Source organism: Esox lucius, chromosome 6 (assembly GCF_011004845.1).
Source record: "Esox lucius isolate fEsoLuc1 chromosome 6, fEsoLuc1.pri, whole genome shotgun sequence".
Taxonomy (NCBI): Eukaryota; Metazoa; Chordata; class Actinopteri; order Esociformes; family Esocidae; genus Esox; species Esox lucius.
This window is the reverse complement of record NC_047574.1, coordinates 27516739-27588827: the sequence shown is the minus strand read 5'-3', so window position 1 is coordinate 27588827 and position 72089 is coordinate 27516739. Positions and strand designations below refer to the sequence as shown.

General features: G+C 40.6%; 1 protein-coding gene and 1 long non-coding RNA gene across 4 annotated transcripts; one reads left to right on the top strand and one right to left on the bottom strand.

Annotated features, from left to right (window-relative positions):
- Positions 1–16372: 16372 nt before the first annotated feature.
- On the bottom strand, positions 16373–32223 carry LOC105025936. Its single transcript, XR_829166.2, has 3 exons — positions 32189–32223; positions 31123–31235; positions 16373–16568 (listed from the first exon to the last, which is right to left on the bottom strand). It is a non-coding gene; the product is annotated as an uncharacterized LOC105025936 (long non-coding RNA).
- Positions 32224–35136: 2913 nt separating this feature from the next.
- Positions 35137–70110, top strand: LOC105025937 (heparan sulfate glucosamine 3-O-sulfotransferase 1). 3 transcript variants are annotated; one of them, XM_010897009.4, is made up of 2 exons: positions 35137–35448; positions 68615–70110. In XM_010897009.4, exon 2 carries the CDS (start codon positions 68820–68822, stop codon positions 69723–69725), a length of 906 nt encoding a protein of 301 aa, XP_010895311.1. In that variant the 5' UTR covers positions 35137–35448; positions 68615–68819; the 3' UTR covers positions 69726–70110. The 3 variants fall into 3 exon arrangements, with proteins under 3 accessions (XP_010895311.1, XP_019902610.1, XP_010895312.1); XM_020047051.2 differs by lacking the exon at positions 35137–35448 and adding an exon at positions 57939–60885; XM_010897010.4 differs by lacking the exon at positions 35137–35448 and adding an exon at positions 63017–63856.
- Positions 70111–72089: the final 1979 nt, after the last annotated feature.

Sequence of the window (72089 nt, the reverse complement as noted above, 5' to 3'; positions counted from 1 at the left end):
CTTGGTTTCAGTGCCTCAGAGTTAAAACATTTTAATCAGGATTTTTTCCCTATTACTTACACAACATTTCAAGAGTTTTTTGGGGGGGGAAACTACATTAATAACACAACACAGAAAACATTATAATTGCATAAGTGTTCATCCCCCTAATATAAATCCTACATTAGCGCAGGTGAAGGTGAATCACCTTCATAAGAGTTAATTGGCCTTCATCTGTGTTAAATTGTACTCATACACATGAATCTGCCAGTATCTTTAGGTTTCCTCTGTTGGGTAGTGAATTGCAAAGCAAATACTAAACCATGAACACCAAGGAGCTTTCAAAAGAACTAAGGAACAAAGTTGTGAAAAGACCGATGAGGGAATGGGTATAATACAATGAATATCCCTTGGAGCACAGTCAAAATGATCATTAAGAAGAGGAAGGTGTGTGGCACTCAGAAGACGCTTCCTAGATCCATCCCTCCAAACCGGATTACTGAGCTGGAGAATGACCTGAAAAACTGCCCAGAGACCAATGGTATATTTGAAATAAGATATAGCCTTTCGACTGGTCGAAGTGTACATGGGACGACAATATCCCAAACGCTCCATGAAACTAGGCAAAAATATGCTTCGCATTCGGAAAACACAAAACTTTTTTGCCACTTGGACACAGAATTGAAAGGAGGATTCAATGTGTGCTTTCATGAGTAATGGCTTCCTTCTTGCTATCCTAGCATAAAGGCCAGATTTGTGGGGGATTTTGGATATTGTAGTCTAGAGCATAATTTTCCCTTGATTTATGGCAGACCTGTTTGGAGAAGCACCTTCAAAGAAATGCATAAGCTACTGGAAGCTCCTCTACAAAACAGATAGCCTCTCACCATGGCAGTTTCACACAGAGAAACTACAAAAACATTGTTCAAAGCTTAATGAATGTGGAGATCTGCAATGAATACCAATGATGAGAGTGGGCATTCATTTTGTGATTTCACTTCATTTACCTGTCACCTCTCTGTGAATCCAGCCTACATAGTTATATGAAAATGGGAATCTCTCACTTTCAGAAAGACACGGGTCCATCTCCCCGACCCTTTCCTACAATGGCTCCCAAAATGGTAATGAGGAATCAAAAACACAACCAAAATCCTCTTGGTGTGTCTTTCTCTGTATGTGCAAGAGACTGTTACCAGACAGAGACTTGATTTCAGCAACAGGTGATAGAATAACTAGATAGCCATTTAAAACAAATGTAGTTCGTTTAGTTATACAGTAAAATAACAGAAACACCTAAAAATATATTAATATCAAGGACCTGGTAAAGAGTAAAGCCACCTTTTTCATTCAGAACAGCTCCAATCTTTTTGCTGTCATACAAGCCCTGAAATGTGTGTAGTGGGTTATTACACCATTCTTTAAAAGCCACCAGTTTTTTGAGGGAGGAAGGAGGTGGAAATCTACTTTGCCTTGACTCCAGAACTTCCCATAAAGGGTCAATGATTGAAATCAGATGATTTGGGAGGCCATAGAAGGAGTTTATTGTCATGCCGGTTTTAAACCACTCTTGAATTAGTTCAGAAGAGTTTATAACCATCCGGGAATATTGGAAAACCATGAGGGAACACCTATCTTTGGACCTAATGACTCCCATGTGAAGGCTTCCCACATCATTACGGATCCCCAACTGTGTTTTACAGTTGGCAACAGACATTGTGCCACGAAGGCATCCTTTAGCTTTCTAAAGGATGCTAAACCTGTCCTGATGTTGCAAATTGGGTGAATGATGACTCATAATACTGTATTAATTCAGGTTTTGTTCTCCTTACACCAAGTTATAAATTGTTATGCATTAGCCTTGTATGTACGTGTATTCCGAATTGCAGCCAGGCCATAAATTCCAGCTTTGTGAAATTTATGACATACAGAATATGTTGAGATTGAGTCACAGAGGTTCTTATTCAATTCTCTGGTAATTTTATGTGGCCTTCAATCCCTGTTATTCAGCTTCAACATGTAACCACTGTTCCTCTTCTGCGATTACATTTGTACATTTTTTGACATATGCTATCTTTTGAAACTGTTCCCATTGACACATACATTTTTTTTAAATTGTTTTTGTGAAGGATAAACCAGTAAGGATAAAGTGACTATTTGGCTTCTTTGGAGCTCTGTTATTTGCCTAAAACTCAAATATCACGTAGTTAATTGTCAAACCTCTTTTATGGCTGACAGATATGCATTGCGAATTGGCAACCAACATATTGTGACCACTTAAGAATTTGTTTGTGGTTGTGATTTACTTACTTCTGAATAACGATCCTTTTCCGTGTGGTTTTTCCTTATTTTTATCCATCCCCTACATATCCAATGTAATGAGGTGGAGAACAAAATGACAAAACACAGTTTCGCCAAACAAAAACATTTAGGGGTTTAACAAATACAACTGGCACACAGTCCTGAGTATCAGCTTCTAAGCAGCATCACCTTCACTTTCGGAAAAACCAAACAGTACAGTCAGCACCTCTAGACTCTCCACTCCTCACTTGTCTGGGAGTCCCTTTTGTACTTGCCCTGACAAACCCTGACAGTCTTCAGATGTGGCTCATCAGGGCTGTTTGACTTGGGCTGCTTTCAGCACCTGGGTAAAGAACAAAACTACTGGAATGATATGCTCTGGACAGATGAATCAAAGGTGAAGATGTTTGGTTACGATGTCAGGTGCCATATTTGGTGAAAAATAAACATTGCCTTAGAACAGAAGAACCCTATCCCAATCATAAAGCATGGAGGAGGTGGCATTATGGTTTGGGTCTGCTTTGCAACTTGGATCATTGATTCAACCATGAATTCCATAATGTACCTGAGAATTCTCAAGGAGAATGTCAGGCCATCTGTCAAAAAGATGATTACTGCCCTGTAGCACTGACCTCCATCATCATGAAGTGCTTTGAGCGGCTAGTCAGAACTCACATCTACTCCACACTTCCTGACACCTTGGACCCCTTTCAATTTGCATACCGCCCCAATAGTTCTACAGACGATGCAATCGTCCTTTGACAACAAATACCTCCCATCTGGAAAAAGGCAACACGTACATAAGGATGCTGTTCGCAGACTACAGCTCTGCATTCAACACCATTGTGCCCGCTTAGCTCAATCCTAAACTCAGGACCCTGGGACTTAACTCCTCCCTTTGCAATTGGACCCTGGACTTCCTGACGGGCAGGCCCCAGGTGGTGAGAATGGGCAACCTCACCTCATCTACACAAACCCTGAGCACCGGAGCCCCACAGGGCCCCCATACACATCGATGGAGCTGAAGTAGAGAGTCTCCAAATTCAAGTTCCTCAGTGTGTTTATCAAAGATGACCTCACTTGGTCCAGGCAAGTGAATTCGGCAGTGAAAACTGCCAAAAAAGGACTTTACTCCCTGAGGAGACACAAGAAGTTTGGCATGTCTCAAAAAACTCTCAACAACTTCTACAGGTGCACCACTTGAAAGCATCCTCTCAGGCTGCATTACTGCTTTGTACGGCAACTGTTCCGCTGCAGACTGCAAGTCACTCCAGAGGGTGGTCTGTCGATCATGTCATCGGCTGCCATCTCCCCACCATGCATGGCATCTACAATACATAATGCCAGAGCATGGAACATCATCAAAGACCACAGCCACCCAGACTATGGTCTGTTCACACTGCTGTGGTCTGGTAGACACTACCGGAGCATTGGGGCATGCACCCTCCAGACTCACAAATGTTTTCCCCTCAGGCCATAAACCAACAACCAACAACATTGATTCATGATCATACTGTTCACACATGAACATTCCGGATGCTCTGATGTCTTTTCAGGTACTTTCAATGTACACTAGAAAATTCCCTCTCGTGCGCCATTCGCAAGTATATTACACTCATATGCAGTGATGCCAACAGGGGACAGCAACCGTGAACCATTGGTTTGGCTGAAATATAATTATTAATTAGTCAGTCAATGTTAGTATTCAGAACTATCGAGAAAGTTAAACAATAAACAGAAGAATTGCATTGATGAAAGGATTCATATTTTTTCTCTTTGTGTTTTTTTATACAGCATTATGATTAGTACTTTTTCTGTGAAAATGGTTTGCTCTACCAACAGCCAATCAATTATTCCTTAACACCTACAGCAAATCAGTGTGAGACCCTAACACCAACAATCAACCAGAGTGATACCCTTACACCAGCGCCAACACAAATTTGTTAAAGCTGCACTAGGTAAGGTTTCTTCAATAAAACCAGAGTTCAGCGCTTTTTTTTCCACATTGGTGCGGAACAGCTTTCTGACTGACCTACTGCAGCTTAAAAACAGCCAGCCCCCAATTGAAAGTGTTGAGATTCAAACCTGGGTCACCCACATGAAATGCTGTGTCGTTAACCACTACACCACAGAGCTGTACATTTGCTGGATGTCAGTATAGCCTCTTGTCTCTATCCTGAACAAATCCTCTTTTGCCATTGGCCGTTTTAATAGTTAATTGGCCATTCGTGAATGACATTGATACAGTTAAACTGATTAATGTTTCTTAATGATTAATGTTTCTTACTGATTAATGTTAAGTTTACCTCCCCCACAAATAGCAGCTATGTGTTTTGTTTGCCACTGGCCGTTTTAACAGCGTATTGGCCAATAATACCAGTTATCTACTAACTTACTGGAATAGTCATAAGAATTGAGCAATTGCTAGCGATTCTGCCAAAGTTAATTCATTTCATGGCATAAGAACACATTTCAGCAGTCACTATTGAGGATTGTGTTAAACTGACTAACGTTTCTTATTAAGTTTATCTCCACCACAAATAGCGTCTATCAATCAATCAAATGTATTTATAAAGCCCTTTTTACAACAGCAGTTGTCACAAAGTGCTTTACAGAGACACCCGGCCTTAAACCCCAAGGAGCAAACAACAGTAGTGTTGAATTTCAGTGGCTAGGAAAAACTCCCTAAGAAGATCGAATTTAGGAAGAAACCTAGAGAGGACCCAGGCTCAAAGGGGTGACCAGTCCTATTCTGGCTGTGCCGGGTGAGATATTAAGAGTCCAATTTGAATAATAAATACATTTCTCTGGGCTAAATCCAGAGTCTATTTGATTTTAGACTAGGTCAGAAGTATGACCAGGTGGACAAGGACAGGGACAGCAACGTGCCCCCCAAACCAGGTAATCCGCAGGTGTGGACCAGGACCTCATCTCCTCCTAAAATATAAAACTGGAGGAGACTGAAAAAAAGTTAGTAGTGCATTCCTCATATCCCCCAGCACAATAATATAGCAGCGTAACACCTTGGAACTGAGACGGGGGGGTCCGGTGACACTGTGGCTCTACCCGGGGGAGGTGAACTGTATTGCTTTTGCCACTGGCCGTTTTAACAGCTTATTAGCGAGTAATAGGCTTACTAGTATCGACTAACTTCCTAGGAATAATCATAAGAATTGAACAATTGCTAGCGAGACTGAAGATGAACAATTCCATGACAGAAACAGTCGCAATATAACCGTATACAGTTTCAGCAAGCGAAGTTTCACAAAGCGTACTTCGCTTCGCCTACGAGGAGATACAAACACGGGACCTATAGTTCACAAGTCTGCTTCTCTAACCACTATGCTATTTAACAAGGGGTAGTCACACAGTCATTCAGTCAGTCAGTCAGTCACTGTAAGAGACATTCGCTCTTCTTAGCCGGCTCCGCTTACGCATCCCACAGATGCTCAATTGGATAGAAATCTGGTCAACACCATGAACTCATTGTTGTGTTCCTCAAACCATTCCTGAACCATTTTTGCTTTGTGGCAGGGCGCATTATCCTGCTGAAAGAGGCCAATGCCAGCAGGGGATACTGTTGCCATGAAAGGGTGCACATGGTCTGCAACAATGCTTAGGTAGGTGGTATGTGTCAAAGTAACATCCACATCAATGGCAGGACCCAAGGTTTCCTAGCAACATGGCCCAAAGCATCACACTGCCCATGCTGGCTTGCCTCCTTCCTGGTGCCATGTGCTGTCCAGAGAAACGACGCACACAAATCCAGCCATCCACATGATGTAAAAGGAAACGTGATTCATCAGACCAGGCCACCTTCTTCCATTGCTCCGTGGTCCAGTTCTGATGCTCACATGCCCAGTGTAGGTGCTTTCGGTAGTGGACAGGGGTCAGCATGGGCACCCTGACTGGTCCGTGGCTACGCTGCCCCATATGCAACAAACTGCAATGCACATGTGTTCTGACACCTTTCTATGAGTAACAGCATTAACTTTTTCAGCAATTTGAGCTACCGTACTGTCGTCTGTTGGATCGGACCACACAGCCCAACTTTCGCTCCCAACATGCATCAATGAGACTTGGCTGCCCATGACCCTGTTGTCGGTTCACCACTTTTCCTTCCTTGGACCTCTTTTGAACGGGAACACCACACAAGGCCTGCAATTTTTACGCTTGCACCTTTCTCCTTCTTATTAGACAGGGGTATCCAAAAAGTTCCATGGAGGGCCGTGTGTCTGCGGGTTTTTGGTTTTTCCTATAAATTGGTTCCCAGTTCAGACCTCAACAACCAGGTGAGGGTAGAAACTAACCAATTAGTAACCTAATTAGTCAATCAAGTATAAGGTGAGAGCAAAAACCTGCAAACACTCGGCCCTCCGTGGAACTGTTTGGACACCCCTGTTCTAAGACATCAACTTTGAGGGCAGAATGTTTACTTTCTGCCTAATATTTCCCACCCACTGACAGGTGCCATAATAATGAGATTATTAGTGTAATTAATTTCACCTGTCAGAGCCCAGACCTGAATCCAAATGAACATTGGTGGGGTGATCTGAAGAGGGCTGTGCACAGGAGATGCCCTCGAAATCTGACAGATTTGGAGCGCTTTTGCAAAGAAGAGTGGGCAAATAGCCACGTCAAGATGTGCCATGCGAATTGACTCCTACCCAAAAAGACTGAGTGCTGTAATAAAATTCAAAAGGTGCTTCAACAAAGTATTAGTTTAAGGGTGTGCACACTTATGCAACTAGGTTATTGTGAGTTTATTTAATTTTTTTGTTCAAAAATTTCAGTTTTTTTTTCAACTGAATTGTTCATGTTATGGGTCACATTAAAGGTGGAAAAAGTTCTGACATGATTTATCTTTGTCTCATTCTTTTACATCACAAGAACCTGGCATTTTAACAGGGGTGTGTAGATTTTTTATATCCACTGTATACATATATATATATATATATATATATATACATATATATATATATATATATATATATATATATATATATAATATGCTAATGAGCCAAATCATTGTGGCCACTCACAGGTGAAACGAATAACATTGATCATCATTAACAAGGGCACAGATCAAGGTCTGGGTAGATTAGATGGTAAGAGAAAGGGTCAAATTGTCCTTTTCTTATCGGTCAGAAGTGGTGAGTATCTACAGACAGTGGTCTGAGGAGGGACAAACCAGTAACACGGTATTGGCCGCTTAAGGCTTATCAATGCGCAAGGGCAACAAAGACAATCCCGTCTGGTCCGAACCGACAGAAGGTCTACTGTCACAGTAAATGTCAATGATGGTTATGGGAGGAATGTGTCACAACCCACAATGCATTACACCCTGTTGGGTATGGGGCTGTGTAGCTGCAGACTGGTCAGAGTACCCATGAAATCCAGCATCAAAAGCACCTACAATGGGCAAGCGAGCATCAGAACTGGAGGTCCAACAGCATATAAAACGAGTGGTCATAATGTTTTGGCTCATCAGTGTGGTATATTCATAGTATATGAATACACACACAGTTCAGTGGTGTTAGCCTAAGCTTAATGTAGAAGATGGAAAATGTTTGCAATTTATCAAGTAAAAACTCCTTCAGTCATTAGCATAACAGTTAATTATTTCAGGTTTAATCATATATACGGGAACAAGCATCATGACAAAAAGAGTACAAGTACAGAGACCAACACAGACTGGTGTCAAGACAGTTGTTCTGATTTTACATTGCCAAGGTTCAAACTTATATTCTTTCTTAGCTGTACAGGTGATGACATCAGCACTTGTAAAAATGTACATAGAAAGAATTGTTGTTGCCATGATGTAAACTAGAGAATGCAAGGTTGCATACAGACATAGATCCAGGAGTCATAGGTAATCATAGAATGTCGGTTGCCCAGACAACTTGGTGGAAGCTCACACATAACAGCAGGGGCATGTTACTATTGGTGGTTTTGCTAACTCAACTCTCCCCATAAGGAGCAAGGTGCAGGAGCCCCACTGCTGCTATTAAGACGTACCCCCAAAAGGGAGACTTCTTCTAGGGGTCTCTGCTAAGCCCAAGGCCTAGTCTACCACACATAGATGGAGACTAAGAGCATTACTCAGCTGACATTCCATTCATTACTGCCCCTGAACACAGATAGAGACATCATGAGTTGCTGACAGGGAAAGACAAGTTGAAAGACAAGTTGTTGAGTATACATAATGTTTCAAGCATAGAGAGAACGGAGGCCTTTTAACAGAAAATAAAAAAAATAAGGATGTAATAATAAATACATTTTCTACATAAACATTGTTGACAAAATGTGAATTTTTACCTATGCAAAAAGAAAAATATTGTGATAACTGCACTGTCAAATAACATCCATTCAATGTATATCCAACACAATATTTTAGATACACATCTTCAAGTGCCTTCACTTTTAACTAGTCTACCTACATTTGATCCCTTATTCATTGAATTAGAGAATCATTTTATAAAGACTTTTAATATTAAATTCCAATCTTACAGTATTTTATATCAGGAGATCATTTGGGTGTGCAGGATCCCGTTTGAGCCCCACTCTAACGGCATTGTAGCATAAAAAGCTACAGGACAATACAATGAAAAGATGTTATTCAAGGCTATATCACATACCTGGACACCCAGCAGCTCTCTACACAGAACGGCTGATGTATTTTATACACTAGTCTGATAGTGAAGTTACTCTACTTGGTGCAAAGGAATTTGCTTTGTTCTCAGCACACCTCCCTCAGACTTCTTTCAATGAGCTTACACCACATACCTCACACATACTTACTGAGATTTCATACCACTCACTACACGCCGCGAAAGCAGTGGAGGGCAGAGGCATGACAATTCTAATCAAGCGCTTGTCTGCAACTCACCTACCCAATCACCAAAATGATATTAAACCAAACAAAATGCCCCCATGTTAAACTAAAACAGGTTCTTCATCGGAGAGTGGAACAGAGGAATATAAAGGACAACGTAAAATGCAATTATTCATTTTCGGTTTTCAGCACCGCAAGGCACAATCTCCAAAGGTTTGTTCAAAGTTCAAACCTTATCTCCAGGCATCGTATTTGACTAAGAGCTCTAATAATCAGTCTACAAGAGAAACTTGTTAAATATATTAGATATCAATTACACATAACACCTTGTAACAATCATTTACACTAGGCACTAGCAAAGCTACAATGGTTTGGTCACAAAAGAGCCTCACTGTATTAAATTACTGTATAAAGCATAAAACCAATGAGCACATACTGCCAGAAGGCAAAGAGCCTAATCTCAAGAGAAAAAAACATATCTTCCTATTGACACAATGTTTTAAATTTACTTAGCTACAGACCACAAATTTTGTATTAGAGTGGCTACAACTGGAAATTACATGTTTACTGGCAGGCAATTTGAAAACAATTTTGCTGTCTTGCGGAGCAATATAGCCAAGTTTATTTTATAATTTTTCCCCCTAATATGTGACACATAAGATCAGAGTGGGATCTCCGTGTCAGTGATTTCATCAATTAGGTTTGGATATGTATTTTGGTATCTTGTGGAATTTCTATCCTTAATGCATTCCATTGTGTTGTGAAAAGGCGGGGTTGGTATTGTTGTGGACATTCCTTGAACTGATGTATACTTGGTCCTATACATGTATGAATGGGTTACTAGTTAAAAGTCAGAGATAGGTGTTTACACACCCACGTGTCAATGCTACATACCCCATACTGTCAGTATGTGTCACCTGAAATTACTTCCTTTGACCAATGATTTTAACATAGAAAGGTTTTGCTGTACTATGTTATAATTCTGTATAATGAAAATGTGTGATCTTGGAGTTAATACAAAGATAATGGTCTAGAAGCATGTGAATGAGGATCCAGACATTTCAGATTCGTTCCGTTCTCTAATCATTAGGGTAATGATATCGACAGGGGCATGTTGTTACAGAGTACTGTTTTGTTGCAGTCTACATCCTAATGAGTACTGTTTAAGGATTGATACCAAGGATTGATTTGGTATCAAGAGGATGGATTGTTGTGGAAATTCTTGAACTGATGTATACTTGGTCCTGTACATGTATGAATGGGTTACTAGTTAAAAGTACTGAGTCCCCATGTTTGGATAAGAAAAGGAATGTAGGAGAGGGGGATCGGGTGTTTAGGGTCATTATTGACAGGTATCAGTAGATTATAGGGTTACTTGTAAATCGGTAAATCTGTATAACCCATCAGTATCTATTTGTTGTTTGTCCAGATGCTGTGAGTCTTCTCATAACATGTTAAGAACAGCTCAAATAAGTAAAGAGTAATTACAGTCATCATTACTATAAGACAAGAAGGTCAGTCAATCTGGAAAATGTCAAGAACTTAAAATTTTTCTTCAAGTGCAATTGCAAAAAACCTCTGCTGTCACCTCTGCTGCCAAAGAAAAAAGTTCATTAGATTTACCAGCCTCAAAAATTCATATTGCAGCCCAAAAAAATGCTTCACAGAGTTCAAGTAACAGACACATATCTAAATCATTTAGAGGTGACTGTGTAAATCAGGACTTCATAGTCAAATTGTTGCATCGAAACGACCACTGAAGGACACAATTTTGGAGGAAGTACTCATAAAAAAAAGAGACTTGCTGTGGCCAGGAAAAACGAGTAATGAACATTAAACCATTGAAAGTCTGATGAGTCAAAATCAAAAATTTGTTGGATCCAGACACAGAGCGGTTGAACGAATAAAATCAGCATGTGTGGTTCCCACCATGAAGCATGGATGAGCAGGTGTGATGGTGTGTGGCTGCTTTGCTGGTGACATTGTTGGTGATTTATTTAGAATTCAAGGCACAGCATTCTGTATTTCAAAGCATTCAACATTCTGCAGCGATATGCCATCCCCTCTGCTTTGTGCTTAATGGGACTGTAATTTATTTTTCAGCAGGACAATGACCCAAAACACACATCTAGGCTGGTTATGGGCAATTTGACCACAAAGGAGAGTGACTGAGTGTTGTATGAAATGACCTGGCCTCCACAATTACACCACCTCAGCCCTGACCTCAACCCACAGAGTGAAGGAAAAGCAGCAAACAAGAGCTCAGCATATGTGTGAACTGCTTTAAGAGTGTTGGGAAAGCATTCCAGGTGACTACCTCATGGAGATAGTCACAAGAATGCCAATAGTGTAAAGTTGTCATCACAGCAAAAGGTTGCTACTTAGAAGAATCTAAAATATACATTTATTTTGATTTATCCAATGCTCTTTTGGTTACTACATGATTCAGTATTTGTTATTTCATACAGTAATTTTGATGTTTTCACTATTATTCTACAGTGTGGGAAATAGTAACAATAAAGAAATACACTTGAATGAGTATCTGTGTCCTAACTTTTACTGGTACTGTATAATACTCTTTTACCAGGTAGGTTGACTCAGAACCCGTTTTCACGTACATCAACAACCTGGTAGCAATTAAAACCAATCATGTTTAAGTATAGTTCCCATTACCTTGGGTTATGCCTGAAGGTACATGGTTTAATATTTTAAGGTAAGTCATTCTTCTGCCCAGTATGGAGTTAGCATCTTTAGTTTAGTCCAAATTCATGACTTGAAACTGCTCAACCTGATAGAGTAAATGCTTCATTGCAAGTGGAAACTAACTTAAAAAGTCAGACTATCAACCTTTAGCGAGAAGTTTAGGGAATGTACCATTTGCCATGAAAAGTATAGGAAATTAGGCTTTACATATTGGCACAGCAATACAGAGTTCTGTAAATTGTAGATTATTGCCATAAAGTTCCAAGCAAACATTTCACACCAGAGAGTCATAATTCAATACCCAAAGTCAACCCATGAAGACATGAAAGCTTGTAAGTATTAGCTGTCTTTTTATTTTATAATGACCAACTTTCATATTTTCTCATTAGATGCAAATTAAATAACTGTGAACATAACTGACCAGTAAACATAGTATCAGCACAATTGAAAATAATAATTGTATTGCACAAGTTAAAACATTCTCTCAGGGAAAACAACATCATCAGGTTCTTTAGAAACCTTCTTTGAAGTGTTTTCAAGTTTCTGCTTGCTAGATCGAGTGCATGAATTTTGAAAAAGCTAATGATGTTAACTCGAGGCTGTCTACATTCATTCCACACAGACTGATATAGTTTTTTTCTTTTAATTTTGATGATTATAACAGACAACTAATGAAAACCCCAAATTCAGTATCTCAGAAAATTAGAATATTACTTAAGACCAATACAAAAAAAGGATTTTTAGAAATGTTGGCAAACTGAAAAGTATGAACATGAAAAGTATGAGCATGTACAGCACTCAATACTTAGTTGGGGCTCCTTTTGCCTGAATGACTGCAGCAATGCGGCGTGGCATGGAGTCGATCAGTCTGTGGCACTGCTCTGGTGTTATGAGGGCCCAGGTTGCTCTGATAGTGGCCTTCAGCTCTTCTGCATTGTGGGGTCTGGCATATCGCATCTTCCTCTTCACAATACCCCATAGATTTTCTATAGGGTTAAGGTCAGGCAAGTTTGCTGGCCAATTAAGAACAGGGATACCATGGTCCTTAAACCAGGTACTGGTAGCTTTGGCACTGTGTGCAGGTGCAAAGTCCTGTTGGAAAATTAAATCTGCATCTCCATAACGTTGGTCAGCAGCAGGAAGCATGAAGTGCTCTAAAACTTCCTGGTAGATGGCTGTGTTGACCTTGGACCTCAGAAAACACAGTGGACCAACACCAGCAGATGACATGGCACCCCAAACCATCACTGACTGGGGAAACTTTACACTGGACTTCAAGCAACATGGATTCTGTGCCTCTCCTCTCTTCCTCCAGACTCTGGGACCTTGATTTCCAAAGGAAATGCTAAATGTACTTTTATCAGAGAACATAACTTTGGACCAGTCCAGTCCTTTTTGTCTTTAGCCCAGGCGAGATGCTTCTGACGTTGTGTCTTGTTCAAGAGTGGCTTGACACAAGGAATCTCACAGCTGAAACACATGTCTTGCATACGTCTGTGAGTGGTGGTTCTTGAAGCACTGACTCCAGCTACAGTCCACTCTTTGTGAATCTCCCCCACATTTTTTAATGGGTTTTGTTTCACATTCCTCTCCAGGGTGCGGTTATCCCTATTGCTTGTACACTTTTTTCTACCACATCTTTTCCTTTCCTTCACCTCTCTATTAATGTGCTTGGACACAGAGCTCTGTGAACAGCCAGCCTCTTTAGCAATGACCTTTTGTGTCTTGCCCTCCTTATGCAAGGTCTCAATGGTCGTCTTTTGGACAGCTGTCAAGTCAGCAGTCTTCCCCATGATTGTGTAGCCTACAGAACTAGACTGAGAGACCATTTAAAGGCCTTTGCAGGTGTTTTGAGTTAATTAGCTGATTAGAGTGTGGCACCAGGTGTCTTCAATATTGAACCTTTTCACAATATTCAAATTTTCTGAGATACTGAATTTGGGGTTTTCATTAGTTGTCAGTTATAATCATCGAAATTAAAAGAAATAAACACATTAAATACACTCACCTAAAGGATTATTAGGAACACCTGTTCAATTTCTCCTTAATGCAATTATCTAATCAACCAATCACATGGCAGTTGCTTCAATACATTTAGGGGTGTGGTCCTGGTCAAGACAATCTCCTGAACTCCAAACTGAATGTCAGAATGGGAAAGAAAGGTGAAAGCAATTTTGAGCGTGGCATGGTTGTTGGTGCCAGACGGGCCGATCTGAGTATTTCACAATCTGCTCAGTTACTGGGATTTTCACGCACAACCATTTCTAGGGTTTACAAAGAATGGTGTGAAAAGGGAAAAACATCCAGTATGCAGCAGTCCTGTGGGCAAAAATGTCTTGTTGATGCTAGAGGTCAGAGGAGAATGGGCGGACAGATTCAAGCTGATAGAAGAGCAACTTTGACTGAAATAAACACTCGTTACAACCAAGGTATGCAGCAAAGCATTTGTGAAGCCACAACACGCACAACCTTGAGGCGGATGGGCTACAACAGCAGAAGACCCCACCAGGTACCACTCATCTCCACTACAAATAGGAAAAAGAGGCTACAATTTGCACAAGCTCACCAAAATTGGACAGTTGAAGACTGGAAGAATGTTGCCTGGTCTGATGAGTCTCGATTTCTGTCGAGACATTCAGATGGTAGAGTCAGAATTTGGCGTAAACAGAATGAGAACATGGATCCATCATGCCTTGTTACCACTGTGCAGGCTGCTGGTGGTGGTGTAATGGTGTGGGGGATGTTTTCTTGGCACACTTTAGGCCCCTTAGTGCCAATTGGGCATCGTTTAAATGCCACGGCCTACCTGAGCATTGTTTCTGACCATGTCCATCCCTTTATGACCACCATGTACCCATCCTCTGATGGCTACTTCCAGCAGGATAATGCATCATGTCACAAAGCTTCAATCATTTCAAATTGGTTTCTTGAACATGACAATGAGTTCACTGTACTGAAATGACCCCCACAATCACCAGATCTCAACCCAATAGAGCATCTTTGGGATGTGGTGGAACTGCAAGATGCTATCCTATCAATATGGGCCAACATTTCTAAAGAATGCTTTCAGCACCTTGTTGAATCAATGCCAAGTAGAATTAAGGCAGTTCTGAAGGCAAAAGGGGGTCAAACACAGTATTAGTATGGTGTTCCTAATAATCCTTTAGGTGAGTGTATATCAGTCTGTGTGAAATGAATGTATACATTATACAAGTTTCACTTATTGATGATATTCTAATTTTATGACCAGCACCTGTATAAGTGACTAGTATGGAAGTCAACATGGTAAACCATAAGGTTATCGATTTTATCAACTACGACTGCCCTGTATGCACAAGGAGAAAGATAAATGAAAGAATAAGCATTGTGACGTAAAAAGTGATGACTCCCATAGATTCTTGAAGAATATAACTTAGAAACAACCCATGAGCTAATTTCAGTTGTCTTACCCGATGAGAACCAAATATTAATGGTTAGTTATTTTCAATGTTTGTATAGTGTCAACATAAACAAACACTGTAAAGTAGTGGTAGGCAACTGTGGTCCGCGAGGACCAAAACACTATTTTTGTTTATACCTGATAGCTAATTTCCCTTACCTGTTGTCCCAGGTCTGAACTACACTGATTAAAAGAAAAACTTTTTTTTCTCTTGGATGATCAGGCCTTGCATTTGAGAAAAGTTACACATTTCTCAAGGACCTTCAGCTTTGTACAAACAGGTGGGATGACCCCTTATTATAAAATGAAGGATTCCATCTTAATTGTTTTAAACGTGAAGTAACTTGAACATCATAGGGTAAAATCAGGGGAGATTCTCATTTTCAGACATTATCTGGGTGTTTTTAAATGGCAAATTGAGAAGATTGAGCATTACACACCCTGTTATCCATAGTGTACATATCTATGTATGTTGCAAATGTTTCAAGAATTAAAAGAAATTGGTTACAATTATTTTTTATTATACCACAGGTTTAATTCATGTTGACCTTAAGCAAAGCAAAATCATATAAAATCAAAAATACATAGTTTATAGAAGCAATAAAATGACCAAGGATTTACAATGACGATGGCTTCTGGGACTATGTTAAGTGAGTCATGGCAAAACTGGAATTTGCAGTGAAAACAACTCATTTATTTTAATGAAAACAAGCTCCTTTGGGAATTAGCTTTGTTAGAGCACAAATGTATGTGATCCAACTGTTAAATGTAGTGTTTCATCAAAATGTCCAAACATGCAATGTCTTTAAAAAGGCACCCCTTCAGCACAACTCCTTGCAATGATCTGCATTTACTCCTGTTAGTTGTTAATTTAATGATTGTATTTCAACTAATTACCTTTTAAGAAACAGCTCAATAGGGTTGAGATCTGGTGTCTGCTGGCCACTCCATTATAGACAGAATACCTGCTGATTGTTTCTTCCCTAAATATTTCTTATATAGTTTGGAGCTGTGCTTTGGGTCAAGTTCAAAAGTTTATCAAAAGCACCAATTAACACAGCGTCATCCTCTAATGAATACACATAGAGCAGGGTTATGATTCACACGCAGAGTGGGGTTGTAGTGTTTATTTAGCGCCAACAAGGACAAGTAAATGAGGATTAGGTCCGAGGGCAGGCAGTGGTCATACACAGTTGTTCCAAAATATACAGGCAGAAGTACAGAAGGGCTTTGCAGGACTCTATGTCAGGGCAGGCAGGAGGTCATAAACAGAATCCGGGCAATGGTACAGGAGGGCTAATCTGAAATCACAAACTCATGGGACAAAGCAGAAACTGGTCAAACACAGGTAGGCAGAGAAGATTATAAAGCCAGGATGATAACGGGCTCAGTATGTCACGAAAACTCAAACAACACCACACAACCTCAGAAGTGGCCGAGGTTGAATATATAAGTGGATTGTGGATTGCAGGAGCAGGATGTGATCTGGGGTGTGAGTGACATTCAGGAGGGGGAGGTTGTAAGTGTGTGAGTGAAGGATGTGCAGGAGCAGGATGTGATCTGGGGTGTGAGTGACATTCAGGAGGGGGAGGTTGTAAGTGTGAGTGAAGGATGTGCAGGAGCAGGATGTGATCTGGGGTGTGAGTGACATTCAGGAGGGGGAGGTTGTAAGTGTGAGTGAAGGATGTGCAGGAGCAGGATGTGATCTGGGGTGTGAGTAACATTCAGGAGGGGGAGGTTGTAAGTGTGTGAGTGAAGGATGTGCAGGAGCAGGATGTGATCTGGGGTGTGAGTAACATTCAGGAGGGGGAGGTTGTAAGTGAAGGATGTGCAGGAGCAGGATGTGATCTGGGGTGTGAGTGACATTCAGGAGGGGGAGGTTGTAAGTGTGTGAGTGAAGGATCCTGCACAAATAAATTCAACATCTAAGTAGTAAGAATTAAGTTATGTAAAGCAAAAATATAACAATAATATACATAATATAAACTAGTAGCAATTTTAAAAAAAATAGGATGGGGTATATGAACACTATGGGTAGATCTTCAGTTTCTAAACAATTCTCATCTTCATTTCATAGAACAAGAATAGACTGAAGAAGAAGGTTTTGTTTCTGGCCATTTTGAGCCTGTAATTGAATTCACATTTGCTAATGCTCCAGATACTAAACTAGTCTTAAGAAGGCCAGATGTATTGCTTCTTAAACAGAACAGCAGTTTTCAGCTGTGCTAACATACAGTAACTGCAAAAGGGTTTTCTAATGATCAATTAGCCTTTTAAAATGGTAAACTTGGATTAGCAAACACAACGCGCCATTGGAACACAGAACTGATGGTTGCTGATAATGGACTTCTGTACGCCTATGTAGATATTCCATAATATCTACATAATTTCCAGTCACAATAGTAATTTTCAACATTCACATGTCTGATGTTATTTGAATGGACGAAAACATTTGCTTTTCTTTAGAAGACAAGCACATATCTATGTGACCCCAAACTTTTGAACAGTCATGTATATTCATATTTGGCATCATCTCCATGTACACAGGAATGGGATGTCTTTAAATTTCGTGGGAGATTAACTCTCTCTCCACTCTCCCTATGATTGACCTAGTTTTCAGAGCACTAATAACTTGGGGAGGAGACGTCTGGTGTAGGCCTGTCGGATTGGCTCACTGTGCTCCGGCTTCAAACTCCCTGTCAGGCGCTAAATTGTTAATGAAAGCTTTTTTTGAAGTGCTGGTGGATGGGGGACAAATAGGCAGGTCATTTAAAACAGTTCCCTAAACTCAATGTTATATATAACTAAAATACAGCTATTTATTGCAGTCTTAGATATATGATACATGAATCTAATTCAGTTCTAAACAGCTTTTTGAAAAGATAAAACAGGGGATTCAAACCTGTGCCGACACTAACCCCAACACATACTGTATGTGTGCCGGAGTTAGCAGCTTAGACCCCAAGAGAAATGCATACCTCAACCTGAGCATTTTTAATGACAGTGGGTACTAGAAATGTAGCCCAATCATGCTTGACTTATGCATTTTACATTTTGAATAATGTTGTATACAGTCTTCTCAGGGGACATCACTCAAAAATACATCCGCCACAGAAACTGAAGAAAGAACACCCAATAAGTAATGAAAGGCCTATAGTCAGGGAGGGTAATGGTAAGCTACAGAGAAGCCTAGCCGTCCATTTCCTACAAGCCATTGTGAAGGGACAATTGCTGAAGTTAGAATAGAGTTTGCTTTCTCATCTGCTGGCCCTCCAATGCAGGTTAGCAGAGCAGAGACAGAATTGGAAGACAATTAATTCTGTAGGATTCGTTCTCAATGTATTGTGATATGCTTTGTTACATTAGGTAACATTATGAATGGGATAGCAGTTGTAACATAAGTATTAGAGCATGCATAGTGTTAAGACAAGAGATTGGAACCTGAACAAAGAGCTCCAACTATGTTCAAGTAACTTGAAAACTCTTGCAAGTACCTACCATAGACATATTTACGTTGTTAACATCCTTGTCCAAATACTGTCAAGCCAATCTCAGTGCCATTAGTTTTGCACAACGGGGTACTGAAAGGTATTTAAAACCGGTGTGCCAATCATTTTCACATCTTTTTCTTTTTGGAGAAGAATGTATTAATTCCTTAACAAAATCACATTATCCAAGCTACAATGACCTTATGCATTTAATATTTCAGTACACTTCAGTGTATAATTGTTAATTTATTAATATTTCAAAGCATTTCTTACACATTCAAAACAAGGGTGTCTATAATTCTGTATGCAAAGCATCAAGGACAGCTTACTAATAGAGGAAAAATATCACATTTTAAGTTTACATTATTGGGCAGTATCTCAAAAGCAACAGATGGAACCGTAGACAGGTGTGAATGTGTGAACGGAATCCAATTAGAACCAGCACATTACCTGCTCCAAATTAGTTGGATTCAATTGATACTATGCAACAAAAGTGTGGGTGAAAATAAACTGAGCTTTTACAGACAATAATAATCACAAAGTGATTCCCTTAGCTCATCAGTGTGTTGATTTCTCCAAGGAAGCTTCCTCTCCAGTGTGTACAATGCTGCAGAGATGTAGCAAAAGATAGATTTACATTAGAATGAAACAAACACTTGGTATGCAACAAAAAGTGAAGAATTATGTACAGTATATAGTCAGTGTTTGGTAATTGCAGTGACTCACCTACTCCCATGAAACATATTCCAAAGCAGGGTCCTCACGTCCAATCGAAGGCTGATGATTTTCCTCTACATGTGAAATATTTTGGGACTCGTAAACCTCTTAAACCACTTTGAAGCTCCTGGTGTCCATCCAGAATAGTCCTATGAAGGAGAGTGTACCTCAAACTTGCAGAGGTCACCTTTTGACAATGGAGTGACTGTACTTTTGTTAACATTATCACACAAGAGCTAGCAAGAGAGAGCTTTTGATAATGTTGGGCCAAGAGAGAGAGGCTGTGCTGGGAGAGGAAGTGAGAGCAAGATGCAAGGGGTCACAGCTCGAGTGCCTCTTTCAGGGAGGGAAAGTACTCCACAGGTATACAAAGGGTTGATTGGATGGCCTCTTCGTCACCTTGACAATTTAATCATTGTACCATACCGGGCACTTCCTGTTAGTGTAGCTCTTCTCACCAAGGCTGGAGGTTGTCTGTTTTGGTCTGCGACATTAGATAATATTTTTAGTGTCTATAACTCATGGGTCTGTTTACTCATCTAACCAACTGGTTTTCGTTAAGACCAAAACAAATTATTGCTGATAAATACACAAGTGTATGGTGCCTGACGTCTGACGGTTGAAGCAAAGCCCGAAAAGTAAAGAATCATTGTCATATTTTGAAATGCTTGTTTAATTCAGATTTTACTGGTCAAATTATTAGACCACCTATTAGACCACCATCTCATTGATATGTTTTAATGGCATCACTGAAACTTATTACAATGATGCCATCGGTGACAATGACTGCATGCAGTGGAAATTAACAAAATATTATGCCTACTAAACCAATGACAGTATATAAATGTTCACTAAAATACTACAGCAGCATAGGCTGATCCATATCTCTATTAGCGGTCGATTGGTGAAGATAAATATTTTCACATGACACAAATGTTGGCTAAACTAAAACAACTGACATGCTGGATTTCAAACATTACATAAATGAATATTTTATATAACATATTAGTCCAATTCAATACCAAGTTACCAGTGTCCACTTCAACACTACCTATGTGGGCTTGTGTGGCTTAATCATTATATTTCTGACCATCAAGAAATATGATTTGTTTGTAGTAACATGTGCAATGTGGCAGAGGTTCTCCTGTCTTCGGCTTAGGTTTTGGTTATAAGACTTCTTGCCATGCCAAGGTCAGTCTTTTGTCTTCAATTCATAGACCCTTGGTCATCTGGAGTTAAACAAGAAAACATATTTCATCAAATATTAATTAAATCAAGAGATATTCAATACATTCTTTACAGTAACAGTTTCCATTGGAGTTTTTCCCTCAGTGAGCAGTAGTTCTGCTTAATGGTGTTCTGAATGCATTCCAATTTATAGGTATTTGGGAGACTTAGAAAGACATATATCATTTTGAGTTCTGCATGGCTGATCTGTAGTGGTTAGAATTCAACACTGCCAACAATGAGACAAGCTTGTGCCCTGAGGGTAGAAGGCAATGCAAATAAAGGCTTTTAGCTACTTGCATAACCAACATGGGGATTTGATTTTGGAATAAATGAAAAGTGAATTAGAAAATGAATCCCCTTCATATTATCACAGAGATGGCCTATTCATCACACCTCGACTTTTGAGTTGCACAATCCTTTTTAAATGTTTGTTTCAAGACTAAATGTTCTACAGTATTTAATAACACAAATAGTCTGAAAACCTATTGACATAGTTATGATGTTGCCTGATTGATTGTAGCACTAGCTAAGTAAGTCAGAGTGTACAGCACTGGATTTACTTAGCTTGAGTCAGCATTCTAAGCAGGGAACCGATGGTGTGCCTCCTCCGGGTAGGGAATGAGGTTTTACCCCAAGTAAAGGAGTTCAAGTATCTCAGGGTCTTGTTCGCGAGTGAGGGGACAATGGAGCGGGAGATTGCCCGGAGAATCGGAGCAGCGGGGGCGGTATTGCATTCGCTTTACCGCACCGTTGTGACGAAAAGAAACCTGAGCCGGAAGGCAAAGCTCTCCATATACCGGTCAATCTTTGTTCCTACCCTCACCTATGGTCATGAAGGCTGGGTCATGACCGAAAGCGCTAGATCGCGAGTACAAGCGTCTGAAATGGGTTCTCTCAGAAGGATGGCTGGCTTCTCCCTTAGAGATAGGGTGAGAAGCTCAGTCATCCATGAGGAACTCGGAGTAGAGCCGCTGCTCCTTTGCGTCGAAAGTAGCCAGTTGAGGTGTTTCGGGCATCTGGTAAGGATGCCCCAAGGACGTCTCCCTAGGGAGGTGTTCCAGGCACGTCCAGCTGGGAGGAGACCTCGGGGTAGGCCCAGGACAAGGTGGAGAGATTATATTTCGACACTGGCCTGGGAACGCCTCGGGATCCCCCAGTCAGAATGGCAAATGTGCCTCGGGAAAGGGAAGTTTGGGGTCCCCTGCTGGAGCTGCTGCCCCTGCGACCTGACACCGGATTAGCGGATGAAGATGAGATGAGTCAGTATTAGTAGTTATTTATTCAGATGTCAGGTATTTTATGCTTTATTACACAGGATAGTGTTGAAAGATAGTGGAGAACGTTTTTTTTGAAGAGCAGTGGCTGAAATAGGAACTCATGCTGCAACAACGAAGGCAGCGGCTTAGACCCACTCACCAATCCAGGCCACACAATTAGTAGTTATTTTTTTAAGTTTCCTCATATCTCCGTTTCCTCATATCTTAGTTTATAATAATAATTTTCCTACCGAAGCAATGTCATCCACTGTAGCTAGTTAAAAAAAAAAAGAAAAGCTGGACTTGAATAAAGAAATAATATAATTCTATAGTCTCTATATGGTTAAAAATTAGACATCTAGCTAGCCAAACAGCAATATCATTGATATCAGATTGATAGGACTACTTACAAAATAATGCAAAATATGCATTCATTTTGATTTAGCTACCAATTTTGATTGTGCCAGTTCTCAAAGTAACCATCTGATCATTCTGGTCCTTCCACAGCGTCATCCAATTCCATTTTGACTGGCCAAACCTATTTTTAGGCACATCATTTTCACACCCTCGCTCTAATTCTGTTCACCTGTCTTACCTTGCCTCTCCACCCCAACCAGCTGTCTCCTATATTCCCATTATCCCTTGTGTTTTTAAACTGTGCTTTTCCATTTTCTTGTTGCCAGTTCATTCCCACGTTTCTTGTATTTCTCAGTGTCCCCAGTGCCTGTTCCAGAGTTCTTGTGTACCGAACCCCTGCCTGTTAAATGACCTTATTCCCTGCTCATGTTAGTGTGTACCTGTGTTTTTATAGTCCTCTGTACTGAACCCTTGCCTGCCTACTACCTGATCTTTGTCTGACGATTCCATTTAAATAAATACCTGGACTGTTATTCCTGTGTCCTGTGTCTGCATTTAGGTCTACTCTGAATCGTGATAATAATTTGCTATCTGCATAGCTAAATCCTGAATAATATTTGGTCCACTGTGTTGTCTATTGTTGAAGACTTTGAGACCAAGAGGAAGCAAGTACTTTTTTCATACTGGACAGCGGGAGAGCAGGCCTCAGTTTCCTGCCAAGTCTTTTAAGAGGAGTGAAATTCCAGCAGGAGAGGTTTTCATGGAATATTGTTTTAATTTACATTTTAGTAATTTGGCAGATATTCTTATCCTAAGTGATTTACAGTTTTTCTGCCTACATTTTAGCTAGTGAAATGGACCAGACAACTCAGTAGTATTCAGTACATTCTACACAGTGAACTAGCTATCGGCAAAACCCAGTTCTGGATAGAAGCCAACACAAATAATAAACAGAAAACAAAGTTTTGGTTCAGGAAAGCAACAGAGTGGGTGGATGTAGAGTTATTCTAGCTACACTTTGGGCTTATATATAGTACATTCACAATACATGTTCCAATACATATTGAAGAACACTAGATTATTTTGCAGTGTGAACATGTAGATATCACTTGCTCAAAAAGTGTTAACGCATCTTGAACATATCAGTGAAAATTCTATTGCAATGGAAATAGATATGCAAACTATGATATGTCTAGCGGTATATTCTCTATCTTGTAGCGTAAATACTGTAAGCCCTTTGAAAAGGTGACCTTTCAGTGGATGGAGAAGCTGGTTCCACCATTGGGGTGCAAGGACAGAGAAGGGATGCCTTCCCATAGTGGGGATGTCCAAAAGGGACATCCAAAAGCCCAGAAATAACAGAACAAAGAGCCCTGGTCGGGATTTAGGGTTTGAGCCTAGTCTGAAGGGGATAGGGGAAAGCTCCCATTTTTGCACTGTAGGCAAGCAACACGGCCTTGTAGCAGATGTGAGCTTCAAATGGTGGAGCCAGTGGAGTGAGCAGAGTAGCAGGTTAACATGAGAGAATTTGGAAAGGTGAACACCAGGCATGGCATTCTGGATAAGATGCAGGGTAAAATGCAGTAATCTAAACTCCAGATGACAAGTTCCTGTATTAGTACATGTGCTGCTACCTGTGTGAGGAAAGGTCATACTGTACAAATGTTGTACAGTATGAACCTGAAGGAGCGAGTCTCCGCCTTGATGTTTGTGGAAAATAACATTGTGTTGTCCAAAGTTCTTTGTGCTCTGGAAGGGGGACAGTACTGTGATAGACATGTCTTGGAGTAGACCGGCCTTCCTGCAGAGAAGAGCAGCTCTGTCATGTCGAGGTTGAGCTTAAGGTGGTGGGCTAATGCCCAAGCAAAGATGCCAGCCAGGCATGCAGAAATGCATTAACTTTGATGAGTGTCATACATGTAGCAATGAGTGGAGATACCATGTGAAGATATTACTTTGTGTATAGAGATGTGAGGGCCTATAACTGAATGAGTAGTGAGTGGCAGCAGGGCCGACACCACAATCCAAGAGTGTGCTGAGCTAGAGACACCCAGATCAGAGATGGGGGAAAGTAGTAACTGATGGCTAACTGTGTCAAAGGCAGTGGAAAGATTTTGGACCACAGATCAGAGAGAGTTAGCTTGGGCATTCTGAACATTGTGAAGAGCATTCTATTATATAGAGGGAGAGCAATCTTGATCAAATGGCCTGTTTTGAAGCGTGACTTATGGTTGAGAAGATCATTGTATGTTAGATAACAGGAGAGTTGGTTGGTGACAGTACCCTCAAATGGGTTGGGACGGAAAGACACAAGGGATATCCATTGGCAGTTTTAGATGTCAGAGGGTTCAAGTGTTATTTTGACTAAGGGGGATGAAATTCTGAGCATCGTAAAGTCCTCATACTGTAGCTAATATAAAACAAACCATTTGCTTCACCAGCCACTAAGTGTGATTTTTTTAACAGACAAAATGTTTTCCCCTAACTACACCATGAAACACAAATAATAAATGCAGCATGATGTTTTTAAATTATACATGTATTCCTAGTAAGAAAATAATTGTATATTTTGATTCATTTTGGCAAGATCTTGTGATTCATGATAACCATAATATCACACAGGAGATAACTACCCCTTTAAGGGCAAGTGGTTAGCATGGTAAACAAACCAACAGCATTTACTATGAGAGACTTTCCCTCTCTGTTGGGCCAGTCACTAGCATGAATCTGACTATTGTGTTGTACCTAACGGCATCGCAAGCAGTCCCAGTTTAAAAATTAAACTGAAACCACCAAGCAAGAGCAAAGCAATCTAGATGTACAAGAAACACTCCAAGGGGCAAACTGTGAGCCCTGCACATCGGACTTAGGTTGCCTGCCAATCCCAAATACCTCTGAAGTGAATGCTGATGATAACACAGACTCCGACTACACGCTCGCACTTCAGATAAAATTAGTATTTTTTTGCTGTGGTGTCATAGACCTAGAGGTGCATGAAACACTAATATGCAGTTCATAGATAACATACCAATGCCACATTTGTTTTTTCCTTTGTGAGCCTCTAGTGGAGGAAGAAAAGTTTGATTTAATTGATTTCAGCTTTGGAAAATTGATTTGATTCATAATGTATCGGTCAAGAGCATTGGGCCTGTAACGAAAAAGTAGCTACTTTTGATCCCAGAGCTAATGAGGTAAACAAATGACACTTTGCACTCGTTTTGGGATATCCAATTTGTGATTGCGCTTCCACAAGCCATTGCTAGGGAGCGACAAGGCAAATAGACTATAAACTATCATTAACCCCAAAAACCTAAACAGTGAAGGGTCAATTTAATTAACTCTGCGCCATTCAGATAAACCAATGTCCGTGTGCCTTTGAGCAAGGTACTTCTAAGGTCGATTCACACAACTGCGTGTCAAACTGATGTCCTCATGTTTTGTGTAGATAATGGAGATTAACAAAAAGGTGAACAGCAAGGCACTAGTCTGATGAAACATCCTTGCAGTCTTTGCATGGCAGGCTACTCCCCACTGTTATTTTCTCCAATACAGTTACAGTCAGTGGCTTACTTGTGCTCCACCAAGCCGTCCCTAACGCTCATGCGTTGGGAGAGACTTGTGTGGTTTACTCGCCCCTGTCTCAGGGTGGTTTGCGGTTGGTTGGTGTCCCTTTGGTAGTCTGGCACTTTTCAAAGTGGGTGAAGCTATTCTCTGGCCTGTCAGAGGGTCAATCTGTCTCACCTCAGTCCCCATTTTTTTTCATGTTGCATTAGTTTATGTAATGGGTGACATGTGTCAATCTCAATTATATGCTGATATATCCTTTTGGATCTAATTTCTTTGTTGTCCGGTCGAATTGTCAGAAGACCTAAACCCTTGGACCCAGGCTGAAGACTACCTGACCTCACAACTCCAAGCTGTCACTGTCCTATGTCCACCTGGTTGTGCTGCAAATGTAGTTTCTGCCTGACAACTCCAGCTGTCACTGCTCACCCTCCACCTGTGAAGAGCTGGGATAGAACCCCTCTAACTCATATTAAGCATTAAGTGGCTCTCAAAAGTTTTTACCCCCCTTGGACACTAATCATGTGGAGGATATAAGATTTATCCTGCAGAGCACATTAAAGTCCATTTAAGAAAGGGAAAACTTTAAAACTCTAGGATAGGACATCCTAAAAAAAAACTGACTATCCAGACGTGACAGGGAGCCCCCAAGTGGACTATGACAACTCAAGGAGTTTCAGTCTCCCACAGCTGACCTGGAAGACACTGGACATGCTGCAACACTACAGTGTGCTTCACAAATGTGACAAAAAGAAAACAACTAACATCAAAACTTTGCTAGATTATGCCAAAAGTCATGTGGGAGCTTTGTGGCCAAAATGTTACACGCTACATTTAGCGCATGTCAGGTCCTGGCTGGCATCTCTATGCGCCTGGGGACCGCAGTCAGGGCCTGAGCACAGAGGTGCCTCGTGGCATCTGTGATCCCTTCTTGAATGTCCCCAATTGGATACAGCGGTCTCTAGTCGCCTCTGATTGGGGACCCAATTTCAGTTGCCTGTATTTTCCTCAGTTTGTGTTCAGATTGGCACCTCAGTTCATGATTGTTTCCTTTAGTTTTTCTGTGTTAAAGAAAGTGGGGATTAAAGGTTGTTCACCACGCCTCACTCTGCTCTACATCTATCTACAAAAAGCTGTGACAGCTCAAACTTATCCCTACCTTAAAGCATGGTATGGCAGCATCTTGCTATGGGATGTTACTGTGGGTTAGGGCCTGGAAAGCATGTACAACTACAGAGCAAAATGGAGGCAGCAAAGTACAGAAAAATCAAGGAAGAATACCTGTCGAAGTCTTCAATAGACCTGGGATTTGGAAGAACAATCATTTTCCAGCAAGACAATGACCCCAAACACTCTTAAAGCCACACCAGAGTGGCTGAAAAACAAAAAGGTAATGGAGTGGCCCAGTCAAAGCGCAATTCTCCAATTGAGAATATATGGAGAGAGGTGAAAACTGCTGTTCACCAAATGTCTCTATCCAACTTGATGACCCTTGAACAATAAAAAAAAAAATAAGAATTAGCAAAAATGGCTCCAGATGTGCGATGCTAGAAATGTATAACCAATTCCTCATTGCTGCCAAAGGTGCCTCTAACAAACATTGACTAAAGGGGGCGACAATGTACACAGTCACTTATTTTGTATTTTTAATTGCTTTAGAACAATTTGTACATTTGATTTATCACTTTGGTATAATGTACTTTGTTGATCAGAGGAAAACAATTTATTTTGTTCATTTAGTATCATCTTGTAATTCACCAATATTGCTGTTTAATGTTTATCTACAATGTTAAGTAACACCATTTTCATAGTCCTTCCTGCCATGACTCACATTGGTTGCTGTGCATGTTTTTGAAAAGTAAGAGTGGATTATGAGAAATAGGCTTGTTAATAGTCCTATATGGAATCCAATAAGTAAAAAACATATCTGAGAAATCATCAATCTACTACCCATGGGCCTCCCCATCCTTCTCCACATGGTTGTGTGGCTGACCTGGATTCTTACAGAAGACTCTGTCCACAACCTGCCTCTATTATCATCTCATATTGGACTCATGTACTCAAACTTCAAAATTCACAGACAAAAGAGAACTGGCCACCCCTCAGAGTCCAGGTTCTCTTGGTTTCTTCCTAGGTCCCAACCTGAATAGAGAGTTTTTCCCAGCTGCTGTCATGCTTCTTGTTAATGCTTGCTCTTTGAGGTTTTACTGATTGAGGTTTTACTGATTAATAGGGCTTTCAGAGTGAGAATTTCCAGAATTGACAACCTTCACAGAATCATATTGTAAAACTAAATTGATGGAAACTGATTAAGACTATGACATATCCTGAAAGGATGGAAGCTAGACAGAAATATGTCTTTTTTTCCCCCACCTGTGACCTGCTTTAGAATTCATCACACGACGCTTGCATATTTTTTCCAAGTGTTCCATCTTGCAAAGCCAAGTGTTAGGGCTGAACAGTTTGTGCTACAAAAGAATAAACACCTAAGTTATGCTCAGTGAATTCTCAGGAAGATGGTAGTCTTTGAAGTTTTTCTGTGATTTACACAAGCCTCTGAGGAGCCATTTGACGGTAGGCAAGTCCAATGACATTTCAATTACTTTCAGTTACTTTTTTATGCTGCTTACATACAGAAAATACATCTGGTTAGACAGAAAAATACATATGGTTCTTATGATTCCTTTTTAATATTTGTTTTGTTATGCAAAAATACTTTATTACTTATGTTTCTATAAGGCATTGCTGTAAAGTAAAATTTCTAAATTAAATAATCTACAATAAACTACAATAAACAAATTTTTTTATTGATCCATTTAATGATCATTGGAAAAGCAAATCCATGTGTTAGCTTAGTTGAAATATTAAAGTTGATGGTAGGAAGAGCATTATCCTCCAAGCACCTTTGTCCAGTTGAGTTCCTTGGGTAAGTGAGCATGCGATAAGAAGCAGCACTGTTTGGCAAGGCCTGAATAATGGGGCTGACCTTTGACTCCCCTAAGCCTACTGGTAGTAACTTTCAGTACGACACAAAATGTAGAGAAAGTGCAGTAGAATCTGATATTTTGTAACTTATTTTCAGTTGATTTTGTTCATTCAAAACATTTGCTTGTTTTGTTACCCAGCAGGTGCTGGGATGTGGTTGTGCATAGATTTGTCCTATCTAAAGCAAAGGAGGCAGGTACAGCATAAAAGGCCAAAACCACATTCTTTTTTTCCTTCATTTTCTGTATACCAAAATTAACAAGTCAATGTTGTCACAAATTTAGTATACAATTTTCAGTCCAGGCTAACCGTTCTCTAGCACACATTGATTGAACTACTTAACATTGTGATGTGGGATGTTTCCTCCAATTTAGGCACCTAACCAAGGACTGTCTTTACAACAAACATCCACATTAAAAAGGACTAGTTCAGGGTAAGGGCAACAATATTCTAAATATGAGACATTATCAGGAAAACTGTTAATAAAACTATACTATAATAGTACATATAAAGTGGCCTACATTGGATGAAAATTAGTCACCAAACAATTGTTTATGTTGGGCAACACTGCCAATAATCTTCCAAAACACTGCCTATTATTAAATGCTTAAGCACTTAAAATATTGACTGGACTGATAAAAAAAATCTAATGAAGCTCTGCTTGTAAGAAGTCCATAAGGGGTAAGCAGAAACATGTTTAGAGATTGCCTGAACCTATGAGGTGTGACGATATGGAATAATTAAAACAGTGCTGCTTTTCACTTATAACTGATAACACTTACAGAAAAGAAAGTCCCTCTCTTATGATTCTCGAGAAAACAAGCTAGCTCAACTCTGACTAGCAGTGTTTTGGAAGATTATTGGCAGTGTTGCCCAACATAAACAATTGTTTGGTGACTAATTTTCATCCAATGTAGGCCACTTTATATGTATTATTATAGTATAGTTTTATTAACAGTTTTCCTGATAATGTCTCATATTTAGAATATTGTTGCCCTTACCCTGAACTAGTCCTTTTTAATGTGGATGTTTGTTGTAAAGACAGTCCTTGGTTAGGTGCCTAAATTGGAGGAAACATCCCACATCACAATGTTAAGTAGTTCAATCAATGTGTGCTAGAGAACGGTTAGCCTGGACTGAAAATTGTATACTAAATTTGTGACAACATTGACTTGTTAATTCAAGCTAGCTCAACTCTGATATATCGAAATGGAATCTGCTGTTCAATAAACAAATTATTTGACAAGACATTGTGATAAACATGCCACCACGGGCTCACAGACAAATCAGAAACAGAAAAACAGACACTGATTAAACATGATGTGTCCCTCAGATTTCATAAAAAGGGAATCAAGATGGTTGTTGGTTATGTTGTTTTAGTCTGTCTGCAGACCGTCAATAGACCCAGCTCCCAACATTCAAAACCATCTATTAAATGGATTAGACTAGTCACCATACACCAACTTGTGGTTGTGAAATCACTTAGTCAGTAGGGTTATGACGCCATGTTACAACCAAAATACCTGTTCAGGAAATCCCCACAAAACCAACAACAGTGACTGTTGGGGCATCTCTATCCTTTCATATCATATTACTGTCGAAGAGTAATAATACACGCAGATTTATTCCTATAGGATAATTCTGAAAGACTGCCTGCTCAATAAAAAATGGATTAGCTGGAGTCTTGGTGGACCCAGGACAGGCCAGGTCAAAGCTCCAGCTGACACCCTGCTAGGGAATGTAATTGCAATAGTACAACCAAGGAGCCACTCAAGACTACATCCAGTCAGATTACACAATGATCAAACTACATTCATAACTACAAGCAAATATTATTGCTTAAATATAATACATTTTATAATGCATCTTCAATGTTGGCCACTATATTTTCACATTTTCAGCTGAATCCCTTGGACCCAGAGAGGAATTTTATCATCAAGGTTTTGCTCACAGCTGCCACTGTCATCCAGTGGTTTCAACCAGCCATTTCCTTTTGCAATGTCAGAGCTGAAAGAGGTATGTCTGGAGCTCAGTCTTTAGCCTGACAAACAGCATGCATTCTTTACAAATCAAATACTCATGTTGGTGTTTTTTTTCCCCTCTCTCTCACATTCTCTCTGCCGGTAAAGGATTGCTGAAATATAGATGTGCACCCTGTTTGCCCTCTATTTGTCTCTCAGAGGATGCAGCTGGGCTAGCTAAGTATTATGACATATTTTTTTAGTAGGTTCAAGTTACTGTAGTGAATGGAGATGAAAAAGTGGCACACACCTTCCGTGTCTATGGTGAATGTGCTGTCAAGTTGGAAGTCGCTGCACTTGAGGAAAGGCGATTGCCTCCGGGCATGTTTCACCCCTTCTACGAGAAGAGCTTACAGTTGTTTTCTAAGGAGACACTTTCAAGTGTAAATGTAGGAATCATTTCTTTACAATCTTAGCACTACAATGTCTGCTTGATGAATCACTACAAAATATTCTCAGAGTCACATTATACATAAACACTTGTCTCTAACAACAAACATCTGAGCTGAATGCCAGACAGACCACAACATTTGTCAATGCCTGTTGTTTAAATAGACAGCACCCAGGGCCGGCTCCGGGTATAAGAAACACAAGTGGTTGCTTAGGGCTGTCCTGGCGGCTAGGGGGCCAAAAAAAATAAAAAACAAGCTCAATGGAGTTTTCTATTGAACTTAATTTTTGTATTCCTAGACTAGGCTTAATCTGTGTCTGCAAAACCAGATCCAAATCTGTTTGCATCTCAGCCTGGATTGCAACTTACTATGAACACAACAATTATAGAATTTTAACAATACTCAATGTGCCGATAATTTGCCTTATCAGTAATAAGATGGGTAGTTGGTTAAGATGGATTTTTAAAGCTTTTGTATCAAAATACTAACCAGGCATGTCCCAAAGGGGCCTCAACTTCCAGGGGACCCTATACATTTTGTTTGTCTTTTTTAATCAATTCTTGTTAATAGGACATAGATCAGAGGTTCCCAACAGAGAGCTACTAGGATTCCTGGACCTGGAGGTACTTGAGAAACCTAATAAGATCATAGGGACACACATGGGGATACTTCAGATCTGCAGGTCTATACTGGCTTTCCCTGAGATCTGATCCAGTATTCAGCTGAGTCAGATCCCAAAATATCTGTCCAACCCTGGGTCCTGGGTTGTATCGTGCTTGATGATTGTCACAGATTACGTAGTGGTGGAGAGGAAAGGAACCAGGCACAGGCAGAGTGGCAGTCGATGTCGTTATTTTAAGCAACAAGAACACAGAGCACTGATGACACTAAAACAAAAGGTATACACCAAAACGAAACACTCACCACATACGTGAACAATGGAGACAAGGAACAATGACAGACAAGTGAGGGGAGCAGAGGAGCAACATTTAAACACATACTAATGACTTGATTGGGACCTGGTGTGTGTGACAATTGGAGACGAGCCAAATGAAGGAGTCCAGGGTGAGTTTGGGTGCAACAGGAATCCAGGAAGAGCAGGAGATGATGGAGCTGTCCGTCACCTCACCGTCACAATGATCACGAATCTCAGATGTGTGTTAAAATATGGGAAATACCGGCCAAATCTAAGATTAGATTTAAAGAAAATGTCCTTATGAAAATAAATATCCTAAAGAACAAATTTGCAATTGGTTCAGGACAGGTTTTTCCAACACCATTAATCTGACTCAAATTGTCTGTTCTGAGCTCAGGTTGTAGTGAACTTGCTTATGCTATTTGTGACTTTGCTTCAAATGAGGAATTGCAGTTTCCTTTGTTAATGAGCTTGGGACAGACAGCTGTATTCGTGCAAGGGTGCCTCTTTTATGTCTTCACTGGAGAAATATGTTGCTTTTTTACACAAGGTGCAGTGGTTAGGCTCATAGGAAAGGAGTCGTGAAATTGGAAATCTTTTTCAAATACATCTGAGGAACTGTCATTCAGAATCACAATGGATATAAAACACTCTGCTGAATTTGTTAGGTGACAGAAAAAATGCTTTGAAAAGGTCTGCAGCTCTGTTGATGAGTTGGGAAAATCAATAGCTTAGAAACATCCCCAAATGGGCACTTTTATAGGCATGTTTCTGCACAAACCAGGTAGGATACTTCTATGCAAGTAAAAGCAATAGGCCTGTACTTAAAGTAATGAATGCACATGAATTAGCGGAAGATAGAATGTGCATTTGAGAGACACATTGTGTTTTCCGCACACATTCCTTCCTTACTACTTGTCTCTTATATTATGGATTATGTTACAAATTCTGATAAAGGTGGGGTAAATGTGCTGACATTTTATTGTTTAAAGAAATATTGATAAAACAAGCTTTTTAGTAACCAACTAATCTTTCAGCAACAGTTCTGTGCGATGGACAGAACGCCCTGCGCTCTGATTGTACATCAATTGTTAGCCCATGAGGGAGGCCTGCAACAACAAGATTCTAGGGATTTCATCACATTATTTTAACAGCACTGTAAATGCACCACTTTGGATCAGTGAAATGAATACCGGCTCTCTATATTCTTTCTCTATATCAGGTATTGCCTGTATGGTGCTAAAGAGCAAGCAATATATTCACTCTGTCAGTTGCCATCATGGCAATATTACAGGGATAGAAAAAGAGATTGGACAAGAAAAATTGTACATCTGCATCAAACAAGCTGTAGCTTCAAATTACTGCGGAAAAAACAATATTCTCATACTAGGGAAAGATGTACTTGTGGGCATTTGGAAGGTCTGACATTTTTTGTTATTTGGGTTGTTGTTAAATATGTAATCATAGTTCGCTAGACCAACCAGCTGGCTCATGTTTAGTGTTGGCCATTGGTTTCTTAAAGTATTATATCACTTTGTTGTCATTGCTAGCCACTGCTGAGATGACATCCTACTTGTAGCTAACTACCAAGGCAACCTTTGCAACAATGTTGAACAAGTGATGGATTAGTCTTTTAATAACACTCACATGTTTATCATTACATTTGGTTAGGCAAGAATGGCTCTCACTTATTCCTCCAAACATGTTGTGTGAATCATATTCCTTAGTTGGCTAGTTATTGTTCAAGCTATCAGTCTAGTTCTATTTTTGTCCACCTGCCATGTCATTTTCTCTTTAAAGTCGTTTTCTCTTTATAGTACAGTACAGTGTATGCAGTTTTATGGCTTTGCCATCAATACTCCATTGTTGACGTCTATGTTGTTATGTCTATGTTGTTAGCAATAACTGATTGCTCAAAGGTACTGCGATACACGTCTGTTGATGTAAAATTATGTCTCCAGTTGGCACTGTCCTACTACACAGTCAATCAGGAGCTGCCATGGAACAACATTAAGCTTTTGAGTCCATATTATATATGAGATTGTTACATGTTATACATGTTCACTGCCAATCTGGTCAAAACTGTTCATCTGTCTTGTGTGGAAATGAAGCTAAATTTGATCTATTTGTGTCTGATGCATATTTTGATTCCAATTTATTTAAAATTCTCCCTAATCTCAGGAAAATTCTGGATCCACCTCAAATGATTATTGGATTGGGTATTGATTATTACTGTATGTTTCTGATAGAGTCGCAGATCGTCAGAATTCTATTGAAACAATGTGACTTAGATATCAATTGTGTGATGTAAGAAGAACTCTACTCCAGGGGTACAGGTAGAGCAAAAAAGTACGACCAACAACAAAGGTTGGGAACTACTGTCTAAAGAAATAGTTAAATGTGTAGTATTGTAGGAAACTTGTTTAAAATTAAGAAAAATTTGTATCTCCATCCCAAAATGGAGAGAATTGCAGGAATTGAAAATGTAAAAACATCTGCCCTGTGGAATTACAGTAAATAATTAATGTAAAAAATCTGTTCGTGCCATGAGATGGGGGCCCACAAAAGAGTACAGACGGCCCTGGCAACAATATGATTTGGAAGCAGCAATAATTTACTTTGAATTTAACAACTGCTTAATCTAGAGTTGTGTGCACTAGAAAAGTGTATAGAAAATGTGTTTATAAGCAGAAAATAGTAATCAGAGATGGAAATCAATCACTCAAGAAGTGCTGAAAATAGTCATTATTTATATTCACTTGAATTGGGATCTCCCTGACTAGCATGGCTATTGTAGGACCTGAGTGCAAAAAAATGCTTATCGTTACGCAGCAATACGCATTTGGTTTAACCTTAAACGCTTGGTTTACATTCATGAAGACGATAACGTCTTTGAGGTGGTACCTCATTGATTTACCTGGTCACCTGACGGGACTCACTCACTCCTCCCACAGTGCAACGCAAGGCAACGCTCCTCACAAATCTGCCCGCGTTCCGATACAGTGTGGTGTCTGTGGCTGTTTAGCGGAGGGAATGGAGAAACCTACAGCTCCTTGAAGAAAAAGGGACTCCGTTTGCCTATGTTTTTCTTCAAATGAATTAGTGATGACAGTGGCTGATGCTCCGGGTGCGCTTCAATGATAGAGACAGTCGTATCTTCTGTAGTCAGCTGTTGGGTTTAAAGTGCGATCCTTTGGTTCATCTCCGACTGAACTCAAGCCAGGCGGATGACTCGGGTATTCCATCACTATCGCCGACCTTATGCAAGGTAACCATATCTTGTTATCAGGATGTAGCTTCTGTACTTTTTCGTGCGTACTAATATAATCTCATAATTTTCAACGGGAATTGGTACGCAGGCTAAATGATTCCTGTTTACGTTCTAAAATAGGGTTCCTTCTTGTTTGTAAAAACACAGGAGAAGAGGTTCCAGCTCAATACATTTCCGAAATATACATGAAATATATTTTGGCAGCTAAAATTATTATTTGTTAGAAAAGGCTGATAACATTCGTTTCCTTACCGATGTTCAAATCAGATTACTGTTGATCTTGTATCACAGATCAGAAAATGTGTTTGCAAAGTTAATTTTACTGTATTTACAAAGTATGTATAGCGTACTATATCAATCCTGCACTGTAGCATATCACTTACATGTCTGCAAAAGCAAATTAAATTAAACTATTTTACAACTGTAGGACATGCCTATTTATCCATTTATTGTTTTACTAATAACAAATCCTTGTCTTGTAAAGAAGATACATCATATCTTTAATAGACAGTGGACTTTGGCTTCCTAGAAAGAATAAGAGTGATTGCTTTTAATGTATACATGTATATTGAGTAAAAAAAAACAATATAGTTAAACTTTTAAGACCATAAATGTCATAATCACACGGATAGCGATTTAGCCATCCAAATGATTGGGGTTTAATCGCATAAATCAATTTTGTTGGACGAACAGTCTTTCCCGGACAGTTGTAGATTAGTTCTCGTTCACCTCTGGGACTCCCAATTAAATCATTTAGACAATCATTTGGGCAAAGTGCAAAACAGTCCCAACAGTCTCAATCTAAATCTGAGTTTATCCGACTTTTTGGTTCCATGGACCTATTTAGAGATTGCAGAATATCAGAAACCCCCCAAAACACATCTTGATTTAAACAAAAAGAATAGCACACAAGGGGTTTTAATGTGATGTTGTCAGTGCAAGTCTGAACCAACCAAGTCTGGGCCCTAGGATGGAAACATTTCAAATGCTGTTCTCTTGGTAATGTTAATAAAGAAAAAAATGTTATGTCATTGTGTTCATTGTCTCATGGAGCAAGTATAGAGGTGCATCTCAAAAAAATAGAATATTGTGGAGAGGTTCATTCAAAGTGACACCTTTGAATATTCTAGATTCATTACACATAAATTGAAACATTTCAATACTTTTTTGTTGCAAAAAACGTGATGATTACGGCTTACAGCTCATTGAAATCAAAAATCCAGTATCTCAAAATATTAGAATAAAATAATTTATAATACAGAAATGTCGACCTGAGAAGAGCTCTAAACAACTAATTAACACAAAACACCTGCAAAGGTTTCCTAAGTATGTTAATTTATGCACTCAATACTTGTTTGGGTCTCTTTTTGCATGAATTACTGCATCAATGCGGAGTGGCATGGAGGCAATCAGCTTGTAGCACTGCTGAGGTGTTAAGGAAGCCCAGGTTGCTTTGATTGCGGCCATCATCCTGTCTGTGTTGTTGGGTTTGGTGTATCTCATTTTCCTCTTGACAATACCCCATAGATTCTCTACGGGGTTCAGGTCAGGCGAGTTGACTGGCCAATCAAGCACAGTAATACCATGGGCAGCAAACAAGTTACCAGTCGTTTTGGCACTATGGGTGCCAAGTCCTGCTGGAAAAAGAAATCAGCATTTCCATAAAGCTTGTCAGCAGATGGAAGCATGAATTGCTTTAAAATCTCCTGATAGATGGCTGCATTGACACAGTGGACCAACACCTGCAGATGGCATACTGCCCAAATCATCACTGACTGTGAAAACTTCACACTGGACTTCAAGCAACTTGGATTATGTGCCTCTTCACTCTTCACAATTTACTTTCATCTAAAGCGAGGACTTTGGACCTCTGAGCAATGGTCCAGTTAATTTTCTCCTTTGCCCAGGTAAGATGCTTCTGACTTTCGCAGGACTGGCTTGACACTAGGAATGCGACACTTGTAGCCCATTTCCTGGAAACATCTGTGCATGGTGGCTCTTGATGCACTGACTCCAGCCTCAGTCTACTCCTTGTGCAGCTCCCCCAAGTTCTTCAGTCTGCTTTGCTTGACAATCCTCTCAAGGCTGTAGTCATCCCTGTTGCTTGTGCACCTTTTCCTACCACACTTTTTCTTTCCAGTCAACTTTCCATGAATATGCTTTGATACAGCACTGTGCAAACAGCCTGTCCGTTCAGCAAAGACCTTCTGTGGCTTATCCTCCTCATGGAGGGTGTCAGTGAGTGTCTTTTGGACAACTGTCAAGTCAGCAGTCTTTCCCATGATTGTGGTTGTGTGTCCTGAAGACTCAGGGAGTCTCTTCTCAGTTCGACATTTCTGTTTTTTATTCTAATATCTTGAGACACTGGATTTCTGATTTCCATGAGCTGTAAGCTGTAATCATCAAGACTGAAACAAAAAAGGCTTGAAATATTTCACTTTATGTGTAATGAATATATGAAGGTGTCACCTTTTGATTCAAATTATGGAAAAAAAATTACATTTCAACAATATTCTAATTATTTGAGATGCACCTGTATTTTGGATGTAACAGTTTTAAATATTCAATTAAATAATTCGGAGAGGGAACAATACTGTTACAAATAATCAAGAAATATTCAGTTGAAATTGTGATACTTGGTGGAGTACAATCAGTATGCCTGTAAATCTTTCATGTGTTAGGAACATGAATTGTAGATTCTACATATGAAATTGTATAGTATTACATGTCATATAATAAGATACTGTATCATTGTAAAATTCTGTTTTAAGGGGCTATACAGTGGCCCTTTAAAAAGTATTCACCCTCTTTGAACTTTTATTCACCCACTTTATTAACTTTTACCACATTTTATCCAAATTGATTTGATCTAGGCATTTTGCCACTGATCAGCTTAAACAGTTAAATACAAATATAAAACAGAAAAAAATATTGAATTTCATAAGTATTCACCTCATTTCCTATGACACACTGGATTGACCTGTGGAGCAATCAATTGTGTTGTCCCAAAGTAAAAAATAAACAATACTTTGGGACATGCCTCTCCACCTGTCTCCTTGTCATTCCTACAGTCACCTCAATTCCGTGTCTGAAACATAATCTTGTGTTCCCAGACTGATTAACACATGTGGAATACCTGCAGTGTTTGGAACTGTCGTTCCGCGGTCAGCAAGGCCAAATTCATCTCGGCCTACGGTGCACTCCAGACTCTTGACTTCCTGGCCCTGATTGAAACATGGATTTCTCAAGAAAATACTGCTACTCTCTCTTCATCTGACTATGTGTTTTCCCATAGTCCAAGAGCATCTGTCTGCCGCGGTGGTGGCACAGGTTACTTGTTTCTTCAACTTGGATATTCTCTCGTTTTCCTCTTCTTCAACCAACCTTTTCCTCTTTAGAATCCCATTCTTTCAATTGTTTTCCATTCAAGCATGACATTGTTGTCATCTATCTTCCGCCAGGTGCTGTTGGAGACTTCCTCAATGAGCCTGACTTGCTGATTAGTTCATTCCCAGATCATGGCTCACCTCTGAGTATTGGGTGACTTCAACCTTCCAACACCTGCCTTTGAATCATTTCATTCTCCTTTTCCACTCCTTTCCTCTTTTGACTGTGAAAAAAATATATTGATTATTTCATACTCTTGATCTTTCATATTAAAATATGTCAAAATATTAAAATCTAATCTTTAAAGTAAAAAAAAAGAAAGACAAAATAAATTCTAATAATTAAACCAATACTTGTTCTCAAATATATGTTTGCTACGATTATTGGCACCCCTTAATTTAGTATTTTTGCAACTCTCTTTGCCAATATTTCCACTCTGAGTCCTCTCCTATAATGTGTAATGAGTTTGGAGAACTCATGGCAAGAGATCTGAGACCATTCCTCCATACAGAATCTCTCCAGATCCTACAGGATCTGTGGTCTTGTGGAATCTCCTTTTTAGCTCATTCCACATATTTTCCATGGGGTTTAGGTCTGATGCTGGGACGGCAAAACCTTGATTCTGTAGTCGATTTTGTGTTGATTTTGAGGTGTGATTTGGATCCTTGTCATTGCTGGAAGATCCAACCACGGCCCAGTTTAGTTTTCCTGGTAGAGGCAGTCAGGTTTTCATTTAATATCTGCTGGTACTGGATGGAGTCCATGATACCATGTATCCTAACAAGTTGTCCAGGGCATTTGGAAGAAAAACAGCCCCACAACATCAAATATCTGCTATCATGCATCACAGTGGGGATGAGGAACTTTTCTGCATTGTTTTCTTTCTGTCCACACATAACCCACCTCCAGTGTTTGTTTCCAAAAACCTGTATTTTGGTCTTATCTGACCAAAGAACCGGTCCCTTTGATAATTCCAGTAATGCCCTGCAGACTGTAGGCCCTTGAGTTTGTTGTTTGATTTTCAACCTTTGAGCTGTTGGAAAAAAGGAAGTCCTTTATTAAGAAATTTGGCACAACTATTAATTTGTTTTAGCCATCCTGAAAAACTGAGTTTCTGGGTGAGAAGAGTGCTAATCAGGGAAGCCACCTAGAGGCCTGTGGGAACTGTAAAAAAGTTAGTCTTCCAAATCTATGATCGGGGGAACTGTACATACTGCAACAATAGCCCTGGTGCTTCACAGTCCTTCATTGGAAAGGGGCAAAAAGAAAGCCTTAGTTGAAAAAAGGCTAGAGTTTGCCAGGAGGCATGTTGGAGACCCTGTTGGAGACCCTGAGGCCAAGTGGAAGAAGACCCTCTAGTCTGATGACACCCAAATAGAGCTTTTTGGGCTCATCGCTGAGTGCTATGTGTGGCGCAAACCTAACACTGTGTGTCATCCTGTGAATGCCTTCCCTACTGTGAAGCATGCTGGCGACAGCATCGTGCTACAGTGATGCTTCTCAGTGGCAGGGACTGGGAGACTGGTCAAGACTGAAGGAAAAATACAAAGTAAAATACCGAGAAAGATACACTAAAAACTATATTTTTGGATATTCGAAGATATTCCATTCTACTCTACACTATTCAGTGCTTGATTGAACAGAAATTCTGTGAACTGTAGAATGTAACCCGGAAATTACAGCAGATTTTGTCTTGACCCTTTAATCTATTGTTAGTAATAGAAAATGTTCAACACACATATACATACACACACATATATATATATATCATTGAACCCCTGATGTACATACTCATAATCCTATTGTTTAATGCAGTTTTGAAAAGCTTTGAAACTTCATATTGAGGAAAATCAAAAATATCTCAATTAGATTCAGATCTGTTCAAGGGTTTTATAAATTCAATAGAGTGTCAGAATGTGTGCAGAGTACACTCTGGGCTGTTTGTAAATTCCAGGCATTGTCAGTTTGTGTATTTGTAAATGTAGAGTGTTTAGGTCGCTGAATGTTCAGAGTACACACTGGCCAAGGACTCATGGCTGCATGTAGCCTTTTGGGGGCACTAAGACAGATTCAGTATCTTGATGGTGGAGGGAAAACATGTTTTTTTTTAAATGTATTTTCAGATATTGAATACATTCATATTTTGCTATGGAATATAGTGGAAATGTGTAAAGGTGTGTAGTAGAGTTTGCAGTGTTTATTTTGCATTTTTAAAATGATTTAAATGTGATTTAGGTAAAGATTGTGGTAGAATCATATCACATATTGAGAATCAATTCACATAGTGCTGTTTTGGCATTTCCATAGTTCTTCTACTAACCAAATGAAGTAACCCTTGCTGGTCAGGGACACCGAAATGAAAGCGCCATACCAAATAGGGATACATTTTATGAAAACAATCGGCTCCGTTGTTGTCAGGCCACGGTAGCACCCTGTCCCCAATACGCGCTGAATGTATGAATGCGCTCTATCCACTTTTATCAGTCGTTTGTGTGAGTGCATAGTTCCTGCTGCCTATTGCAGTTCAAATAAATGTGAGTTGGTTGAGTGATTGCACTCCGTCGTTTATATATGACCACACTAAAGATGAGCCAGGTGGCAGGAGTTTACATGAAGTAGGCTTATTCATCAATGCCATGGGTTGTGTCATTCATCTATAATAAGAATAGTTTAGGTGGGTGGATACCTAAGCTACAAGGCAAGAGGGATGTATATGGCCAATACACCACAGACAAGGGCTGTTTTTAAACACAGCACATTGTGGAGTGTCTGGATACAGCACTTAGTTGGAGTATCTTGGCAATACATCACAAACCTCGGAGTTGATAATATTGCTATTATAAACTGGTTACCAACACAATTGGCACAGTAAATAGTTCTGTGATGTCATAGTTGTGGTATAGAGGGTAGTACTAGCCCCCCCCCCTTTTTAAAAACATGAAATGTAAAAGACAGTTCTGTTTTATTAAAAAAGCATCAGCTGGATGATTCATAACTGCAATCCGACCCTATATGATTGGTCATTTCTATACATTGGTCTTTTCCATTGTTCTAACTTATGTGACCATAAGTGACGTGACCATGTGACGTGACCATTTTGAGGGGTTTATTAGCAGCGCACTGTGAACTCTAGCTGGTTGTAGAAAACCAGGCATCACTTCATAGATATGGACAGCCAGTCAGGACTGAGGGTCAATGGGACCTCCGTCAGGCCAGCCTGTTGTTTTCACACATCACTGATAACCAGGAGTGGTTCATTGTTACTCTACAGCTGAATCGGTGTTGTCTTGTCAGTCTGTTTGTTTTCTAGAGTAGCCAAAGACAGTGCAGCAGAGGTGAGCGTAGGAAGAAAGACTAAGGATGGTAAGTGAGCAGGATTGCTAGAGGGTAACTGATTAAGATGCAGAATTCCAATTGGGTTATAGGCACTCTTGTAGATGGGGAAAAAATGGGATAGGTTTTTTATTTACTGTTATGAAGTAAAAATATAACTGGGATGAAGAGTTACTTTTGCAAATAGAGATGGTGTCAATCTGGAACATATTACAAACAACATGGTACTGTGATCCACCCTGTAAAGAAGCAGATGAGTGGAATTCTAAAGACCCCGTGTCAGGATGACACATTCACCTGTAGTTGTCTAAAGACATGGCTGGTGCACAAGCAAGTAATGGCAATAAAATGCATTGGAGGTATTCCTACCAAATTAAAGAACCGGTACAACAAAGCAGGAGCAGAGAAAGATTGTGAGAGAAATTATTTCTCCTATACAGTGGCACATTTGGTGTGTTCCATGTTACTTTATACAGCCTCTTTAGCGCACAAGTATATTTTTCCATTTCTTTTTTTCAACAGCAATAAAAAAACAACAGAAGATGCTATTAATATCAGATGAGGTTATGTTTGCTGAATTAAAAGAAGAAGCATACCAGGAGAGGGAAGGGCACCGTTTTTAAACATGTAAATGTATTCCACTTCTTTTTTATGGTGAAAAATGTTTGGATTCTCCCTCGGGTGGTGGAGTAGCTTTCATGAAAGCAGCGGCATTTTCAACAGTAATGTGTGCCAGATTTAATCTCCACACCCTAATATCTGAAGTTAATTAATATTCTCCTGATAAAAGCAGGCCTGTCTTCCATCTATGGTGATTATAGGAATAGATAGATGTTAGGTTCCACACTACAAGGTTAAGACCAGAGGGATTCTAATATCCCATAACTTTATGTTTAACTATTTAACAAGGGACATGCTTCTATGTTCACTATGACTTGTATTGAATGGTATCAGAACAGGAAGGTCACCATCAAGTGAAAAATAAACCCATTCATACATTTTATTAAGTAACTCATATAAAATGTAGAATATTAAAATAAATCTGTACAGCCACATTATTACTTAATTTACCTCCAACATTCACATCTTCTATGCTAACCCTGTAGAATACAGCAACTGCTCTGGTCCCATGAATTCTATAATTTTCAAATGCTTTTGCATGGCATTTTATGTATTGGCTTAACTTAGGGATGTTAAACCTAGTGTTGCTGCTAGCTGGAATGATGAGGGCGTGGTCTGTCCCGTTGCCATGGTGAGAGGGCTAGTATCGTACGTCAGGTTCCTTTTAAAATCTAAGCTGTCATACTATTTACTGTGACTTAAGCTGATGCTTGTGTCGCTCATCACAGGGCTGTGGTGACTCATTAACCGGGATTTTGGCCTGTGCTGAATGTGGCAGTAGCCTCATGTGGTCTGACATTTCAACCAATCGTAGACTTGGTAGCAACCTTAACTGATTGGGTCATCAGGAATCATTACATTATAATAGCAAGTGTTAAGAGATGTCTGTTTTCTGCATGCCCGTAATGCCATCACTCTTGCCCCCTCTGGATTGATTATAGATCCCTCTAACACCTCATATGAGCCTTTGGGGAGAATCGAGGGATTAGCAACAATTTCATGCCTATTCCAACTATGATATAGGCTTCCAAATGCTATCGATGCCATTGTTATTTTAAGTAGCTTGGCAGTGGAGTGTGTCTTCTTCACGTCTTCAGGGATCTAGTGCGGCGAAACTGTAGAGAAGGTGGAGCCATCCCCTCCACTATTTTGTCCTCTTATGGAGCGAGTTCACTAATGGCTGTGAGGACACCAGGAAGTCAGCTGCCAGGCCTTTTTCCCCCCCATTATTTTTTCCTACCTAGGCCCATACATAATGGATAAGTCACTGTATGTTACAGTACAGGGGCATAACTAGGCTAATGCCCAGATTTGCATACTTGTACAGAACTCCATTATTCATAAGTATGCAGGCCTGTGTGGAGCATAAAGCTACCTAGCCTATCACTCCCTGGCTGATCCCGCTCCTCCCACCTTTCGCACCGCTAACCAGGTGAAACTGTACAGAGTGGCAGCACTGATGCTGTCGCCGTCATCAGCCTCATATCACTCAAAAGACGGTATGCTGTTGCATCAAAAGCCCAGTTTGAACTCTTGCCTGAGAAAAAAAAGGCTTATTAAAGCCAGACGGATTTTGATGAGGTTTCCTAGAAACATTCTACCGTCCGTGCGAGGCGATGAGCTTTGTTCTGCTCAATTTGCTGACATTTTGGAATAATAGGATGGAGGGAGCTGGCGGGGGCACAGTAGACGGGAAGAGACTCTGACACCTAATTCAGAACAGATTTAATGGGGCATTTTTTTTCTCCCATCAGGGGTTCAGAGGGGAGATTCAGACGCAATGATGGCCACGTGCTATGGAATAGATGTATCATTCCCCTCGCTGAAGACTGGCGGCTTATTTATTCATTACCTTTTCTTCCCTATCCTCTTTATCAGATGAGTAGGCAGATGTCAAGCAGGTCCCACCTTATTGGATATTGTGTGTAGCATACAGTCCTTTCATGTTGCAGATGTGCTATGTAGTTTATGTCAAAGTAAAGACACATTCTAGGCCCTGGAGAGAAGTGGGGGTTTCTAGACCCAGTCTCCTGGAGACAGTTGTTGTTTCTAGACACTGGCATGTGGAGACAGGTTGTTTCTATACATTGCCACCTGGAGAGGATTGTTGTTTAAGATGCTGTAATCTGGAGAGTGAGGTTGTTTCTTTCATCTAGAAAGGAGGGTTGTTTCTACACCCTGTCACCTACAGGGGTGGTTGTTTCTAGACCCTGTTTTCTGGCGAAGGGGGTTGTTTCTAGACCCTATATGAATGGGGAATTGTTTTAGGACCCTGTCATTTGGAGAGGGGGTTATTGTAGACCCTGTTATAGGGATAGGGGGTTGTTTCTTGACCCTGTGATCTGCAATGGGGGGTGGTTTCTATACCTTGTCACCTCGAGATGGAGGTTGTTTCTTTGTTTGTGTGTGTGTGTGTGTGAGTGTGACCATGTTTTACCTGCCTTCTGGGGGACAAAAGTCTGCATAAAGTAAGTAAAACATGAACATATTCCATGCAGGGACATCACCACTAGGACAGCCTGACGGTCTCCCTCTGGTTGATGCTTGGTAAATTGGATGGAGTGACTTCCTGCCATTTGGGCCCTGTCCATGGTTACCCAGTGTCACTGGACCCCCCTGTCTCAGCCCCAAGGTTTTACTCTGCTATATTATTGTGCTGGGGGAGTAGGGTCAGTTCTCCTTCTCCATTGTAAATCCATTGTAAATCTAAGAAATGCGCTCTCTAACTGTTCCTTGTTTCCTGCTCCATCTAAACTTAGGAGGACATGAGGTCGTGCACCACAACTCAGGACTACCAGACCATTCCTCCCCCCTGATTGTCTCTGTCCTTGTCCATCTGGTCATGTTGCTGACTTGGATTATATTTTACAGACTCTGGACACAGCCATTGTGTCATCGCGGTTGTGTGTGTGTGTCTCTGTGTGTGTGTGTGTGTGTGTGTGTGTGTGTTGTTCCTAGACCCTAGAAAGACTACATATTTTACTCCAGAGGCTGTAAGATAATATATTTAAAACAATTATTTTGTGATCTCTGACTGTGCTCATATTTATAAAATATGCCCTTGTTCTGTCGCTTGGCTTCAGTAGAATATTTAAGAAATGATTTAGGAAAGTTATTTTAATTTAAATATGTTTTATTGAAATGAGGTTCGGTACAGAGATTTTAAGATAATTATTGCATTCATTTGTGTGAGCGACTTGATAAAGTGATAAGGGACACCGTTTAAGGACCATTTTATGCACATTTATGGATATGTGGTGGAGTCACAAAATGTATATTCTTTCATTCAATAAAAATCGAGCTTTTGCCAATCATATCCAAAAATGAAATCAAACATGGAGGGGTTTTGTTCAGGTAGGGCTTTGGACCAAAGTTTTGAAATGTTTTGTCTGCGATTGTAGCTTGAACAAAATATTTTTTTTTAAAACAACTTAAAGCGAATGAATGCTAAAATGTCAACCAACCTGCTTCAAGTGCATCACATTTGTAATATCAGAAAGAATTGGAGTTGGAATCATGACTAAAGCTGGGATTTGTGGTGGATGAGGCGAGTTTACCCTTTTTTATGTAAAGCGCATTGGGTGTCCAGAAGCCTATGTAAGTCCAATCAATGATTATTATTTATAGGCATTGATTGAAGTTTGTGTAGCTGAAAGGAAGGCAATATGCCTGCAGAGCTCTAATGAATGGCCTGAAATTCAGTGAGTGTGCCCTGTCATTGACCTCCATATCATGGAGCAGTTTGGGGTAGTAACAATGCCATTGGCCGAAAAAGCAGGAAAATTACATTTCTGAAGTCATATGCAATCTCTCTTTATAAAGGCCTCAAATGAACATGTATAATGAAACTTGTGTGGAGTGTTTTTTGTTAAGTTAGGCAGGGCAATTGAGTGTGTAAATGTCACAGAATCACAAGTTGATCATGTTCACTAACATGAATGTGAACTCTTTGCAAGGAATTTGAGAGAAATAAGATTATTTTATGTATGCTCATGAAACATGGGACCACAAATCTACATGTTGCATTGATATTGTTGTTCAGTAAGCTTCAAAATCTCTACCAGAAGGGCAACAGATCCTGTTTTGTTGCTGTCCGTGATCATTAAAGATCAATTGCTGTAGTTCAAATTGGAAAGCTCCATCTTAGCCTTGGGCCATGTCTTTCTTTCACCACAAACTGTTTTAACAAAATCACTGCTATATGTCATTGTTGTAAATGCTATTCTTTACCTTCTTGACAGACAATAGCTATCCAGTGAAAATGTTCTATAGTAAAGCTCATATTCTGTTGCTCATACCCAAATAATGTTGTTTTGCTAAAGAAGAATTGGCCCAGAATGAATGCTAATGGGGAGAATGATGGAGAATATACACAAGCTCAAGCTGTGGTCACACTTCCAGACAGGATGAGGTGAAGCCAATGAATAGATGATCTTTGGCACCAAAAACAGTTGAGCTAGGAAACCACTACTGGTGTTAACAAACCAGATAAGGAACAGGGCAAGCCTATTTCAGCCGGCCCACAATTAAAAATGATAAATACTGCTGCCCTCACTGGACTTTAACCCAGGTCACCCACATGAGAGGCAGTATATTTAACCACTACGCCACAGCACTACACATTAGCCTGTGTTGGTATCTTGACATTAGATAATTTTGTCATGCATTAACATCACGCCTAGTTTGAATATTTTGCTATACACCTAAGCATTGTGTTAAACTGACCAACATTTTTTTATTAAATTTACCTCCACCACAAATCGCATGTATAGCTTTTGCCATCGGCAGTTTTAACACCTTATTAGTCAGTAATAGGCTTACTAGTATCTACTAACTTACTACTTGGAATATTCATAAGAATTGAACAATTTCTAGCAAGACTGAATATGAACATCACACAGCCAAAGGTATTTCATGGCACAAAAATGTAAATTTTTCTTTCATTCGTGAATGACATTGATGCAATAACTATCAATATAGGTGACAATAACTGACTTTTTCGTCAAGTAAAAAGACAAGAGAATCGTGGAAACCCCTACTCTTTTACTGCCCAAGGGGGTTTGATCTAGCCTATATTATCCCAAAAATCATGCACGTATGCATGATTTGAAAATCCACCAGAAATAGTCGCAATATAACCTTAAACAGTTTTAGTTTAGGCTTACTATAAACGTAGCTACTGAAGGATGTATCCAGCGAAGTGTTTGTATATCCGGGGAAAAACGCATAATTTGTTTTGTCTGTGACGAGATTCAAATGCAGGATCCATTGCTTGCAGGTGCACATCTCTAAACACTTTGCTATTTAACAAGGGGTAGTCAGTCAGCCAGTCAGTCAGCCACTAAGAGACATTTGCTCTTCTTGGCTGGCTGCTTACGCGCTCCGGCAAAAAGAAATGGCCCATATGTCAAATCTCTACAGTTACTTGTATTTTGAATTATGTGGTTTGTGAAAATTGGCCTACTGGCTTTTTAGAAGCAGCAGCTACAGTATGCAAATGTATGCTATCAAGTCTAACATAGCTAGATAGTGAGCTGGCCAACAAGAAATCAGCTGTTAGTAGTCTCAAAATCACAACTTCGTCTTTGATGGCTAAAAAGTCAGATTTGACAACCATTATGTTAAAATGAGCTGTTTAGTCATTTAATGTTAGAGTGAAATATGTGGTTCAAAGTGTTGCTCACGTTAGGGTTGAAAGTTTTACTTATTCAAATGTGTTGGTGGCCGATCTATCCTGAAGGCAGCAACAAATGTGAGAGGGCAGAGCTTACATTTCCAACAGCTGAATGCTCTGAGTGCAATGCTTTTGTTGTGATTATTCCTGCTCTAAACCCTAACACGATGTTATCCCTAACCCTAACCTAGACATAACCATCATCACTCTAACCTTGTTCACTTTAAACGTATAATGGAGTGAGGTAAGCAAGCTCCAACCTCTTCCTTGGTTCAACCAATCACATTAATTACTGCCTTCAAGGCAGATCAGCCTCGAAGATTTAATAAGTAAAACACCTATGTGCATTTAAAAGCGTTCTGTAATAATTGACAGATTTATTTATTTTTTAGCCATACAGCTAGTGATGACTGACCAGCATAAGTCAGGTACTGAGGCAGGCACAGCACATAAGCCACAAAACAACCATCATAAAAACATTCTGTCTATTACAAATCATGTGGTTTGGAGCTAACCTACCCGTTGGATGTCAAGAGAAAACCTAGTATAAAATAATATTATTATAATTGCTGTTATAATAAAGTGCCCTAGTAGTACTGCATATTCCCCAAACCATGTTCCTTCCTTGAGGCCAAGAAATTGTTCACAGAAAACTTGCTTTTTAACATAATTATACAGTTTTGGCTGGACATCTATTACATTTCTGTTGTAATACATTTTTTGGCAATATTTCATAGAAATCTGGAAGACTGGACAAACGCTTCAGTATGTCTGTACTTCAAATACATTTTTACAGCTATAGTTCAAAAATGTGTGCGCTATAGAGGAAGCAAGATGTACACAACATATCAGTAACAGTGCAGGCAGCAGTCAGTGATTAAATGCATAGCCAACTCTGCAGGGAGAGACTCATTGCCCGGCAAGTTAAACCATTACCTCCCCAGTCAGAGTTAAATATGGAGAAATTACTCATTTAATGTCCAATTAGTCCTTAATACAGCCGTAGAAACAATGGCAGACGTTCATTCCCTGATGTTAATTCCACTGCTCTGTTAGATAAGGGCTGCAATTTTGTCAAGGGATATACAGTAGCGGAACGTAGAAGTTTTATTAAAAGATGCACAATGCGGGGGGAAAACTCTTCGCTTCTGATTCATTATGACAGGACTCTCAATGCTGGAGATTCATCTTCATTATCCCTCTTCATAGTGCCAGTTACAGATAACGCTGCTGCCTCATTTGCTTGCCGAGCCTCAATTTTCACAGAACGATAATGCAACTCCTTTAGTGTGGCGCTTGCAAAAGACAAGCGGAGCTGTTCTCAATGTGCACACAGGATTACAAAGGTTAATCATCAATTTAAAGCTAATCTTTGTTAAATACCAATAGAGCTTTGGTGCCTGCTAGTGAGCGATATAATCAGTTGAGCCAGGAAGAATCCTTAGAGTCTAAATTAACAGCGAAATGGTTTATTTGGTCATTTACTGGAGAGTCAGGGAAGAGAAAACCACCTTTCTACAGTTTCTAACAGGCTAACCTTATGTTTCACACTTCTGATACTGCATCTGAACTTGGTTCAGTTTTAATGTTGGGAAGTTACATGGGCATAGGGCCTATTTGACAATTATCCAATAAAAGTGTAAAATATTTGAAAACTAAAGAAATCGAGGTGTTTGTCAATGCCAACGAATCTCTTGACATGTTTGTTGTTATGGAGTTTTGTACAGGGGATAATTATCTTCGAACAGTGAAAGGGTGCAACCGTATATGAGTCCCCTTGATGACTGCATATTAAATGTGGAGTGAGGAAAATTATGGTTGTTTGGTAAATTATGAAATCAAGGCCATGATCATGCTTCCTCAGTCTTTCAGAGTAAGTAATTAATGTTCTTTTTTTTGCCAGTGATGATTATTTCCACGACTGGGAATAGGGACGTCAGTCATTTGTCAGATTCTGGTGGAACACGTCTGCTATGATAATTACATCTATCTTCGATATTCTGGATCAATGTAAGTTATGGAGCAAGAAAATAATTGCCTTACTACATTTAGCATTTCTGTCTAAAATGGTTAAAGGTGGGGTGTCACAGGATCTCGACACGGTGCTTTAAATGAAGGAGGTTTTTATTGCGGTTTTACAGTCTGTATCAGTCTGTCTGGTCTAGCTTGATGAACATTGTCTATAGAATCTCAGGATTGGTTGTTCTGTTGGTGATGATCCAAGGCTTGTGTTTTCTGTGCCCAAAATCGAAGTAGCCTAACGGTCTTTACCATGTCATCCATTGCACTCGGTGTAGTCCGTATGACCGACAATGCGCATTCATGTGAAGTGTAACCTGAACATCCGTTTCCTTTTTTCTCTGGCAACCTTTTCTGCCCCATGGGTGGTGTTAGACTTACGGGAAATGAGAGTAGAATAATTGAATGACTTTGGCAGTAATTCAACCGACGACTTAGAATGACTTAGCAGATAAATCTCCTGGAAATCAATGAACTGAACTCGTTTTAAAACGATTATGAATAGTCTGCACGGTCCCTCCGTCCAGGCATTGCAGAAAAGCTCACCAAAACATATTTTTTAACGTGAATTGTATTACCGGGAGCCCATCTCTACATCGACGCTATGACAGCACATCACCACGGGATATCCTGCAGATTCTGACCTTTCATTTGGGTGTTTTTATTCTTCCCATTATGTCTCGGATGTCAGGTCCACCAACTGCTCTAATTAATGATTCATCTTAAGTATGGGCTCTTTTTTAAAATGCCTCTAGCTGCAGAACACGGGCGATAATAGACGCTATTGGGGGTGCGACCTCCATCGCCTCTTATCTCCCATAAACACTTCAGTTGGTTTTACAGGGCCGCAGAGGCAGCAGAACAATGAGCAGTAAGCCAATGGCCCTGATTACTTATTCATGGGCAGTGCAGAACATCATAGCTATACATTATTGGACAAGGAGGGCGCAGAAAAACATGTCTTTTGATTTTTTTATTTGCGTTTCGTTCATCGGATATGACGCTTCCAGATCCATACAGTTTCCATCCATTTTCGCAGAGAAAAAGTTCAAAATAGTTGGATAAGTCAGTCGATAAAACACAATCCACGAACACCCGTGACCAAATGAAGATAATTTAATCTGCTCCCTAAGTCATTACAGCTATGATAAACTGTGTCAAAAATAACTTTGTGTTTGTGTTCTTTTTGTCTTTATGCAGAACTTCCATATACATCTCTGAAGAAAACCAGAAACCTCTGCACCTTTTTCTTTCCTTTCCAAAAAAGTTGAAAAATAAGATTTTGAGTGAGGAACAGAAGGGTTAAGAGACCACTGCAAATCGAAGGCTTCTGTTCCTCACTCAAAACTTTCCTTTTCAACTTTTTTGGAAACGAAACAAAAAGGTGCAGTGGTCTCTTATTTTTTTCCGGAGCTGTATATGCACATTAGCTTGATGGAACCAGACAGATTCTATTTCAGTTGTAATATAATGGTGAACATATTGTAGAGAGCAGATTGGTTTCATTTGGCTACTCATACACAGTTCCCAAATATTATAAAGGTACAAACTAGTGTGCATATGTTAGTAAATATATATTTTGTATTGGTAAAATTATAATTTCAAGTAAAGCAAATGTGTTGGTGCTTTGACAGAGAACTGAGACAAAGGCTTGCTGATAATTTATTAGTCCAGAGATGCAACAGATGGCCATTGATATGGTAACAGATATCCTGTCCAAACAATTTTTGAATAAACAGTCATAGTCAGATTCTGTCCGCCAGTGAAAGCTACAAATCACTCACACAGCCTTTTATGCTTTTACATCACATCAGATAGCCATTTCCCTCTTGGCTTGCATTTACTTTGAGTCAAAAATAATTACCAAGTGTTTTCACACCTTCACCTTCGCGCAGCAGGTCACCCTGTAGTGATTTAAACTGATGAGACCTCCAGATGGATATCCTCATATTGAAGTGCTGGATTGTTTTTCACACCACTAAAACCTGCCTTTAAAACATGTCCCAATGGCAAAACGAAATGGAGACTATCAGGAGCAGAGAAAGTGAGAGAACCAATAGTTCTCCGTCTATTTGCCAGTGTTTCTCTGAGGTTAAATGCTGGTGTAGCGTTCTGTTGAATGAAGATTCTGAAGCGACGTTGGCCCAGTTTCACAGTCCCTATTCTGGCAATATGCAAATCTGACAGACTGCCAGCCAGCCGGTAGAGATGGGCACTGGGGCGCGGCATCGCAGGGGGAGGGCATGCTGGGAATTATCTAATGATGGAGCCCAGCTCGCTACCACGACTACCAGGTGAAGCTCAGATGCTGTTTACATTGGCCCAATCAGATCTCTGTAGCATTCCTGTCCTCCTCTGCTGGGGACCCAGAGCTGGGATGCAGGGAAATGGAGCTAGAGATTGTCATTATAGATAAACATGTCTCCCTCCGATCTGTTGCCTGCTTACGAGTGGGAAATTACAAGGATGCCAGTGAAAGTTTAGCACAGGGACAGTCTACTTTGTTTGCTTCCAAAGGGATAGACAATGTGTTCAGACAAACACTGAACAAAACACATGCATTATGCACAGGCAGACGATGAATCCTATGTTGATGTGTGACTTAGAAAGCGTGAAAGAGTGTAGCACAAATGTTGCTCTTGGCTTATTTGGCCAACGTTGTTAATTGGTTATAATGAATAGGCGTTGTGCGTGCTTTAGCAGTGCAGTGACTGTTTTGTTACCTGGGAACCCAGCGCAAGATTGTCTCATACGTTTTCTATCAGAATCAAGGTCACTCACTGTGTATGTAAATGGACTTCCAGCACGGCTGTCAATGCCGATCCATACTGCTTGGGATGGGCATATCTCTCCTCACAGTGCGGGCTAGAATGGATTTACTGACAGGACACATTGCCAGCACTCTGTGGAATACCAGGAAATGTTTGGAATGGGTCCCCAGCTGCGGTAACAGTCTATTCGCTCCAGCGCTTGGCACTCTGCATCGGATCACAGAAGGGCCAGCTTCAAACCCAAGAAATATCTCGTCCATGGTGCCTGCGAAGTAGATATTTGTCAAAACCAAAAAACTGGCGGCGAGTGCATTGCGCATCTTCCAATAGGACGCTATGGTGCCAGAGCAGGGAACCAAGTCCAATATGTGGAAAACGCAGACATATAGCAGCCTATACCATCTGTAGAATTGTAGATCAGTGATGGCCGTTTGCATTTGGTTACACAGGGATTTGCTATGCCTCACTTCACATGAGGGTACATGAGGGTGTTAAGGGAGAAGTAAAGTCTTCTGGTCAGATTAAACGGTGTGACTGTTAAGGACCACATTGAGCAATTTCATTATGAGGTGCATTAGTTCCTGGTTTGGGATTTTGTCATTGGTTATTCGGATGATTGACGATTCGGGCAAAGGCTGTACTTGAAGTGGTACGGCAGTGTGTGGGGATAATCAGCCACATACACAGGTAAGGCTTAACCTGGGCAGAGGACATGCCCCTTTGCTATCTAGTGCCCTTTCCAGGTGACCTGTGCCCGTCCACCTTGGCCTTGTTTTATAAGCGTCACTCACTCCGATGGGCATCCGCTAGATATTTTTACACGTCTCTCACTTCTACACATCCTCCGTCTGTTTGAGACAACAGCTCTGGCCACCTTTTCAAATTCAGCACATGCCCCTCAGAAGGTCTGTGCACGATAATGCGGGTAATAATGACTTTCCACTAGATTCTATGGATTTTAAAGCCACAAAGTCAAAATGGGCTGGATTGTAATGTAAATGAAAAAGAATAATTTCTAAACACCAAGTGAAGTTAGTGGAAGGGTCAGTGGGGTTGGCTGATTTGGCCAGACATAAAACAGGAAACTGCAAATATTCACAAGATAATTGTATTTTTGGGTAACTGGGATTAAGGGTTGGCTATTTCAGGAACCATATTCATCATATCAATTAAGTTAATTTAGGATAATTATATGAAGAGGGGGAACAGGGGAGACCTGTTCTGTATCCTGATCTAGATCAGATCCCACACTGTCCACATGATTTTAGACATCAGATTCTAAAATGCTAAATATATCCAGGATCAGCATGGCAGGCATTTGATCCACATACTTTGTGCCAATTATGAACAGTTTAAGTTAAAGAAACAGACTGTCAATAAACAAAACACATTTGTTATGTAATTATGAGAATGCCCGACCAGTCTAATTCTTTTCTGTGTTTCTCCTTGTGCTACAAAAATCTTTGTCAGCACTAAACACGCCCTGCTATTGTTCCATCATTAAACTATTCATCAGATTGGGTTCATGAAAGATTAAGAGTATCCCCGCAGTTCATCACAAGATGCCCTGCTTTTTATTTGATGAAGTAATTCATCCATAATGTATGTGTGTATTGCAGCTTGTGGGAGGTTTGGAGAGTCTGCAGAGTGAGCCTAGTTCAGCCTTTCAGAGAATGAACGAGAGATAAAGCAGTAGTCAATTTGTTTAAATTAAGTAGGGAGTGAGAGAGTGCGTGCCTCTGACTCATATTCGTGTTCACCTTTAGAAAAACTTTGGACTTTCAGGCTCTTAGAGAATATATTTTTCTCTGTCTGAATTGCTGTGTTTCTGTCTAACTTAGATGTTTTATCAGAACTGGCAGGTAAAATTAAGTGAAATCTGGCCACTGGCTTGTTGTAGCCTTTTTCAGTGTCACTATTATGTCTGACCGACTGTAGACAGCTTCCCTGAGTGAGTCAGCGTGCTGTCTGATTAGCTGTCTCTGCTCATCCAGGGGTGACGAGGAAGTCAGCCTGTTTTGTCTGCCAGAACGCCTCCTGGGAATCCAGACAATGTCAGTTGGTGCTCAAAGTACATCATCAGATATCGACAAATGTCAAAGTTACTCTGGAAGTTATATGGTACAGAATAAAGCATTCTAGGGGATGAAGAGTAGACATTCTGCCATACATTTCCATGTTTGTTTTTTCTTTACATCCAAAGTTTCACAGTAAGGGGTCGCATATTGATAATGATGGGTCATATTGGTTGCCAGGAAATATAGCCAGTTTGCAAACTCATTAAGGTCCGTGCTAGCTAGGGGACAATGGAAATACTGTGCATCTTAATGGGCTATAGGCTATCCTTATCCACTGTTTTCTGGCATTTGGATGGATCGTCATGGATCATGGTCCACAGGGAGTACTCTGTTTCAGGCAAACATACACAAATATGCAAACATATATATACACACACACATACAATCAGTTGTAGCTATCAGTGCTGTTAGCTGCAGATGGTGGTGGGCAGACCATTGTCTAATTGGGAGATGCTGCTCTCAACAGTAAAGCACACTTCAGTGAATTGAACAAAAGAGTTCCACTCCTCGACAGACTTAACCAGAGAGTAGAGCAGAAGATTAGAGTTAAAACAGTTAAAACACCACAATTAGTGTCTGCACTGAGGGCACATGTCTGACTGTACCAGCTAATGGTATATTACCCCTTCTTAGAAGCACATAATGAATGCCACTGCTGACATGTGGTGCAGATTCGGTCATCACCTTACTCACATGCTCTAGAAATAGCCTAACAGCTAGCGCTCCTCGCTTTTTCACAGCTTGTGCTGTCAGCCCAATTTTAGCAAAAAACAGGCATCACCCTGCTTAATGTCATTCACAGATCAACAAATGGAGTGGGGGTGTGAGTTATCTGATGAATGTAGCTACATAGAAATATAATCTGTTTGTTCAATTTTTATCTGTGGTGTGCCTTCATCAATAGAAAGAAATCTGGGGATGTTTTTTTTTTTTTTGAGTTAACTTGATTGGGATCAATGCAATTGTTTGAAGAATTCTGCAATTGAGTTGCAGCAAGGCATGCATTTACTTTGGGATACTGTAGTATTGAGTAAATATCTTTTGTCTGAAGAGCCACATTTCATATAATAGGAATGGCACACACACACACACAAACTTTTATTTTCAAAAACATTTGTGGGAACCAGATAAAATTCTCAATGTTCTCTATCCCTAATTATAACCCTAACCTAAACCTAACCTTAACCTCAATAAGCTAACATTTATGCCTAAACTTAACCTAGCTCTAACACCTAAACCTAACCTGTAATCCCGAACCTAAATAAAACAAATTATATCACTATGCCCAAGTTTTACCATAACCCTAATAACTATGCCGGAATATATATATTTTCTAATATTGACTTGTGAAAAACCTTATGGGGATCGATTTGTCATGATATACTATTTTGGAAAATACAGAACGTAGAGCTAGGTAGCCAGCTAAGTGAAATTTTGTCTACCAAAATATAACATGTTACTTTCATTCTGCCATTGTAACCAAAAATAACATTGCATCATTCATAACATGTATCTGAATTTTATATTGAGGTCATATGGCAGGTGCTCTCATCCAGAGTGACTTACAGTAGTTAGCACATTCTCATAATTTATTCATACTGACCCCAGTGGGACTGAAACCCACAAAACCTTGGTGATGTAAGTGCCATGCTCTACCAAACAGAGCTATATGGGACCAGGACCATGATTTGGTCTAAATCGTGGAACATATGGCATTCTGTGGTTTATCTCTTGAAATACGATTTTACCATGGGAAATAAAAGCGTTCATGTAGTTTTAAAAATGTATTGAAATTATATGGTACTTCTTTTTGTTTTTACCACAACTGGTTACCATTGTTTACCCATACATTTGTTTTACCACTTTGCCACTGCATCCATGGTAGCATATTTGTAAGTAACCAAAATATTATTGATTTGAATCTGCAAGCTGAGATTTTTTAAACAAATCATTCAGATACATTTCCTCTCACAAATGTGAACATAAAAGTGCATTGTCACATTTTATTTTACTTGAAATGTCTGTATAACTTGTTAATAATAATAATAATAATAATAATAATACATGATATTTCTATAGTGCTTTTCGGGGAACCAAAGACGCTGTACAAAAGTGACATGGAACACAAAACAAACAGAAACAAAATAAATACTATGAGAAAACAACAAATATTGAGAGTGTGGGATTTGGCGTGGCTATGGGTAGGCGATTTTAAACAGATGAGTCTTGAGGCGTTGCTGGAAGATGGGGAGAGTCTCAGAGTCACAGATGGTTTTGGAGAGAGAGTTCCAGAGACGAGGAGCAACCCTTGAGAATGCCCTGTCACCAAAGCCTTTGAGCTTGGACTTGGGGATTATGAGGTGTCCTGCAGTACTGGAACGGAGTGTGTGTGTTGGTAGTTATGGAAGAAGAAAGTTGGAGACGTAGGCAGGGGCAGTATTGTTTAGGGCTTTACATGTCAATAGGAGGATCTTGTAGTTGATGCGTTGGGACATAGGAAGCCAGTGTAACTCACAGAGGATAGGAACCATTTGGAGCTTATGGAGGGATGTAGATTTAATGCCGGTGAGTAGGGAGTTGCAGTAGTCAAGACAGGAGGTTATGAATGCATGTATTAGTGTTTCAGCAGCAGGACGGGAGAGGGAAGGTCTGAGTTTGGCAATGTTGTGAAGATGGAAGAATTAAGATTTTACAGTCTGTTTGACGTGCTGATCAAAGGAGAGTGTAGAGTCCAGAATGATGCCAAGGTTACGTGCGTGGGGGGATGGAGAAACAACGGTGTCATCGATGATGAGATTGAAAGTGCCAGTTTTGTTGAGTGGATCTGGTTCCAATTAGTACAAGTTCTGTTTTGTTACTGTTTAGTTTGAGGAAGTTGTCCTTCATTCATGCTTTTATTGCAGTCAGACAGGATTCAATATGGGTCAGAGGTGGGTTGGTGAGAGACTTGGTGGCTAGATATATTTGTGTATCATCAGCATAGCAGTGGACATTTAGGTTGAAGTGGCAGAGGATTAGACCAAGGGGAAGGATGTAGATGACAAAGAGTAGGGGACCAAATACTGAGCCCCGGGGGACCCCTTGAGTGACTGTAGCTGAGTCTGAGTTTTGGCCTTTTAGTGAGATTAAATGGGTTCGGTTAGTGAGATAGGAATTGAGCCTGGCAAGTGCAGTTCCCTCAACACCCAGCCCCTTGAGCCCGGTGAGCAGAATCTGGTGGTTAACGGTGTCAAGGCAGCACTCAGGTCGAGGAGAATCAGGATGTTGAGGGAACCGGCATCACCAGAGAGGAGATGGTCATTGACGACTTTGAGGAGTGCAGTTTCTGTGCTATGGATTGGAATGAAATTGTTAAGGATGGTGTTGTCTAGTCCAGGTTTCTTTAGGATGGGGGTGACAGCAGCAGCTTTGTAACAGGAGGGGACAATACCATTGGTGAGGGACAGGTTGACTATGCTTGTGATGTGTGGACAGAGAGCAGGTATGAAGGCTTTAAGCAGGACTGTGGGATAGGATCGAGAGTGCAGGGAGTATTTTTGGATGTCATTATGAGCTTTGTGATGTAAGCGGAATCAACCGGACTGAATGAGGAGAGGTGAGAGTCCTGGGGAGCAGGTGAACCAATATGGAGGTTAACAGGCTGTGGTAGATTCATTAGATAGTGAGGAGTTTATTGTTGTTATTTTATCTTTACTAAACTGCAAAAAAGAGTTGCCAAGTTTAGTGGAGGGTCTAGAGAGTGAGTCATTGCAGGGCTGAAGTAGTTTGCTGACAGTAGAGAAGAGGGTCCGGGAGTTCATACAGGAGCGGTTGAGTTTGTTTGAGATGTAGGAGAACCTAGCTGCACTGAGGGCATCTCTGTAAGCTGAAAGGTGGTGTTTGTAGGCTTCAGTGTGAACTGTGATCCCCGATTTTCTCACTCGTTCAAGGCGACGACGAACTTGCATCATGGTTCAGAGCTCAGATGTAAACCAGGGGGATGAGGAGGTGAAAGAAATGTCTAGTTTTTAGTGGTGCCAGAGAGTTGAGGGAGACAGACAGTAGTGTTGAGATGGTTAGCGTGTTCTTCAGGTGATTTGAGGGTGGAATCAATCGGAAGAGCAGAGCAGATGGCGTCTACAGCTTTGATGTTACGAAGAGAGATGATGCGCTTGTCAGTGTTGTGTGGTACGTTGGAAGAAAATGAGAAATTAATTATCTTGTGGTCAGACAACGGAAATGAAGATGGAGTTATATGAGTAATGGTAAGGCCGACGGAGCAGATGAGATCAAGTATGTGACCTTTGATATGGGTGGGGAAATTAACATGTTGGATACAGTTAAAACAGTCCAAGAGAGCAATGACATCATAGGTAAGTTTGGAGCTAGGTGAGTCAAAGTGAATATTCATGTCGCCAAGGAGGAGAAGTCTACAGCAATGGGGAGTAGTTCAGCTAAGTCGGAGAGGAATAAGTCATTAGCTTTTGGAGGATGACAAATAAGGATGATGGTTGGGGAGTATGTTGATTTACAGGCAATATATTCAAATGAGGTGAAGGATGGAAGAGACAACTTAGTGATTTTAAAATGGGATTTGTATAGTACAGTAAGGCCACCACCATGACCTGTTAGGTGGGACAGATAGCTAAAACCATTGGGAGGGGCTTGATTTAATATGAAAAAATCTGGGTATTTGCCACGTTTCAGTTAGGAAAAGAAAGTCCAGCTTGTTGTCCGGCATTAATTCATAGAGCAGGGGTGCTTTATTAGTCATGGAGCAGGTGTTTAGGAGAGCAAGGATAGTAATGCAAAATGTAGAAGCAGATGTGTAGATTGTGGTAGATTAAAGGGAACAGGTTTACAGTTCGACCGGATTTATACGGTGGATGACGTGAGTGAGACCAGAGGGAGGTAATGTTTCCGGAACGACTACAGTTAACACACAATTTGCGGCATGAGCTTCGATGTGAGTAGGAGCGTCTTACGTAGGATGGCAGACGAACGGGCATGCGCCATTACATCAGAAGAAATGCGATAGTTTTTGTTCATGGATTGTAGATCGTTTGAAAGAAAACGGCTGGTGCTGGGCAGAGGATTGCCAAAAGGAGTAGACGGGATTCAACCGGCAGATACATGGCATCAATAGTAGTTGAGTTAAAGTCACAGGGGAACCTGCTCTGCCAATCGGACATTCAATCAGCCCACAACGCAGCCACCTATCATTTAACACTAGCAGCCACTGTCAAACCACGTTCTGAACAACAACCCAGACCAGAGAAAACCAATGAGAAAATGGAGACTTACTCAGTGTAATTGACGGCTGGGGCCCAGGCGATGGCAAATAAGTGGAGAACTGCTTGGCAGCGCGAGCGCCTGAGGGAAGAACAAGTGGAGATGTCGTGGAGCTAGATAGCGGAGTAGTTGACAAGAGACTTTAAAACGAGATGGAGAGTTCACACAGGCCGCCCACTAGTGGTATTCCAGAGAAGGAGAAGTGGAAATCCAACAGTAGTATATTCCAGGACAGGGCAGAGAGGGTAGACAGGACCGGAATGAGTAGTGCCTTGATCAGGTGAGTTATCCAGTTGGAGGTAATGACAGCAATGTAGTCGAGACATGGAAGATTAGCAGGTGACAGGCGCCTGCACAACTGTATATTACCAATTCTCCAAGGGTATGCAAACTTTTGAGCACAACTGTAAGTTAACTAGCTAGATAGGCTAGGTGTCTACATTTTCTCTTCTGACTCTAACAGCTTGTTTAGTCTGTCTCATTTTGTTGTACTGTAATATAATGACCCAAAAAAAAGGGTGTACAGTGGGGAGAACAAGTTTTTGATAGCCCTCCTGTTCTCCACTCATTACCTGTATTAACTGTACCTGTCTACACACTCAATCAGACTCCAACCTCTCCACAATGGCCAAGACCAGTGAGCTGTGTAAGGACATCAGTTATAAAATTGTAGACCTGCACAAGGCTAGGATGGGCTACAGGACAATAGGCAGGCAGCTTGGTGAGAAAGTAACTACTGTTGGCGCAATTATTAGAAAATGGAAGAGGTTCAAGATGACGGTCAATCTCCCTCGGCCTGGGGCTCCATGCAAGACCTCACATTGTGGGGCATCAATGAGGAAGGTGAGGGATCAGCCCAGAACTACACGGCAGGACCTGGTCAATGACCTGAAGAGAGCTGGGACCAAAGTATCAAGGAAAACCATTAGTAACACACTACGCCGTCATGGTTTAAAATCCTGCAGCGCACGCAAGGTCCCCCTGCTCAAGCCATCGCATGTCCAGGCCCGTCTGAAGTTTGCCAATGACCATCTGGATGATCCAGAGGAGGAATGGGAGAAGGTCATGTGGTCTGATTAGACAAAAATATAGCTTTTTGGTCTAAACACCACTCTCCGTGTTTGGAGGAAGAAGAAGGATGAGTACAACCCCAAGAACACCATCCCAACTGTGAAGCATGGAGGTGGAAACATCATTCTTTGGAGATGCTTTTCTGCAAAGGGGACAGGACGACTGCACCGTATTGAGGGGAAGATGGATCAAATACTTGTTCTCCCCACTGTATGTTAATGGAAATCAAGCAGTTTCCAGCTGTTTTGTGAAAACTCAGTTTGGTTAGAAATTAAGCAAGTAGTATCCAACTAGCTTTTAGTGTCACATATTCAATTGTATTTATTTACTGGTTAGCAGCATCCATATTCCCTTTCATTTCATATGGCTGGCTCAGCTACAGTCATACGTCATATGAAACAAATGGGAATGCGTAGATACAGCTGGCTTAGCAGCATTGACTACATAACTATTAATGTTGGACAAATCATGCTCAGATCATATTGTGGCACGGTCAAGACGTTGAGTGCCCATGTGTTGCTACTCTCTTCGGAAGGTAACTTGTGGCAGTTGAGATAGATGTGAGTTTTCATTACAAAAATGTTTAATGCTGAATAAAAATGTTCTTCTCATAGTGTGAATAGGCCCTAAGACTTTCTGCTTCTTTCGATAGGGATTGTAAAGTCCTGTCTTACTTTAACACACTCAAAATAATATTTGTCATAAACCCAGGAAAGCAAAACATCTGAATTATTTACTCTGGTTTGAATAGTTTTCTGTGTGCAGCACAGGATAAATCTGTGATGTCACATGCAGAAAAAAGTAGCTTGTTCGTTTTTTAATGTAATATATTATTCATATCAAGGAACATTGAACATTTGGTGTGTGCACATGTGTGACAGATGGAGAGAAGTCATTATTTTTATTCAATATTATACGATTTAATCGAGGGAAGTCATAGGGAATTAGTTTTTTATGCCCAGTGATGCCCAGTTTATCCATTATTTAAAAGCCTTACTGTAGCATTGGTCTCTCTGAGTTTGGGAAAGAGTGTGTGGCAGGGAGTCACATTTGTTCTCCACTGTTTATGAGTTTATGTTTATGAGTGCTAGAGTTAGAAAATGGAATAAAGGGAGAGAAGAGGGTACTCTGGGAGGAGGGGATGGTGAAGCCATTGAAAATAGTGTTAAGGTCGACATGATTCTGTGGTTAAGTCTTAAGGTAGAGAATTATTTTGTGTGTGCTCACTCGTGCCTTCCATATGTGTTTGAATCTGCCATCAGACATCTGAGAGGGAGAAAAAGAGAAGGCGTTTGAAATACAGAGAACACTGCGATTGAGAGAGTCTTTCTTCTTTTAATGTAGGTGAAGGGGCACTGGGTCGGGTTTGAGGGCTTGTAACTCCCAGCGCAGACAACAGCGGGACCACAAGTATAAATGAGTTAAAGAGAAATCGAGAATGGCGGAGTAGTGAAGAAGGATAGCTCAGTGTAACCTGCACATGGTTTTGATCATTCCATCACCTCAGGTGCGGGAGCAGTGGTGCGATTGATTGGCTTTGAGTCCCATCTCCCAGCGCAATCTATCAGCACCCCTCAGCTGATGCCTTCTCCGTTAGGCTAAGGCAGCAGTGTAACAAGCCCCCAGAGCCCGGCTGAGGGCCGTCCTGCACTGTACAGCCCAGTGACCCGCAGAACAGTCCAGTGTGACAGCGTGTTTCTCCCATCTCATTCTCTGGTCAGTCATTGTGGCGACGCAGGATCCTGTCTACTAATAAGGCTGAGGTTTCCTTTCAGAGTGCAGGCTCGACCAAAGTCCAAAAACTGATCTGTGAAAGCAAAACACACAACTCGTGGGAAGGACTGCTTAACCACGTTTCGATGCACAACAATGATACTGTTTTGATAGCACAAAGGGCTTGGTAATCAAGCTCCATTGAATCAATAATTGTTCTGGTTAAACATATGTCTAATGAGGTGTCTTTAAAAAAGAGAAACTAGGCAAGACAATGCCTGCTGCTCGCCACATGTAACAGAATGAGGATTTGTTCTGGCTCCTGCCTTACATATAGCTACGTGTAGCTAGCTGGCTGGTTTGAGTAATTAGTGGGAGCAGGGTCCCTGTGGAGCCGGAAACCTGCTGACTTATTTGTTGTAGGTACAATAGTCAAATCTGAAGAATCGCCGATGGAAAACATGCAGGTAATTTATTGGTTTGGATTTCTTTTCTTTTTTTTCAATGGCAAGTATTATCAAAATCTAATATCACATCAAATGTGAAAAGATGTCAGTGTTAGTTGGAACCAAATATGGTTCTAGAGAGCAATGCTATACAAAGAATCCTTATGGAACAAAGGAAACAGCAGTGGAACACTATTTGGTTCTATGTGCAACAAATTTTGGTTATTAGTTTAACATTTTGGTTCTAGGTACAACTCTTTTGGGCTTCATCAAGAAGATTCTTCCTGCAACCCAAATTAGTTTTACCTGAAACCCAAAAGGGTTCTTCATGCAACTAAAAAAAGGGTTCCATCACAAGGATAGTTCAAGAATCTTGTTGGGTTCTATTTTTTCTGAGAGTGTGAAAGAACTAAAAAATGTGTTGGTTCTTTTAGAAACAATAAGAATATTAAAAACCCAGGAAAGATTCAACCATACAGGACCGGAATTAGATACTGCTCATGTTGGTTTTTAGCCTAATTAGCATTTTCTAGTGTGCCTGTCAAGTGAATTTCAGAGCTATTAATGCCACCTTTAACAATCTTTGGTAGTGACATAGACTAGATTAGTGCCTAAAAATAACATGATTTAAGATTTTGCAAAACAGCAGCCTGAAAATCTAACTTTACAGGTCACTACAGGCTTTCAAAGTGATATGTAATTCCCATTGGAATCCATCTGCAGTAGGTATCACCAATATATTGTTTTTTTATTCACCTTCCTCCTGCATTCAGAATTACTTCCAGTATTAGAAGTCACTATTATAATATTTAAACTAGAACAACCATCTCAATTGAAAGTGCAATAAATCTAAACATTTTAAATGTATGTTTTTTATGTGGCGTAATATTGATTAATTAATATACATGCAAAAACATGTATATTGAAAGAATTCGAAAAATAAACCTTCAAAATGTCATGCTGAGAAATATAATAATGGCTGCAGTTTTGCCTGAACTCTGATTCTTTACAGCCACACTGGAGTTCTTTTAAACCATTAAGTGGTATTTTAACCCTTTACAGTGTTAGTTTAATTCCAGAATCAACATCAGAAAGGTTACACTGAATTACACTGAAACATAAGCGCTAGTTAATATTGGCCAATGCCCTGTTTGCTGTAATACATTTAAAGATTGTTATGACATGCCAGGAACCCCCGACTTAACTAAGAGGTCATTAGGTTTTAAGTGGTTTTATAGGAACCTTAAGCTGAGAATGAGCCATTTAAGAACATTTATTATTTTGACTTAGTTTAGCCACACTCTCTGTGTGGCTTTATGTAAAATGTATGAAATACTAAAAATATGTATTGTCAGTGGTTTGCCAGTTGAGGCAAAACTCAATATTTGGAAGAGTTGAAAAGGTATGCAATTGTTTATGCATCTTTTATTAAGCAGACTGAGACAGACAAAAACATTATAACAAAAAATAAAACCATGTTAAAAAAATATTTTTTGTAATTTAAAGTCCTCCAAGTTCAATCACCCAAATTACTGAAAATGTTGGTAACTTTGCAACCATTAGTTTTTTGACTGCACCATTTCAACGTGACTCTTACCTAAGTGAGACTAAGTGTACTGCCAGTTTGTTGTCTGTCACCTGCCAGTACTCCGACTCTCTCCACCAACGTTCAGTTGAATAGTTTCTAGGTGCCAAGTTAAACGTTCTGCCCGATACTGAGATAGGGTGTTGAATGAAAACCTACAGATATGCATCGAGTCTTGAATGAAGCAATGTGACCCTGTGGGAAGCAAAACAATGGCTCATACCAGGTGGTGGTGCGCTAAGAGGGAGTGAGGGGAATTGGATAAGACTGGAAGCTCGTCTGGCTGACTGGCTTTTAGCATTGGTCCTGGCAGTTCTCCGCCATGGAAACGCTGACAGGCAGGCGCACCTGTCACAATGCATAAGTGGCTCCCAGCACAGACGATCACAGTAGAGCACCCTTTCTCTACCCACAGTGCTATTGGGCAGGTATACATCAACCCTGGCCCTGTACAAAGCCCTAATGCCAAATCCTATTCCCAGACCATTCTCAGTCCCATACCTAACCCTGACCCTTTACTCTCATAAATCTAGTCCTGGTCTTACCCAGAATTGTTGTGATTTTAGGACAGTGGGGGGATAGTGGGAAGACAGTGAGGATACAGTGAGAGGACAGGGGAGGACAATGAGGGGACACTGGGAAGAGATAAAAGACCTTGTGGGGACAGTGAGGGGACATTGGGAGGACAGTGAGGAGATATTGGGGAGACATTGGGAAGAGAGTGAGAACACTGTGTGGAGACAGTGCAGAGACATTAGGGAGAAGTTGGGTTCGTGGTGGCTTTGTGCTAACAGGCAACCCTCTGAGGTGGAGGAAACAGATTTCTACTCTGCTCTTCCAGGATGAGCTGTGGTTCTTGCATTGTTTGAAAATAGCTTCCTCCTCATTCAATCACAGCTATGGTTGTGGTCGATTTAATATTGGACAACGGCAAATTGGGTAGTATCAGGTAGCATTCAGTCAACAAGCCTGTTGTCGGGCAGATAATTATTCTGTGGTTTGTTTAGAGAGCTTTACAGTGACCTTTGGTGAGGGTATTGGATGTTTTCACAGTATCGCAGTTGTTATGACTGTCATAGGGGAATCAACCTCTTGCTTTTTTTAGGTTGTTTTCCTCATGAAAGTATTTGAGAAGCCTTTTAAGGTCAGCAGGATTGAAATGCTATGTCGGTACACAGTCTATCCAGTTTTTCCTTTACACCTCATGTCATAGTCTTCTCACTTGGCCTTAGTTTTGATTTCGCTTGTATAGAAAATCTAAGTTATCCAGAACGTACAGTGGGGAGAACAAGTATTTGATACACTGTCAGTGTTGCAGGTTTTCCTACTTACAATGCATGTAGAGGTCTGTAATTTTGATCATAGGTACACTTCAACTGTGAGAGACGGAATCTAAAACAAAAATCCAAAAATCTCATTGTAGGATTTTTAAGTAATTAATGTGCATTTTATTGCAAGTATTTGATCACCTACAAACCAGTAAGAATTCCGGCTCTCACAGACCTGTTAGTTTTTCCTTAAGAAGCCCTCCTATTCTCCACTCATTCCCTGTATTAACTACACCTGTTTGAACTCATTACCTGTATGAAAGCCACCTGTCCACACACTCAGTCAAACAGACTCCAACCTCTCCCCAATGACCAAGACCAGAGAGCTGTGTAAGGACACAGGGATACAATTGTAGACTTGCACAAGGCTGGGATGGGCTACAGGACAATAGACAGGCAGCTTGGTGAGAAGGCAACAACTGTTGGGGCAATTGTTAGAAAATGGAAGAAGTTCAAAATGACGGTCAATCTCCCTCAGCCTGGGGCTCCATGCAAGATCTCACCTCATGGGGCATCAATGATCATGAGGAAGGTGAGGGATCAGCCCAGAACTACACGGCAGGACCTGGTCAATGACCTGAAGAGAGCTGGGACCACAGTCCCAAAGAAAACCATTAGTAACACACTACGCCATCATGGATTAAAATCCTGCAGCGCACGCAAGGTCCCCCTGCTCAAGCCAGCGCATGTCCAGGCCTGTCTGAAGTTTGCCAATGACCATCTGGATGACCCAGAGGAGGAATGGGAGAAGTTCATGTGGTCTGATGAGACAAAAATGTAGCTTTTTTATCTAAACACCACTCGCCGTGTTTGGAGGAAGTAGAGGGATGAATACAACCCCAAGAACACCATCCCAACCGTGAAGCATGGAGGTGGAAACATCATTCTTTAGGGATGCTTTTCTGCAAAGGGGACAGGACGACTGCACCGTATTGAGGGGAGGATGGATGGGGCCATGTATCGCGAGATCTTGGCCAACAACCTCCTTCCCTCAGTAAGAGCATTGAAGATGGGTTCGTGGCTGGGTCTTCCAGCATGACAACGACCCGAAACACACAGCCAGGGCAACTAAGGAGTGGCTCCGTAAGAAGCATCTCAAGGTCCTGGAGTGGCCTAGCCAGAAAACCTGCAAAATCGGCAGTGTATCAAATACTTGTTCTCCCCTCTGTAATTTTCTACTTATTTCTGTAACCACACTTTGTCCTTACGCATACCCCTACTGTCATGATTGAAATATTACAGGGCTATTAACTGTATTTAACTGATATAAGTTAGGATTATGGCCTTGTAAAAGAAGATGAATTAATGTGGCCTCTGTGTTTTGTCCCTGAGCAACACACGTATTTCAGCCACGTTTTGTAATGATCTGTCTATGTGTTTATTATCCAGTGCAATTACAAAATAGCACACATTTTAAAGACGCACTGCCAGGATCTTAAGCGCCCCAATTTAATATGATATGTTATGAATTGGATTTGTAATATCATACAAATAAAATACAAAACAAAAAAATGCTATCAAACAGAATAGGGGCCATAGTTCACCACTGGATGAAGTAGGACAGGCTATTAGGCTACCGATGATATTATATAAAATACCCACAGTACATCTATGAAACTTAAGTGAATCCTGATTAGGAAAGGACAGATCAGAGGGGGAGGTTGAAGGAGAAAATTAACACACTGAGGGAGATTAATAATGATAACCCAAGGATAGGAAACACTTGAGATGGACTTACATCTTATTAATTACTGGAAAGCCATGTCAGGTTAAAAGAAATAGGCCCCTTGGCTAATACTACTTTTCTTGGTATTCATATGAGAAACCCTAATTCCATCACATTTTTCTTGTCTTCTGTCTTTACAGATGTGCTCTGGACTGGTTGTGATTTGTCCTCACCCTTCACCTCAATGGCAGATGAAGACAGCCGTTCCCTGCTTTGTTCCAGTTAGCTTTGATCTCAGAGAGATGGCGTTGATCCACAGCTAAACCACGGGACATCCATCTCCGTTTTCCTCTCTGCTCTGTTGGACCATCTTCTGTTTTCTTCTTTTGGTTTGTGTCCCTCAGCATGGCCTTCTTACTGGTGTCAATGTTCCTCCTGGTTCTCCAGACATATGCTGCCCCGCCAGAGTTTGTTCAGAGTCTGGATCTTGGCCCGGGACTAACAACCAATTACACACTGTCTCCACCACCAGGGACTAGCAAACGTGCCCCACACAGCATCATCATTGGGGTGCGCAAGGGTGGCACGCGTGCCCTGCTCGAGATGCTAGACATCCACCCTGAGGTTGCGGCTGCCGCCACGGAGGTGCACTTCTTCGACTGGGAGGAGAACTACGCGAAGGGCTTTGACTGGTACAGAGAGCTGATGCCCTATTCCTACCCGCACCAGATCACCGTGGAGAAGACGCCGGGCTACTTCACATCTGCCTTAGCGCCAGAACGCATCTGTGCCATGAACTCATCCATTAAGCTGCTTCTGATCCTACGGGACCCGACTGAACGGGTCATCTCGGACTACACCCAGGTCTACTTCAACCGCCTGGAGAACCATAAGCCGGTGCAGGCTATTGAGAACCTGCTGGTGCGCAGTGGAGCTCTCAACACACGCTACAAGGCCATTCAGCGGAGCCTCTACGACGTGCACATGCTTAACTGGCTCCGCCACTTCCCACTGGAGCAGATCCACATCGTGGATGGGGACACTTTGATCCGGAACCCCCTTCCCGAGCTGCAGAAAGTGGAGCGTTTTCTCAACCTGCCCCCCAGGATAATGTCGTCCAACTTCTACTTCAATCAGACCAAGGGGTTCTACTGTATCCGGAGTGATGGCCGAGAGCGCTGTCTGCATGAATCCAAAGGGCGTCCCCATCCTGTCGTCAACGGGACCGTGCTGCAGCAGCTACGGTTCTACCTCCGGGAGCACAACCGTAACTTCTACCGGCTAGTGAAACGTTCCTTTGACTGGCAGTAAGCCAGTCGACTCTTTCCTCAGAAAGACTACTTCCTCCTGGCCCAATGCCCTGTTTAAGGAATGAGTGATTGACCAATGTCATAGGGGTAGAAGCACTTTACAAACTCTGATACCGAAAGCCGCAGTCAATCGCTTTGTACTCCACTTTGGTGTCAGCAGAGCAGTTTCACATTTACAAAACAAAGCAAGAACTATAAACATAAGCTTACATGGAAAAATACCCCAAGCTTTTCATTCTCTGTACTGTACCTACCAAAAGTGAAATGATGCAGATTTCTGCAAAACAATTTTGTGAACCTGATGAATTTTTTTTGTTGTTTTGTTTAATATTCTTGTACTTGATAATAAATTGTTATGCTTTAAAAATAAACCTGTGGCACAGGAATAGTTTTTCTCTCTTGGCTCTTTATGCTGTCTTCTAGCTTCTAACCTGAGTTATTTACGGAGCATGCAAAGGTAGACTGAGGCATTAAGATAAGCCTTTGATTCGCAGCGGTGGAAGAAGGACATTAATGCAGGAAAATGGTTGCCCTAGAGCACTGCTTTAGTAATACAGAAATCACTAATGGTTTTGGACGTTGAAGGTAGTGCCTGCAGCAAAAGGGGCCAAATCACTGGAGTCAGCAAGCTGAAGTTCAGTGAGCTCTTCCTGCATTTCACCACTGTACAACGTTCAACAGTTAAATCTGAACGTGGAGGCAGTAAGTCATAAGCTTATTGTAGCGCTTCTTGAATGGGTTAGCCTTTTTTTGTCATGAATCTTGTTCTTCTGGCAGCCTAAAATAGAAGTTATACAGTAGAAGTTATTGTTAGAGTTTTGTTAGGGTTAAGGTTAGGGTAGGGATTGGTTTTAGGGCAGTTAGAAGCACAATCCCTGGTCAAATATGTTCTTAAGCCCTGTTTATATGTCCTTTTGATGATTTTAGACAGGTGTATTTGATCAAAATCTGCACTGGGTTCATATCTTCTAGATATAAACAGAAAAGACCAGGAAAAGATCAGAATGTGTTTTCAAGAACTATTCTTTCTGAACACTCACTGTTTCATGCCACTGAGAAGACCAATACTATCATGGGTTATGTTTCCTCATTGATTAGACTTTAAACAACAGCCAAAGCTTCTTGTCGGTAGAGACCCCTGCTTATGTGGTCTCCCCTCTGTTGCTGGCTCTGTCAGAGACTAAATAAGTGCTCCCATTCTCCAGGGGGGACAAGTATTGATCCTGACGGCTTTATCCCTGGCCAGCAGGAAGCTGGGGTATGTTCCTCTGTCCACACCAGAATATGAAGTCAGATACAAGCAATGTCTTTACACTCTGTCTTGCCATCTCCTGTTTAATCATTCTGTATTCAGTTTGATTGATGTCAAGTCATATTATTGTATCCAATCATACAATTGTTTTCTGGCTCTGTTCAGCATAGGCAATAAGAATAATTCATTTACTAAGTATTTACTGTTGTTTTTGAAGTGCTACGGTGCTACGGTTCTAGTGTTTAATAACTAATGTGTTATTACTGTAATCGGCTGAGGGCTGTATTAACTCATTGTGCTCACTAGAGGGCATATAAACACTTCGGGAAAAACATTAGGGGATATGCCTGGACACCTTTCGAGGGCTCCTCCTGTCAGCGTGGGCAGGAGAAGAGCTTGTGATTTGAACTTTGTGACCAATGCCAAAGGTCACCTCGAAGCAACAAACCGCCCTGCCTCACAAGTATATACTCTGGCCAGGTCAATGAGACAGGTCAGTCATGGTTCCAGCTCACCCAGAGCCAGTCTAGCAACCCCAGATTGGACATTTGAGTCACATTCAAGGAATAAACTGGCTCCACTTAGCAGGTGGGTCAAATGAACAAAGGCTCTTTTGGTTCAACAGTGTGAAGGCATTTCCGAAGATCATTAATTTTTGCAGTGCATCTTACACCAAAAAGCTACTGTATTAGTGCTAAATTAGTCAGTCGAACAGAAAAGGGTGCTCAAGTTATTAATGAAAATTAACCATCCCTGCATGACTATAAATTACAAAATACACACTCCATTGTACATGGTAATTAGAGCTTTATGAGGAGAGTATTCTTCCTCAGGCCCAATACCTATTTAATCATTTCAGCTGGCCTCCAAAGATGAATCCTAGTTTGTCATTTTGAATCTAAGGTGAAGTAATGTTCACTGCTAATTAAGCTGTTTGTACACCTACCCCCACACTATAATGCAGTGAAAATAGTTCCAATACCACCGTGTCCTTCATGCGAATTCATGACCTCCATGTCAAAATGAAGTGCAATCTATTAGACAAGCAGTACATTCAGCTGACATGGCTCAATAATTCTGCAGCAATATGGTTTGATTAAATCTTGGACATTG

Coding starts and splice junctions, on each gene's coding strand:
- LOC105025937 (XM_010897009.4), top strand. CDS start 68,820: ATGGCCTTCTTACTGGTGTCAATGTTCCTCCTGGTTCTCCAGACATAT.